This window comes from Crocodylus siamensis, chromosome 2, assembly GCF_052110815.1.
Source record: "Crocodylus siamensis isolate JL-2025a chromosome 2, ASM5211081v1, whole genome shotgun sequence".
NCBI classification, from domain to species: domain Eukaryota; kingdom Metazoa; phylum Chordata; order Crocodylia; family Crocodylidae; genus Crocodylus; species Crocodylus siamensis.
In genome coordinates this window covers 17953925-18016186 of record NC_143396.1, presented here as the reverse complement: position 1 = coordinate 18016186, position 62262 = coordinate 17953925, and the positions used below count along the sequence as shown (strand labels likewise).

The window sequence follows — 62262 nt, the reverse complement described above, 5'->3', positions numbered from 1 at the left end:
TTAGGACTGAGAGAACCTTGATGTGGAGGACTGCTGGGATACACCCCTGCCTTAACCACCTCCTTGCATGTGATACACTGCAAGAGGACTTTGTGTCCTCTCCACTAGGCCTGTGCGAGTAGGCAGCTATTCGATCCAACTTAGATCCAGCCGCTTTGGATGCCAGTGATTTGATCCGGAGCTCCAGACCAGGTTCCTGCTTCGATCCAGCCCAAGCGGCTCTAAAGCTTCGGAGCCACCTCCGAGATCCGGCCATAGGGTCTAATGGGGAATCAATGAAATATCTATAACTTTGTTTTTTTGTCTGATTTGAATGAAACCCGAAGGGATAGTGGCCTCTGCTGAGAACATGATGCTTGCCAAGTTTAAAGAAGATCTGCACCCCAAATTCTTGAGAGCAAAACTCATGTCATATGTATGTGTCACATCCCAGGGGGATGAAAACTGTGGGGGTGGTGGCCCCTGCTGAGGCCACAAAGCCTGCCAAGTTTCACGGAGATAAGTGCAGGGGCTTGGGCAAAACTGCACCTCAAGCTGCAGAAAAGTAAAACTCATGACATGGGTGCTTGTGCAACTGTGTCTGTCTTGGGGTCAGAGGGGAGGGGCGAGGAGGAGGACTACTGCAGGCCTGGCTGCTACCTACTGTGTTACCAGTTACCAATTAATCATGATGCACTCAGGGACCGGCGCTTCAATCCGGACATGATGCTTTGGACACCAAAGCGTCCGAAGCTTCTCCAGATCTGAAGCCTCGCACAGCCCTGCTCTCACCCTCTTGAGCAGAGATGGAGCCTAGCATGTTGATTGTTGCAGCCCAAATAATCAGCCTCCATTTCTGTTTTCAACAGCATTGTTAAACATAAAAGGGCTAGAAACTTCCTTTAAGAGGTGGCGGGGAGAGAGCAAAAGAGAGAGAGCTGTACATCTCCTTTAGGGTCCCAGCTTCTGCAAACTGGGAAGGCTCCCAGCTGTAGGTTTCAGTAAGTGAGCCAAGGTCACATGCGGGGCAGGTTATACTCGCTAATCGTGTAAATTCTGGCAGTGTCTAGAAGTGCCAATCAGGATGGGACACTCATTTTGCTAGCTGTAGAAACATGAGGTCACAACAATTATTTAACTAAGGGATTAATATTTAATTTAATAGTATTAAACTAAAAGATTTAAATACCGAGGCATAACAAAGAAATACTTTAGGACCAAATTTTGCTTTCCTTGGTATGTATAAAACTAGTTATTCCACTGAAATGGATGGATTCACTCTGGATTTACACCACTGTAAAGTCTGCTGTTGTTTCGTGTTCCCTTGGATGGAATGGAAGCCAATATGCAAAATGCAGGTCTGTGAAAATGTCAATTCATGGCAGTGAGGATCAGAGGCCAAGGGAGATGATAGGTGTGAGATGGAGGGGGTGGGATGTTGACCTGGTGATAGAATGTAGCTGGTAAAATATAGAGAGGTACCTTGAGTTATCGGGTGGGAGGCAGGTTATAATGTGCCATAAATCCAATGTTTAGTCCATGATTTACTGTATCCAGTAGATTTATGAAATGAAGTTTGTAGGCTCATTTACAAAAGGTGTTTTGTAAATTCCCTTTGAGGATTAGAACTTAGAGATTGGAGAGAGAGTGGTTTTCTTGTGAGAAGCATGTAGGTAATTGGGTATTTTTGTTTTTGCTAGATTTTCAGTGTGCACTGATCCTGGTACACTGTTGGTGTTTGGTTTCTCCTACAGATTTTCCATCAGGGCATTTAGTGTACTGGATGAGATACGTTACATCTCTGGAGGTGTAGGTGTCTGACAAACTTTATAGCCTTTTACGACCAGGTCACACTGCCTTGACATTGGAGCTGAGGCAGATGTCATCAGCGTGTTTATTAATGATTCAGATGGAAACTTCTTTGGGAAGTTTGCAGATGACACAAAACTAGGAAGGACTGTGATTACAGAGAACGGGGTGCAATTCAGAAGGCTCTCAACAGATTGGAAAGCTGGGGTGGAGCTAACAGGATGAAGTTCAACGTGGACAAACGGAAGGTGCTGCATCTCAAAAGGCATAATCAAAAACACACCTGGCTAGAAGGCAGCACTATGGAAAAGGATCTGTGAGTCTTGGTAAATCCCAGACACAATATGAGCCTGCAGTTTGCAACCACACAATACGCAAACTGTGGTTCTGGATGCACCAGTAGAAGTATTAGGTGCAAGACATGGGAGGTGACAGTGCCTCACTACTGGACACTAGTTAGGCCTGATCTGGAGTACTGTGTATAGTTCTGGGCTCCACATTTTAAAAAGGATGTGGAGAAGGTAGAGAGGGTCTAGAGGTGGGGAACAAAGATGATCAAGGGCTTGAAAGGCAAGCCATATGAGGAGAGGCTGAAGGAGCTAGACATGCTCAGCTTGCAGAATAGGTACTTAATAGGTGACATGATGGCAGTCTTCAAATACATGACGGGCTGCCATAAAGAAGGAAAGTACCTTTTTTCTCTTGCTGCAAAGAGAAAAGACCAATAGCTTGAAGTTGCAGAAAAGTACGTTTAGTTTGGATATCAGGAAAAACTTCACTGTTAGGATAGTAAGGCAATGACTGCCGAGCAAAGTTGTGGACTCTAAAGCATTGGAGGTATTCGAGAAGAGGACAAATTGGAGAGAGTCCAGTGGAGAGCAACAGAAATGGTTAGGCTGTGGGATATGACTTATGAGGAAAGACTGAGGGAACTGGGCTTATTTACTCCAGATAAGAGGAGACTTAATAGCAGCCTCCAATTGCTAGACATTAGGAAGAATTTTCTCACTAGGCGGGTAGTAAAACACTGGAACAAGTTACCCAGAGAGGTGGAGGAAGCTCCATCTTTGGAGGTTTTCAAGACCCAGCTAGACAAAGCCTTGGCTGTGATAATCTAGTTGGGGATAGTCCTGCTTTGAGCAAGGTGTTGGACTAGATGATCTAGATCTAGTCTTGAGGTCCCTTCCAACCCTAACTTTCTGTGAATCTGTGATCTACCTGGACTTTAAGAAGGCCTTCAATGCAGTTTAGCATCCTATTCTCATAGGGAAGCTAGCAGGCTGTGGAGTGGACGCTTACACAGTCAGGTGGGTGGCAAACTGGCTTAGGGGCTATACCCAGAGAGTGGTGGTGGAAGGGTCATTTTTGACCTGCAAGGAGGTGGGCAGTGGTGTCCCGCAGGGTTTGGTCCTTGGACCGGTGTTATTTAATATCTTCATCAGAGATTTGGACGAGGGTGTGGAGAGCACCTTGTCCAAGTTTGTAGATGACACCAAGTTATGGGGCAAAGTTAACACACCGGAGTGCAAGAAGCGGATACAGCCCGACCTGGACAAGTTGGATCAATGGGCAGAACAAAACAGGAAGCAATTCAACAAAGACAAATGCAAGGTACTCCCCCTAGGGAGGAGGAATCCCCTGCACATCTGTAAGTTGGGGGATGTCCCCCTCAGCAGCTCAGCAGCTGAAAGGAATCTTGGAGTCATAGGTGACTCCAAGATGAACACGAGCCAGCAGTGTAACGAAGCCATTAACAAAGCCAATGGCACCTTTTCGTGCATGACCAACAGATTGGGGGAGGTGATGCTCCGCCTCTATGTGGCATTGGTCAGGCCGCAGTTGGAGTACTGCATCCAGTTATGGGTGCCGCACTTCAAGAGGGGTGCAAAGAGAGTCCAGAGGAAGGCCACTCGCATGATTAGTGGCCTCTGTGCAAGACACTACGAGGGGAGGTTGAGGGATCTGTATCTCTTCAGCCTTCTCAAGAGACATCAGAGGGGACCTTGTAGCAGCCTGTAAGTTTATCAAGGGAGGATAACAAGGAATTGGAGACGCGCTATTTACCAGGGCACCCCTACGAATAACTAGGAAGCATGGGTACAAACTAGTGGAGAGTAGATTCAGGTTAGACATTAAGAAGAAATTTTTCACAGTAAGGGTGGCCAGAATCTGGAACGGGCTGTCAGGAGAGGTGGTACTATCACCTAACTTGGAGGTCTTCAAGAGGAGGCTAGGGGTCACCTGGCTGGGGTGGTCTGACCTCGGTCCTTTTCCTGCCTGGGGCAGGGGCTTGGATACAATGATCCTTCAGGGTCCCTTCTGACTCTACAATCTATGAATCTATGAATCAATGGTGCAAACTGATGGAAGATATCTTCTCCTGTAAGGCTAAGGGCATCCTGCCATAGCTTAAAGGGAAAAGACTGGTCTAGAGGTTCCAAGCCTCCACTTTGCCACATCATCTTCTCTGAGACCTGGGACCTGAGATGGAGCCCAGGTGCTGAGAGGGGAAAATAAACTGGTCTGTTGAACCACAGTAATCTGACCTCCCATGGGGCAAGCTAGAGATGAGACAGAGCCGGCCTTCATGGTGACAGTTCCACATTGTTGTACATTTTGCTTTGCAACCATCATGTTCTTTCACCAGAATGGGTGCATATGAAATGCATCTGCCTGTGATGACCTCAGGGTAGGAAATGACTTTGACTGCATCATGCTTCAGGTATGGCAAGAAAAAAATCTGGGAAAGTTCTGCCTCAAGTTCCCCTGAAGCACTTCACTCCTACGCTCAGTCACAGCTGCCAAATATCACATTTCACAGTGTTAAAACTGAGGGGCTGATTCTCCATGGCTCTGTGCCCAGCACAGCAGCCAAAGGCCAGCCTTACAAAATTGCTTATTTACTACTTCCGATTTTTACTACAAAATAAAACTGCCTTCTTGCCTAGGCCCTCATGTGTTCTCTCCGCTGCATCATCTGGTCACCAGCTTCTCTGCAGAGTAATACAAGAGGAGCCAGAACACGAGACAAAAACTATTCCAAAGCTGCAGCACCAATCTGTCAGAAATAATTCTTTTTTTTTTTGGTTTTAGTAGCAGCTCATTTTGCTCCTGATTCGCAAACAGCATTATCTTTTCCATCCCTGGCTTTTGTTACCACAAACTCCATGTGACTCAAATGATGTGAATGGTAGATCTGAGTGCATTTTTCTCCGGATTCAGCTGTAGAATCTAATAGAACTGCTGACCGCAAACGAATATTATTCAGCATGTGAGGCTCTATGTGCTGACTCTCATCATTGTACCGTGTTTGGATTACAAGGCTAAGTTCTGGATGGTATTCTGTGGGAATGGTTGGGCATGACAGCCCCCCTTCATTCAAGATAAATACAGAGAGTAAGAAACTCGTTTAAGAGAATAATGACTAGAACAATAACCACCCAAAACACAGGCCACCTTTAAAGCTAAAGTAGGAATTGAGTCATGGTTCACTAGGGTTTTTCTGGGAGTCCGAGCATATGCAGACAGTCCTTGATGCAGTGCGGACATGACCTGTGACAGAGAGAAGAAATGAGCACAAATACCATAGGAGAAAGGGGAGCCAGCAAGGAAGCAGCAGAAAGCACAGGAGCACTTGTAGAGTAACCCTAGGAAACAGGTGTTGGAAAGAGTGCCAGCTGGACGGAGGCTTCGAATTGCGAGCAGCAAAGCTCTCTCTTCCCATTTGCTTCCTCCTGCATTCAAGGAAACAGGACATTAATGTACAATACTTGTAAATAAAGGGGACTGCATCAAAGAAAGAAATAATTCAATACTGTCTTCCTTCTATCAGAAATCCTCAGAACCCCAAATACAAGCAAACTGCTCGTGTTGACAGTACAAATTTCACCACAGATGAAACCAGACATTTCTTCTCTACTTATGATTGCCGATGTGCAAGGCCCAAATACTAAGTGTAGCTGGACATGAATACTTGACTCAGAGAGTTGTTTGTACAAGTCTGTTCTTAAAAGCAAACAGAAAGGTGCAAGACTGGTAAAGTCCAGAGCCACTGGCCCGTGAATCTGTTTGCTTTGCTTGTGGAAGCAGCCAGCCTGCTAAAAATGGGATTCCAAACAGAAACAAATGTGATTACCTCCAGAGTTCGAGTGTGTAACTGAATATTGAAGTTGTGTGTATAAGGTCCCTAGAGTGAAAGGACTAAATGGCTCATCATAAAATCTAAATTGTAGCTTGGTGCATTTATAATTGCATCAAACATGCCAACGGTTCTGAAACAGAGACTAAGTGCATGAGAAAGCATCAATGCCTTCTGCAGAAAAACATGAACAGATACAGAAAGCAGAGAATATAAGAGATCTAGAAATATGTTCTTCAAAAAGTATACTGACTTATACAAAGAATATCTTCCAGATCTAGTGGTACATAAGGGATCTGCCACCTCCAAACTCATCCCATCTTCTTACCTCGCCTTCAAGAATTGCTTTTTCTCAGCAGCCAGACTTGGTGATGGCAGCTGAGGAAGTCTATCAGAGAAAACCTATCAATGCTTTTTGCCTTGATGATTGGTCACCTACAGAATTCACCTTTCTGTGGCTCTTTCTTGCTCCACTCTACCTTGGGCAGACAGGGTGCAGTGCATTGGCCAGGTGGACCTGAGGGACCCATGGGGGACCAGACAAAGCCCCTTGGTGTGCCAGATCCACCCAGCTGGCAGCGTCTGGCCATGCCCCGGCCTGGCCACTGGAGCTTCAAGGGGGGAGTTTCCCTGACCGCGAGCTTCTTCCCAGCGAGGGGCCATGCTGCAGGGTGAGGAAATCTGCTGCAGGCCATGGCAGCAGTGGTAGCAGCACTGTGGGGGGGGAGTCCCAGACCCCGGTGCTGCCTTGCATAGCCCACCACAGCTCTGCCCACCCTGCAGCAGGGTTCCCTGCTGGGAAGGGGCTGGTGCTCCCTGATATTATGACAGGGGCTGCTGCCCCCACCAAGGGCCCTGCCCCCTCCCACTGCAGCAGCCAGGAAGGGGCACAGCCAGACACTGGCCCATCGGGCCCCTTGGTAGGGTTAGGAATGGGTTATTTCCTATGCCTCCAGCATCCAGTGGAGGGGACAGCAAGGGGCTTATTCCCCTACAGGGAGCGAGTGCAGAGGTGAGGTGGGCAGACCCAGCTGCTAGTGGGGTAGAGGAGAGACTAACCCTCCTCCCTGCCCCCTCTGCCTCAGGGGCCATGGTGCCCCACTGATGCTACAGCACAGGGGGAGCACCTGGCAGACTCAGCTCAGGTCCCTGCTAGTGGGACAGCGAGGGGGGAATTAAACCCCTCCCTGGCCAGAGCCCGCCCCTGCCTGTCCCTGCTTGGGCTTAGGAGCAGAGGGGTGGAGCCAGCCTGACCGGGCTGCAGCAGAGAGCCCCTCCAAGCCCAGAGAGCATGCTGGGAGGCTGGGGGAGTCTGGTTTAACTTAAACTAGGAAGGGGTCTGGGACAGACACTGCATAAACCAGTTTGAGTCAAATCAGTTACGTCTGATACTACATGCAACCAGGTTTATCTCAAACCAGTTTTGGCCATTTTGAAATTGGTTTATGTGCACTGAATGTCTGTACTGTTATAGGTTGAAAACAGTTTCGGATCACTTAAACTGGTTTATGTGTAATATCTGTCCCTAGCCCTTGAGTCTCAAGCCTGCTACTCTCACCTCCCATGAGAGTGCCCTAACCACTAAGCTATTTGGTAGTAGGCATTGAGGAGGTACCCTCCACCCTTCTGTTGAAGCCAGGGTTAGTGGGCAAGCAAGAAAACAAGCAGGAGCCTGCCTTGGTTAGGTACCGGTTACAGTCCCCTTCTAAGACAGAGCAGTCCTGGATTCAGATCCCAGCTTACACTGTTACTTACATTTTTAACTAATGGCTGCCTAAAGGCATAAAAAGGACCTAGAGCTGAGGGCTGGGGTTTCTTAGTAGGCATGTCTAAATGTGTATTAATGAGCCTTTTCTAAGGCGTATTAAATTTAGTACTTCCAATGTGAGGTACTGGATTAATGTACATTAGGCTGTGTTACTACACAGTAGTGCATTTGCACACTTTTTTAGTGATGCTTAATGCACAGTAGACTATTTTACTGCACATTAGCATAATATAATGGCTTTTTATGTGATGCTTTAATTCATGGTAAAATAGTCTACTGCACTTTAAGGTGCATGTATAGATGCATCTGCATTGTGGTAAAACTGGCTCTATCCTCAGACAAACATGTGACTTATAGTATGTAGAAGTCATGAGTTTGGCAACACTGGGAAGGGGATACTGGCTCTGTAGTTACTAAATACGGGTTCTTGTCCCAGCTGTGCCACTGGTCTTCCACATGCCCTAGGACAAATCACTTCACCCACCTTTTTCCCATTCCACCTTTTTGTCTAGAGCTGCTTTAAACAATGCAGCTTCTAGCACAGCAGGTCCCTATTATATCTGGAGCCTCTCAATCATTCTGGAGTACAGATAACAATGATAATGATGATAATAAATCAAGGGTGTTTAACAGCTCAGAGAACTGGGCCTCAGCTGTCTCATTGCTGCTGCTTTCCCGTTCCTTAATAATCTCAGACATTCAGGATCTCAAGTTTAGTACCAAAACATCTGCAGTTTGTGGCAGGCAGCTTCAGGTGGTGTTCTGGGTACCCCAAGACTGCCTACCTAACAGGAGTTTTCCTCAGCACTTGTCCCTGGTAGAGGGTGATAACCAGTTCTGCAGATCATTGTCCCCATAAAGTTTCCATTCCCTGTGGGCTACAATGGATCATTGAGGAGTTAGTTACCCAGATTATTAGCCATTACTTATGTAGGTCCTCAAGAGACATTGTCAACTTGAAAAATTGCATTCCTATCATAAAGTGTTGTATCTACCACTGTTACAACCAAAACACCTAGTGTCATGAAAACAAGCAAAAAAAATTTTTTTTCTCCGTGTTTTCCTCAGTTTGTGTCCTGGTCAGCAGTTTTTACAGGGTCGATGTCAATATTCTGTTGCTGATCATTTGCACTTTCAGACCTTAAAAAAACCCATATTTTTCTGGGAAGGAATACCAGAAACTATCATATTTGGGACTTCAGGGATAAATACGGACAGTCAAAAAGCCCAAGACTGAATGGATTCAATCTTTGAAGGTTAGTTTAAACTGCGTAGATAGAACCACAAAGCAAGTGAACAGACATTCACTTTTGATTCTGGAAATGCAGCCACATGCCTGCAGTGGCTCAGGCTAGAAGCTGGGAGGTGCTAGAGAAAGCTTTGCCTTCAGCAGTAGCCAGAAAGCTGGAGGGAAGCTGGGAGAGAAGCCCTGTAAGCTGGGGTGTTCCCCCTCCCACCCTCTGCCTCATTCTGCGGGCCTAGACCAGGGTCTGGCCACCCCCCCTCCAGCAGTGAGTGGGGGAAAGCCTGTGAGAGGCTGCTTCCTCCCTGCCAGACAGACCCTGAATGGGGTCTGGAGCCAGGATTCCCACACCCACCCCATCTCAGCCAGCAGAGCAGTGATAGTGCTCCAGCTAGGGAGCAGAAAGGCAGGGTCAACTCTGCTCTGTTGGAGCAGACAGCACTGCCCAGGGCTGCAAAGCATCCTGGGATGCTGGGGAACTGTGAATTAACTTGAACCAGGAAGGGGTCTGGGACAGAAGTTTTGTAAACTAGTTTGACCTAAATTAGCTAAAGTTTGATACTACATTCAACTGGGTTTATCTTAAACCCGTTTTGGCCATTTTGAAAGCAGCTCAAGTGAGAAGTGAAGTATACTGACTAGAAGAGTATCAGAACTCCAACAGAATCCTGAGTGGAACGAGATACATTATGTGCAACAGGAGGTGTCAACCGGGGGTATGTGTACCCCCAGGGGTACTTAAGAAGGCCTACAGTGTATGTGCAGACGGGTGGGGATGAAGTGCCACTACGCACCACCCCACACTGCCACACAGGCACCACCCACCCAGCCAGACATGGGGGGCAGGGGAAGCTTGCATGCAGTAGCTGCTGCCACTCTGCATTCAGCCACGCACCACCTCCCTCCCCACAACTCCAAGTCCAGCTGCCAGGGGTACACTGCTCCGCGTCCAGCCACCGGGGGTAAACTGATGCAAAAAGGTTGAAAACCCCTGATGCATAAGAAAAGATACCTACAGGGAAAAAAGCAACAGCATTTGTATAAGCCTGATGGAGAACTGAGTTTTGCCCGCAGTGCCTAAAGTTCTGTTACAATCTGATAGAAAGAACTGATCGGGAAACAGAATTCAACAACAGAAGACAAAGATATCCTGGCTTTAATAACCAGCTTCAGTGCTGCACTTAGAGACCACAGTGATAAAACTGTTAATATCACCTAGACAGGAGAGGAAGAAATGCATAAAAGACTTGGGAATAGCAGGTGCCTATACATGAGCAGCTCATTCAACGAGCTTGAATTAAAGCGCCCCCTGCCATCATTTTTCAGTGCAGGAACGCCAATACATGAGATGATCTGGGCAATTTAGTTAAAGCAGCTCTAATTAAAGCGCCACCCTTGCCCCCACTCCTGAGGCATGTGTATAAATGCCCAGAATGTCCAAGTCTCCAAGGGGCTATGAAAACTCCACCCTAGCTGTACTGGAGAGCTGAGTTTTGCCCATGGTGTTTAAAGTTCTGTTGCAAAAAGAGGGGAAATTGGGACTAAGTAAAACTCACAAATGTGAGTAGGCAAAATAATTTTCAGGGGGTGGCCGTAAAAAAGATCAGATGTTAGGCCTGTGATAGACAGGGTCCTGGTAGACAGTGAGCCCACCGGGACAATTAAAGGCTTAGAACCAAATAAGCATAGACAGTGCAAACCAACAGAAACCACCACAGTCCTTAAAATAGCCTGAGGTCACATACAGTTCACTCTGCATGGGTGCCTACACTTATTTCTCCTAGGATTGTGGGACTAAACCAGTTTCTCTCTTTTAAAAGTATCACCATATGACATGATAGAGCTGTTTCCTTTCATCATAGGCTATCTTCATGTTTCCCCTGGCAAAGCTGGGAGCCTTTTATAGGGTTGTAGGGTTTCCTAGAGTCCAAATGATCCAAACACTTTGTTCCTCTTCAAGATATCCATATGAGAGTATGGCTGAGTCAATTCATGTGCAAATAGGAGCTGTACTGTGGTGAATACTGTCGTCTCCTTAGTGGATGGTGTATAAGCCATTCAAAGGAATGGGAACAACTGGTCCCAGGCCATTTGGAGCTGTTTTACAGATGAATGTAGCTGAACCCCAGGGCACAGTAATAGTATGAAATGCAATTGTGCAATTGTCTTTAAATGGAAAATTTTTGTCAGAAACCAAACTCCAGACAGCACTTTCCTGCCTTTTAAAATATTTAAACATCCCAAATAACTGTTCCTAAAACGTTGTTTACCAAAATCATGCTGGAATACTCTGCGTAGCACATCTTCACATGGAGGGCCATCCCTAGTGGGGCGCGAAGTGGGGCAACCATCCTGGGCCCTGCGCTTTGCGGGGGGGGGCCCACAGAGCTGGGCGGAGAAGCTGTGTCTACAGTTTAGCCCACCCGCCCACTCGGTGGGGCGGACGGCTCTTTGCTTGTTCCGTCCAGACGTGCCAGCCGCCAGCCGTCCCGCCGTGTCTGGTGTGCCAGGGCTTTCATTCCTCAGCCTAAGTGAGCCATGGGACGGGGCGGGGAGCTCCACACAGGCTGCTTTGTCCCGGGCCCCACACCCTGCTGGGATCATCTCTGACAACGTGGAACAGTCATTTTTAGCAATTACAAATGCGTGGCTATGTAATGAAAACAGCTGGCATGGTCTGGATAATAGCAATGCTATAATTAAAAACAAAACCTATTTAGGGATGGATATAGTCGGGTGCTGAGCTCTCTGAACCTGATGCAGCAAAACACTTAGGTGTGTGTTTATCTCAGCATGATTTATTGACTATACTTCTGCTATTTATATCAATTGCTGGAATATGTGTACAATATAAATGGTGGGTTGGAGATAGTATGTAGATACATAACACTGTGTCCTATTTTTCCTGCTTCACTGTTTTGTCTAGCCATCGTCTTATGTGGGTGTCTATCAGTATATTATCTGATCAGCTGTCCTGCCTCAAAATGAAACAAGCCTGTCCTCAAGTTAAACTTGTTGGGTGCACCGGCACTAAAGTGCAGTAATTACATTGATTCTGAGATCCCAAGCAGAACTCCTGAGGCTCCAGAACAGCCTAATCAGGAAACCCTTGACAAGCTGCCAGTATCAGGGAAAGTCCAGTACCGTATTTTGTTTTTTCCAAGCATAAAAATGGCAACAAAGGTATTGTCAGGTCACATCCTCAAACCCAGGGCCTTGGCTTTCCTGGCACAGCTGCTCATTGCCTTCCACAAGAGCCTAGCCACCCTTCCCCCAACACTCCCTTCCACAGAAGTGGCTGGTTGGGTCAGTTGACCCTTCTTCCCTTCCTACAAAAAGCCCTGACCCAGAAGAGGAAGTATCTGGGTAATGGCTCAACCTGTGCTCAAACTGCTTTGTCCTTGGCTTGTTCCTCTACTGGCTCTGTTATGACCTGGACGCTGAGTTCAGCATGACCCTTTGCTTCTCTCACCTGCCTCCTGGTTTGATCTCTTGGTTACCTGACCGGCTGGCCTGATTCTGTGCTCTGCCCCACGCTCCTCATCTCTGACTTGCCTCCTTGGCCAGTCTTCCAGCTCCCTACACTCAGACTGCATGCTCCTTCTGGTCTCAGTTGATTCTCCAGACCCTGGGTGGCTCCCAGACCTGGCCATCCAGAACCCAGCATGGCAGGTATCTCCAGGCTTGTGATAAGTTCAGCTAAGTGAAAATGTTCTTGCCTGAGTCATTAGCCTACATTGATTCCTGATATAACCCCACAAATGTCTACAGTACAGTGAATCTGTGCCTAGGTACTACATGTAACCCAGGCGGTACTCCAAGAGGTACCCCCTCTCCAACTGAAGGGATCAAAGCAGGTGCACAAGCACTGTGGGAGGTGTAGGGACTCTCCTCCCCTATAGAGCAGAGCCAGACCACCAATGGGGACTTAACCATATACCTTTTAATACTAGGAACATAACAGGCATAAATCAGAGGTTATAGTGGACACTACAATGCCCCAAGGGGCATTCAACAAAGGTTAGACACTTACAATCACTGACAAAACAGGGTTAACAAAATATAAAACACAAACAGCAGAACAAACAATACAGGTTGGTGAAATATACAAAGGGCACAAAATGCAAAATGTCAAATGACAAGGAAACATAGGGCCTTGACTCCAAGATGAACATCGGCCGACAATGCGAGGTCTCGGTTGGCAGGGCTAACCGCACCTTGTCGTGCATCCACCAGTGCATCTCAAGTAGAGCCAAGGAGGTGATCCTCCCCCTCTATGCGACGCTGTTCAGGCCACAGCTGGAGTACTGTGTCCAGTTCTGGGCGCCGCACTTCAGGAGGGATGTGGACAACATTGAAAGGGTCCAGAGGAGGGCCACCCACATGATCCGGGGACTACAGGGAAGACCCTACATTGAAAGACTGCGGGACCTAAACTTGTTCAGCCTTCACAAGAGAAGGCTGAGGGGGGACCTGGTGACTGCCTATAAACTCACTGGGGGGACCAGAAGGGTTTAGGGGAGACACTGTTTCCCCTAGCGCCCCCTGGCATGACAAGGAACAATGGACACAAATTATTAGAGAGCAGAGTTAGATTAGACATCCGCAAGAACTACTTCACAGTAGGAGCTGGAACCTAGGGAAGTGGTGCTGGCTCCTACCCTGGGGATCTTTAAGAAGAGGCTTGATGACTACCTGGCTGGACTCATTTGAGTCCAGTCTTTTTCTCCCACCCAGGCAGGGGGTCAGGCTTGAAGATCTACAAGGTCCCTTCCAACCCTACTTCCTGGGTTCTATGATGATTCTTGGTACCTGGAGGGGGAGAAAGCACAATGGCCCCTTTCCACCACAAGAAGATTTACTTCTTGTTAGCTCACTCACCCAGCTGAGGTGACTTGAACCTAGATCTCCCATATGGAAGGCAGGAACACTGCCACACAGCTACCACTAGTGGCACTGCTCCAGTCTGCTAGGTGTCTTGACCTTCCCCGAGCCTGGCCTCACATCAAGCTGCCTGGCCTCTGATTGGAGGAGCTGGAAACCCCTCAGCTCACTTCTCAGATCCTTGCTGGAGCAGAGGGGAGCCTCTTCTGCTGGCTGCAGCATCTCCCATGGGATCCTGGAGCCCAGTGGGGAGACTCTCCTGCCAGCCACATACCACACTACTAAGGGTCCCACTGCTGCCTGCAGGTCCTGCTCTTTCAGGGTCTTCTTGGGCACTGCTCCTCCCCTGCTGGCTCAGCTCTTGCCAGCTCTGTGAAGCTCCTTCCTTGTTGTCCCTCACCGGTCTCTCCAGAGTCAGCCCATGCTGCCTCTTTTATCCCCCTCCAGGTGACCCAAGGGGCCAATCGGGACACGGGGGTGGGGGAGGGGAGTCTCTGGGGCCTGATTGGTGCAGAAAGGGAATCCCAAGTCCTCCAATTATCTTTTACCCCTTCAAAACCCCTGGACCAAATCATTACCAGATTGGTGAGGAAAGGGAATCCCAAGTCCTCCAATCATCTTTTGCCCTTTCAAAACCCCTGGGCCAGGTCACTGCCAGCCAGCCCGTCACATACAGAAGTATCAGGTTAATGTGAGACTTTTCATGCCTTAGGTCCTATAATAGCTGAAAGTTTGACCAATAAAAGGGCACCCCCCAAAAATTCTTCTCTCACAATTCCTCATGGCTACATTATCACTTTTCTGTGGAAAAATGCTAATTTTCCCCTTTGAAGTGGGAAACCATGGGTTTCCTCTTGTAGGCTGGCAGAGTTCCAGGCTGGGGTTGGGATTGGGACAGCGCCTCCCAAGATCCTTTCACGTTTGGGCCTGGGGCTCAGAGCTCAGGATGGCAGCAGCACAGGAGCCCAGGAGTAGAGAGTCTGAGGTGGAGATTAGTGGCCACGGGACATGGTGGACTGCACTCCCTGCAGTAGCTGCTGCTGCCAGCACTGTGCACCTTGCTGGGCATTGGCAGAAGGGAGGAAGGGAGCAGGGAATTAAAGAGAAAAAAAAATCTGGGGCTGTGGGGCAGGGGGTGCCACTATTGGTAGAGGGAGAAAAAAAAGTTGAAGGGGGCTGAGCACATACGCATATGCATGCACACCCCGCCTCAGGGGGAGGGGAGATGAGGAGTGGGGAACAGGTAGGGCTGGGACTGGGCAGGGATCGGGGAGAAGCGAAGCCAAGCTGGGTCCAAGATTGGAATGGAGGCCAGGGCCTACTGTGCCCATGCGGTTGCCCCTTCCCCTGCACTTGTGGTCATTTCCTGCACTGACACCTTCCACTGGCCCCAACTGCTGGGGCAGGGCAGGGCGCAAGACAAAGCTATGACTCATCCAGAGGGCATAGGGAAGGGGTGGCAGCTTCCACTGCTGTGCTCATCCTGGGGGGGGCGCATGCCCCTGGATCTGCATGGGGCAGGGTAGGCTGCCACTGAGGGCTGGAGTCAGGGTAGCACTGGGCTCTTCCTGGTGGGCAATGGGAGTGGGCAGAGGTGGTGCTGGGAGGGAGGTCAAGTGGGCTATGGTGAATCTTGGGGTGGCTACATCCCACCTGCCCCAAGTACAGCCCACACCCCACTGCCCTGGCCAGAAAGAGCCCAGCATGGCCCTGGCCCCAGCCTGCAGTGGTAGCCTGTCCTGCCCTGCCCTGCGCAGATCTGGGGGCACGTGCACCTCATGCCTCCCAGGGCGCATGTAGCAGCAGAAGCCGCACCCCCAAACGAGCCGCTGGTGGCTAAGTTCTGCACCACACTGCCTGTGCAGGGCCTGCCCCTGCCTTAGCCCCAGCCCCAGCCTCTGCCCCAGCCCCTCCCCACCCCTGCTGCAGCTGTCAGAAGCCTGCAACTGGGCTGCCTTGTGGCCTTACTGATGCCCCACATTTGTGGAGGCTAAGGCCCATTAGCCACCCCTTCTGCTGCCTATGAGTGCCATGCACATATGCGTTCTCATACACACAGCCGACAATACAGCCAGGCAGGGTGGTGGGAGCAGCCCCAGCAGCTGGATACAGGTAAGTCTATGGGACTGATAGCACAGGGGTGGCTCTGGCATGTCATAGCTTGGCTCACCATCCCAGTCGTGCGGGACTGGTCCAAGCCATTGGGGGCCAAGCTCTGGCAAGTCCAAACCAAACCTGCACCATTGGGGCAGGGACCAAGGTCTGGAAAGCCCCACATACTCCCTGCCCCACACATCCACCCAATGCCAGAGTCTTCTTCATGTGTAACTCTCTTTTAGAATAGTCTCCATCTGCTATTACATAGTATAATAAAACATGAATTAAAAGTACCTGTAGAATAGAAAACAATCCCCTTTGTCTATTGAGTACTTGACCTGAACTCCACTGCATACCACCAGAGTCTTTAAATAGTGTCCCCTGTCCCCCCCATATCAACAATCACTAGTTGCCTATGCTGCTGGGTAAGGGCAGCACTCCCCTTCCTCACATTGGTGAGCTCCCAATCCCTGAGCCAGCCATGGGCTTGAGGCAAGGGGGGCTGTGGCTTTGGAGTGATGGTCACTGACATAGCAGAGCTGCTTAGCATCACAAACCAGCAGAAGGGACAGCTACAGCTGGACCCGTGTCCTAGTGAGCAAAGGGGGCAAGGGGAGGTCTGGTTTTCCATGATTAAAAAAAACAAAATCAAATGCCAAAATACATAGTTATTTAGAATTTATTTTATTACTAGCCAATTGCCCATCAAAAATGATGGGTGGGGAGCACAGGTGGGGACAGAGGCATGCATCTGGCTCCTCCCCGCTCAGGCCTGCTCCTCCCCTCCCCACTGCCAATGCCACATTGGCCCGGGCCCCCTGCTCCCCCTGCCCTGCATTGGGAGGGAACAGCGCATGGGAGAGGCCCCCCTTTCTGTATTCACCAGCTGCAGGGAGCAGGGGGGTGGGGTGAGGCCAGCACTGCTGGCTTTCCCCACACCCCCCGTGCTGCCCCACCCCCACTCCCCCCTATGCCATTGCTGCCACCTCCAGGGAGCAGGGCGGTGGGGCAGGCCAGCTGTGCTGGCCTCATGCCTCCCTCCCGCTCTGTCCCCTGTGTCCTCACCATCATGGCAGTGCTCCGAATGCTGCATTCATACTTTGTCCAAATGCTGCATTCACACTCTGATTGGTTGTTTCCATCAGCCAATCAGAGTGAGAATAAAGCATTATGGACAGACAGACAGCCACCAGGCTCTGCTAGCTCCATGACCCAGCCCAGCTGAGGCCCCCAATAATGGTGAATGCGGCCCCTGCCAGGCTGGGCTGTGGGACACTTGGAGCCTGGCATCTCCTCCAGAGGCAGTGATGGGGAGCCTAGGGGGGCACTTGGCCCCCGGTCTGTGCACAGGGCAGGGGCAGCTGCAGCTGTGGCCTCCATTCTGCCTCTTCTCCCTGCCTCACTACCCCTGCTCTGAAAGCGGTGCAGCACCGTATGAGACCCACCACAAGGCGGGCCAGGGCAGGCAGCAAGGCACATGTGTATGGCATAGGGCTGGGTGTGGGGGTGTCATGTGGCTGTGTGTGTGCAGTACGCAGCATGGGGCTAGGTGGGTATGTGTGGCATATGGCTGCATGGGTGGGTGGGTGTGAGTGCCGCTGGGTGTGGCATAAGGCTGGGGGGGAGTGTTGTGTAAGGCTGAGTGTGTGTGGCATGTGGCTGGGTGTGTGTGAGTGGGTGGGTGTGTGTATGTGGCATGCAGCTGAGTAGATGCGTATGGGTGGTATGTGGCTGGGTGGATGTGTGTGGCTGGTGTGTGGCTGAGTGGGTGTGTGGCTGAATGGGTGGGTGTGATGTGTGGCTGGCTGTGTGTGTGATATGTGGCAGGCTAGGTGAGTATGTGTGTGTGGCTGGGTGGGTGAATGCTCGTGTGGCATGTAGCTGGGTATGTGTGTGTGTAGCATGTGGGTGGCATGTGGCTAGGTGGCTTATGGCTCTGTGTGTGTGTGTGTGTGTGTGTGTGGCTAGGTGGGTGTGGTGTGCAGCATCTGGCTGGGTGTGTGCATGTGTAGCATGTGGATGTGGTGTGCAGCTGGCTGGGTGTGTCTGTGGCATGGGGCACATGGCTGGGTATGTATGTGTGGGGTGTGGGTGGGTGGGTGTGATTGGGTAGGTTTGTGGCACATGTGTGGGTGGATGGGTGTCAGGTATGATGGTGCACACAGGGCTGTATACAGAGCAGCAGCAGCGTGGGGTGGTGGGTGTCCCCACTGACCACCCATCATTCTTGATGGGCATTTGCTAGTATATATATTGTGATATTTTGTTTTAATTATGGAAAAATGCAAATTTGGGGGCTTTTAAGCAGAGATTTGGGGATCTTTTTAAACAGAGAAAACCAAGATCCCTGATCATCACTTACACTACCATGCAAAATGAAAAGCATTGATATCTCCCTCCTTACTGTTATCAGCTCTAGTGAGCTTATCATTAGTCTTGTAATATGCTGTGGTTTGGTGGTGGTAGTGGGTTTCTTTGGTTTATTTGTTTTTTCTTTGATCACCTGATTCCAGGAACTTACAAGAGAATCAATGCTTTGGTATAAAAAGAAAATCTGTTTCTAGCTGTGCTGGGTATAAAGAAAAGCCTGAAAATGGCAACACTGAAAGCTCCAAAACCAGAAAGCAAATGGGTTTTTAACCAATTTTATGTTGGGGGGTGAAACACAACAGCTTTGAACACTTGGAGTTGGCAATGCTAACACTGGAACAACTTCTTACAGTTAAATACTGAACAAGATAGCATTTTGGTTATGTTCTTACTGCAAAAAACAATAAAATAAAAAACCCTGCAAACAACTGGGGTTAGGACTGGGGGCCAGGACTCACTTCTCCATTGTGAGTGCTCAAACCACTACAGGGTTGCCAATTGTCAATAAATTTATAGAGTAAGTAAAAATCAGGCTAAAAATGGCTGTCCATAAATAAATTTGAACAATTCATAAAAAATAAAGCTGCCAGTCTGCTTGACTGAAGATCCATCTGGGAAAGAGGCTGGATAGCTAGAGCTCGACTGAAGCACAGACAGAGCAGAGCACTGGCACTGGTAGTGAATGCAGGAAGGTGGGATCCTCCATCACTTTGAACCAATCGTGTGCATCTCTTTTCGGAATGGGGTGGGACAATTCACTGTCTGGCAGCTGTGTTCCATGATCTTGCTCCTTTACATGGGGATAGGAAGTAAGTTTGTTTTCTAGCATCCTCATGGAAATAGTCCTTTGTCTCAGTACATAAATGGGGAAATACTGAGTTTGAGAGAAAGAAGATTAAGAATTAATTAAGGTTAGAGAAAAAGAAAAAATTCCCTATACCCATGATGAAGGATGTACACTATCCCTTGATTACAGGATAGGAGACTCTGATGTCCCATTCCCTCCACTTCTGTAGGTTCAATGAAATACAGTAATAGTGAGAGTCACATGTTCTCTGAAACCTGTCACCAAGCAGTTTTTTCCTGGTCTGTCAGCTAAATGGATGCTTTGAAGGGAATGCTGAAATGGCATATCTGCAGCTTACAAAGAGTTAAATCTCGGAGACAACAACAGCATCCAATTCATTTTAACAGACTGGAATATGACCTGAATGAACTCCCCACATCACTTGTAAGTGCAAAAACTTATATGCAGGAAAAGGACTCATCTCATTGCCTTATGTAACCTTGTCCTGAGACTGCATGGCTGCTGCATTTCAGCTCTGTGTGCATGACGGCTGCACAAAAAGACACACAGCTGGATTGGTGGCTCTGCTTCACGTATTCCTTCGTATATCTTCCATATGCAGAATACAGTTTTGCTGGACCTACAGAATTTAGTAATTTAATGGGCCACATACTGAATTCACTCAACGTACACAAGTATGGGATTTTAATGTCTAATTAATGTCCTAAGTCTAAACCACCCACCTAATGCACTCTGACACATGGATGAAACGTAACACCAGAAATACCTGTTTTACTTTATAGCACTTGGTTCTATATTCAGTACACAACTAGATCCCTCTGTACTTGGGATATTAGGTTATTAATGCCATCACTGATATAGTCCCCGCCACTAGCTACCTCTCTGGTTTGGGTTTTTCTTCTCTTGAAGGCTCACCATTTACACTGATTAAAAGATGTCTGAAAGCTTGGCCTGATACAAAACCCATTAGAGTCGTGAGGCTCTATAAGGTTTTTCTAGCATGAATTAAGCCGAGTCCCATAACTATGAAACACTCTTCCAAATGGAGGTTACACATGGGTAATGATTGGATTTAAGCTAATTATTTGCAATGAAAATGTATATAAATCCATTTGATTACTCTGTCCCTTTTATGCTTGCACTGTGTCCTTGACTAGCCTGTATTTTTTGCAGCTGATTCTTCATAATTATTCAGTAAATTGAAATGCAGTAAATTCAAATACAGAGTTATTCAACAAGTTATGGTGCATGGTGCCATTATATAACTAGGGCTATGCAAAACAGCACTATTTTGTTTTGACTTCTGTTTCGACAGAACAACGTTTCATTTTGAATTTCATTTCATTTTGAAACTGCTGTTCTGTTTCGTTTTGTCAAAACATTTTAGCTGTTTCGACATTTCGCCCATAGGCTATAATGAAGAAGCATGAAACTGCCTATAACTTTGTCACTTCTTGCCTGATTTGGATGGAACTGGCAGGGGTGGTAGCCCCTGCAGAGGCCATGAAGCTTGCCAAGTTTCAGTGAGATAGGTGCAGGGGTTTCTGGGAAACTGCACCTCAGGCTGCTGACAAGCAAAACTCGTGACATGGGTGACACTGTGTGTGTTTTCCATCCCTCCCCCAGAGCACTGGGTTTGGTTGGGACCTCAGGAAAGGATCACAGTCACTGGCTAGCTACACAGTCAATAATGAGGGCACTCCTTCCCCACTCTTCCCCCCTCACTCTCCTTACTTTCTGTTTCCCTGCAGGCAAGGCCAGCTTGAGCTTCGAAACTGGAAATGTTTAAAATGTTTCAACTGCCCTTCTTTAATTTCGAGGTTGTTTCAAAGCCCTTCATTTTATTTCAATTTCACTGTTTCGAGCTCCAAACAAGCCGAAACAGTGTCAAAATGAAACAGCCAGCGAAATTTTGCGCAGCCCTAATAACTATGACATGCTACTCTGCACTGGCTGTTTCTTGAGACTGATCACATGAACTGCATAGCATAAAGTCTGGTCTCTGAATAATTGTTGTAATGATTACCAGGTTCAACAAATGCAGGCATGCATGAATGAGAAATTCACCTGCAGATGTGTATGCAGAGAAAAAAACTACGCTCTGCCAATGATTTGGGGTATAAGTAGAAACACAGAATTAGTGGGACTCTAAGCAGCCAAGCTGAATAAGAAATCCACATATTCAGCAAAGAGAGATCTCCCAGAAAATGTGACAATAGATGACATGAACCAAAACAGTAGCAATGGCCATTGATGATCACCGTCACCTTTTTTATTTGTCCTAGGTAGGGTGAGGTCCACACACACACACACACCACGAAATGCTGCAAAATTCCTCATTGCCAGGGCTTCACCATAGGCTAAAGTTGTCTGGTATCTGTAGAAAGTGGTCAGGTTATCACTAGCCTTTAATCTGTACCACATCTGAGCTAAGCAGTCAAGTAACACTGAAGCTGCATACTTTTCAGGCTTAGGTGTAAAGGCAGCTGTGCACCCAGGGTAGCAGTGATGTAGGGTGATTTGTGGCTGTGGCAGCAGCTGTTTTGGTCTTTTTTTCCCCCACCTCCCAAATTGGGAACTAAGGTAGGTGCCCCTGGTCACTCTTCTTTAGTTACATTTCTCCCTAGTTGCTTCCCCTTTGCTGCTCTGCTCACAAATGGAGCCAAGTTGAAAGAATCTGAGGTAAGGGAGGTCAGAAAATAAGAAACTGAGAATTGGTCACTTTTTATCCCATTTCAGCCTGAGGCTCATGCCCCATGCAAACTCTGCACTTCACAGCTTGGCCCAATCTCCCGATTAGCCAGTAAGGATGAGGAAACAGTTTTCTGGCAGTACCTTCCCATCCCTGCCAGAGCATAGAAGGGAATGAATTTAATTGTGCGTAGTCCATTTCTGACTATTGTGAGCAAGGTCCCTCTCCTAATTTGGGACCATACAAAAACTCTAGTTACCACATACCAGAAACTGCACAAGTGTGAAATAACACATTGTCCTTGGAGTGTTACAGGAGTGTCCAGTTTCACACAGGGGCATACAGAGGCACAGGCTAAGCACAGACAGTCAACGAGCCCAAGGCTGAATTGATTCATTCTTTGCAGGTTAGTCTAAACTGCAGAGATTAAACTGAAACGGGGGTGAACATTTACCTTTGATTCAGGAAATGCAGCCACATGCCTGTAGTAGCTCAGGGCAGAAGCCAGGGGGTGCTAAAGCATGGCTCTGGCTTTCTCTTCCTGCTGCCCCCAAGGTCTCTGGGGTCCATAATCACAGCACCAGGACTGCAGGGTTCCTCATGACTTTCACTTCCAGGTGCCTCTGGGATTTGTAGTCCACAGTCACAGCCAGCAGTAAGTTTGAGCAGGGGAAGGGGTGTTTAGCCTCCCTCCCTGGCCCCAGGCCCCAGTTGGGGTTTACCTGGGTGGGGAGAGCCCCCCTCCTGCAGACTGAGCTGCATCCTCAGTTAGCCTTGTCCCCCCACTGTGTCAGCCAGCCCTCACTACTTCTCCAGCTAGGGAGCAGGGGGCAGCCCTGCTCTCTGGAGCAGACAGCACAGCTCAGCCCAGCCCTGGGCTGGAAAGCATACTGGGATACTGGGGGACTGTGATTTAACTTGAACCAGGGCAGGGTCTGGGACAGAAGTTTCATAAACCTGTTTGACACAAATCCGTTAAGTCTGATACTACATTCAACCAGGTTTATTTTAAACTAGTTTCACCCATTTTGAAATGGGTTTATGTGTATTCAGCTTCTGTTCTGTTACAGGTTTAAGCTAGTTTCTGATCACTTAAACCAGTTTATGTGTAACTTCTGTCCCTAGCCACAGAAGTTAAGTGTCTTGCCCAATGTCCCAAAGCCAATTAGTGGCAGAGCTGTATTTAGGTGTTGGGAGGTCTTGTTTTCTAGTCCGGAGTTTAGCAGATTAAATTATCCTGCTCCACAGGAAAAGATCAGCTTTCATTGTAGAAGAGTTGTTTGCAGCATGCTGAAGCAAAAAGTAAGTTGACTCTTTTTGACACACAGAGGCACACTCTTCAGGACAGGGTGTTGCCTCTGCAGCTGAATGCTGCCATTCTCTTCTAGGTAGAAATTATTCCTATAAATTTATTTCCCCAAAGTTCTCAAATTGATGATTGCAGCATACTTGAATTTACAGCAAATATAGGGTTACCATATGCCTGAGTTTTCCTAGACAGGTCCTCTGTGCTGCATCTGGGTGGGTTTTTAAAATAAGAGCACATGTCCAGGTGTTCTGCTTTCCCGGGATGATTGCTTGAGGCTGGGAGCAGCAGGCAAGGTGGTGATTGGCTGTTGGGGGTCACATGCTCCCTGTGTGGGCTCTGGCGAGAGAGTGAGTGAATGAGCAAGCAAGCGATGTGGGAGCTGTTTGGGTAGCAGGGCAGGGGTCTGCGGGTTGGGAGTGAGGGTCACCAGCAAGGCTGGGAGGGGCACAGGGTGCTGCAGGTCAGGAGTGAGAGGCACTGGCAGGGCTGGGAAGGGGCAGGGGGCTGCAGATCAGGAGTGAGGGGCATGGGGGATGGGATGGGATGGGTGATTGTGAGTTGGGTGTGCAGGGCACTGACAGCACCAAGGGGCTCTGGGTCAGGAGTGAGGGGCACCAGCAAGGAGTGGGAGGCATAGTACTGCTGTTTGGGAGTAAGGGGCACTGGCAGGGCTAGAGTCAGTGCCCTGAGTGAGGGGCAGCAGCAGGGCTAGGGGTATGTGGATTGTCTGTAAGGGGCAACAGAATGGGCCGGGGCAGGGAACTGGCATGTCACTGTCCCCCCACCAATATATTTCCCATGCCCCCTCCCCTCCCCACAGGTGTCCTCTCTTTTGAACCTGAAAATATGGTAACCGTAAATAATATTTCCTGACTGCCAGCATTTCTTTCAAGAGCAGCCACAGCCTACAACCACTCATACATGTCCCCAGACATTGTGGCCACCTACACCAGAGAGGAACATGCTGCATTGCAAAATGCATTTCCAAAAAGGAATATGGGGGAGTTCAGAAAGAAAATATACCAGTTCAGGAGGAGAGGAAAATAGAGTCTCTAGTGCGTGGGCTCGTGACAGTCCTTTGCCCCAGTAATTTGTAGCATAGGCCTAATGCAGAATGATAACAGGCTCTGTTTATCAGGCATAGCGTGTCAGTCTTTGTGAAGCTGTAGATCTACCTTGCGTATGCTAGGCCCACTGATGTCCCAGAACTCAGCCAGGTAGCTGAGGTAGCTCCTCTCCCTCCCACACCCACTCCCCCAGCAAAGCTCTGCATGTGGCCGTATTACTGAGTCTCTCCGCCCTGTGCCACCCTCTACCCGAGTGAAGAGGGTTAAGATCTAGCCCTTAGCTGGTTGTCACCTCTTACTCACCAGTAACAAAAGCTACCCTCTTTCCTCACTCTGTGCTCTGCCCCTACATGTTGCACCTAGGGAGAAGGAATCACCAGCACGCTTACAGGCTCGGAGAGGACCTTCTCAGCAGCACAGCAGTGGAAAGGGATCTTGGAGTCACTGTTGACTCCAAGATGAACTTGAGTCGTCAGTGTGACAAAGTAATCACTAAAGCCCACCACACTTCATCATGCATTAGCAGGTGCATGACAAACAGGTTTGGGGAGGTGATAGGTGCATAAAGGTGCCTCCTTTATGCAGCACTGGGCAGGCCGCAGCTGGAGTACTGCATCCAGTTTTGGGCACCACACTTCAAGAGGGATGTGGACAGCATGGAAAGGGTTCAAAGGAGGGCCACTCGTACAGTTAGGGGCCTGTGGGTAAAGCCCTACAAGGAGAAGTTGAGGACCCTGAATCTCTTCAGCCTCCACACAAGAAGGTTGAGAGGGGATCTTGTGACTGCCTACACATTCATCAAGGAGGGGGCGGCAATGAATAGAAGATGCTCTGTTTACCAGGGCACCCCTTGGAGTTGCTAGGAATGACAGCCACAAACTAATGGAGAGCAGATTTAGGTTAGACATCAGAAATAACTTTTTTACGGTAAGGGTTGCCAAAATTTGAATGGGCTTCCAAGGGAGATGGTGCTCTCCCCTTCCTTGGGGGGTCCTTAAAAGGAGTCTAGACATGCACCTGGCTGGGGTCATAGATTCATAGATTGTAGAGTTGGAAGGGACCACAATGGATCATCGTGTCCGACCCACTGCCACAGGCAGGAAAGAGGACCAAGGCCAGACGACCCCATCCAAGTAACTATCAAGCCTCCTCTTGAAGATCTCCAAGTTAGGTGATAGTACCACCCCTCTTGAAAGCCCATTCCAGATTCTGGCCACCCTTACTGTAAAAAGATTCTTCCTAATGTCTAACCTAAATCTGCTCTCCAATAGTTTGCACCCATTATTCCTATTTACTCCCTGGGGTGCTCTGGTAAATAGTGCATCACCAATTCTCTGTTGTCCTCCTTTAATAAACTTATAGGCACCTACAAGGTCTCTCCTCAGATGTCTCTTGTGAAGGCTGAAGAGATACAGATCTCTTAATCCCCCCTCGTAGGGTCTTTCATGGAGGCCACTGATCATGCGAGTGGCCCTCCTCTGGACCCTCTCCAGACTCTCCATGCCCCTCTTGAAGTACGGCGGTACTCCAACTGTGGCCTGACCAATGCCACATAGAGGGGGAGTATCACCTCCCCCGATCTGTTGGTCATGCATTTGCTAATTCACGAGAAGTTGTGATTGGCCTTGTTGATGGCCTCGTTACACTGCTGGCTCATGTTCATCTTGGGAGTCAATTATCATTCCAAGATCTCTCTCAGCTTCTGAGCTGCTGAGGAGTTCATCCCCCAACTGTAGGTGTGCTGGGGAATCCTCCTCCCTAGGTGGAGTACCTTGCATTTATCTCTGTTGAATTGCATCCTATTTCATTCCGTCAGTTGATCCAACCTGCCCAGGTCAGCCTGTATCTGCGCCCTGCCCTCCGGTGTGTTAACTTTGCCCCATAACTTGGTATCTTCTGCAAACTTGGAGAGGGTGCTCTCCACACCTTCATCCAAATCACTGATGAAGTTATTAAATAACACCGGTCCAAGGACCAAACCCTGCGGGACCCCACTGCCCACCTCCTTCCAAGCCAAGAACAACCCATCCACCACCACTCTCTGGGTAAAGTCCCTAAGCCAACTGGCCACGCACCTGACTGTGTAGGCATCCACTCCACAGCCTGCTAGCTTCCCTACGAGAATAGGATGCGAAGTGTGTGGGATCGTCTGACCCCAGCACTCTTTCATGCCCAGGGCAAGGGGTCAGACTCGATGAAGCCCTTCTTCAAGTATATAGGTAGCAAGAGAAAGTCTTGGGGTAACATTGGGCCCCTATGGGACAGGGCAGGGCAGCTGGTGACAGACACGCGAGAGGAGGCAGAACTCTTCAACAAGTTCTTTGCCTCCATGTTCCTGTCTGATGACAATGGGGTGCTCTCGGGTGAAGGCATAGAGAGGCCCGGGAAGGATGCCAGTCCCCCAACTGTTAATTCAGAGCTAGTTAAGGATTACCTGGAGGGCTTAGATGTATCCACATTGGCGGGCCTGGATGACCTTCATCCGCGGGTGCTGAGGGAATTGGCTGGTGTCATTGCAGAGCCATTGGCACAACTGTTAGAGGACTCCTGGTACTCAGGCCAAGTCCCTGAGGACTGGAAAAGGGCCAATGTGGTCCCTATTTTCAAGAAGGGGAGGAAGCAAGAGCCTGGCAACCACAGGCCATTCAGCCTCACTTCTATCTTGGGGAAGGTCTTTGAAAAAATTATCAAGGGCCACATTTGTGAGAGCCCTGCAGGGGAAGTGATGTTGAGGGGTAACCAGCATGGGCTCGTGTAAGGCTGATCCTGCCTGACTAACCTGGTCTCTTTCTATGACCAGGTAACGAAGCGCTTAGATGGGAAGGAGAAAGTCGATGTCATCTTCTTGGACTTCCAGAAGGCCTTCGACACAGTGTCCCACCCAATTCTGGTGGGCGAGCTGAGGGACTGCAGCACTGACGAATGCATGGTCACACGGGTGGCAAACTGGCTCCAGGGGTGCACCCAGAGGGTGGTGGTGGATGGGTCGAAGTCGACCTGGGAGGGTGTGGGCAGCAGAGTCCACCAGGGCTCAGTCCTTGGGCTGGTGCTGTTCAACATCTTCGTTAGCGACCTGGACGAGGGTGTGGAGAGCACCCTGTTCAAGTACGCTGATGACACCAAGCTGCGGGGTAAAGTGAATACACCGGCAGGCAGGGACCGCATCCAGGCAGACCTGGATAGGTTGGAGAAGTGGGCGGATCTAAACAGGATGCAGTTCAACAAGGACAAGTGCAGGGTGCTGCACCTGGGGAGAGGGAACCAGCATTATGGTTATTGGTTAGGGGCTGACCCTCTCGGCAGCACAGAGGCAGAGAGGGATCTTGGAGTCAGGATTGACTCCAGGATGAATATGAGTCACCAATGCAACAAAGCAATAGGTAGAGCCAACTGCACCCTGTCCTGCATCAACAGGGGCATCACTAAACGGTCCAGGGAGGCCTTGCTCCCCCTCTATACGGTGCTGGTCAGGCTGCAGCTGGAGTCCCGTGTCCAGTTCTGGGCGCCGCACTTCAAGAAGGACGTGGAGAACCTAGAGAGGGTCCAGAGGAGGCCACTCGTATGGTTGGGGGCCTCCGTGGCCAGCCCTATGAGGAGAGGCTGAGGGACCTGAATCTCTTCAGTCTCCGCAAGAGGAGACCAAGGGGTGATCTTGTGGCTGCCTACAACTTTATCAGGGGCCACCAGCAGGGACTAAGGGAAAGTCTCTTCACCAGGGCCCCCCTTGGGGTCACCAGGAACAGTGGCCACAAGCTGAGGGAGGATAGGTTTAGGTTGGATATTAGGAAGAACTACTTCATGGTAAGGGTGGCCAGAGCCTGGAATAGGCTTCCCAGAGGGGTGGTGCTCTTACCTTCCCTGGAGATCTTCAAGAGGAGACTGGATAGGCACCTGGCTGGGGTCTTATGACCCCTGCCACCCCCAGTGCTCCTTCCTGCCCATGGCAGGGGGTCGGACTAGATAATCTGTCTCGGTCCCTTCCCACTCACTGATTCTGTGATTCTATCACTCTATGATCTACTGAGGTCCCTTCCGACCCTACCAACTATGAATCTTTGAATACCCTCTATGATTCTTTGCTATAAATTGGTGTTAGAGAGCTTCAAAGTAAAAACTGATGGCAATGGCACTGCTGTCAACTGTCCTTCCTCTGCACAGCCCTCTAGAGTACACATCACTTTGTTAATCAGGCTAGCATCTCTCTTCTACCATCAAATACAAATGGCTATCCTACTTGACCATGGGACCCCCTCCCGCCCTTGGTAGGGATGGGAACTAGTAGCCCTGCCAAGCTAGTGACGGGTGCAAAGGCTATTTCCATCTCCTGGTCCAGAATCAGGCTCTGCTGACACCCACCACAGAGTTCCTCCATAGCAGCACCTGAAAAGCCTTTAGACAGTTGCAGGCTGGGGGCAGCCCTTGTTAGTGCCTAAATTGGAACCTACATCTCACATCTGGGTACCCAGATCAATTGTCAGGTATCTTCATGCCCATCTCTGTTTCTTAAGAAAGAATTTGAACACCAACTAGAGGGACCTAGGTTCCTCTATAGTAGGCACTTCCCATCTAATATATAACCATGGTCAAGAACACCATATCATAAACTAGCCAGTTCCTGTTAATAGTAATAACAACAACATTGGCACTTCTGTAGCCTAGGCATCAGAGACACCTTGCTGTTATCAAGATAAGGTATCATGCCCATTTTTCAATCATGCTGGGTAGGGCCATCTTTTTAAGGCCGGAGTAGGTGAGACCTGTTTCCTGCAGCCTCAGGTGATTGATGACCCTGGTTGCCCATGTGGGTCCAGGGTACCGATCTAAGCTTGCTGCAGGAAAGGCTTATTTTCCTGCAGTCTCAGGGGATGGATTGTCCTGATTATTCCATTGACTGGTTGAGCCCTTGGCCTGGATCTGAGCTCATTACAGCCTAGTACCAAACAGAAAATCTCTGTTAGAGCTGATGTAGTGGGAAAATGGAGACAACACAAACCACATCCTTTAGCTGAGAACTGAAGAATGGCAGCCTACCCTGGAGTGTGAGGCTTTACAGAATCATAGAAAATACAAGTGCACCAATACACTGATCCATATTGTATCAGCATCAGTAAAAGAAAAATTGACATTATTGGCAATCAGCTTTTTTTGGCTGATGTGACCAATAACGTTGCCGATAAATGCTGCATGCACGTGCACAGTCACAGCATGCACGCAGCCAGCCCAGCAGCTTGGAGAGCAGCATCTGGCTGGTAAATCTGTTAGGGGGGAAGCGGCAGAGGGAGGGAGGTGATGTGGGTGGGGTAGATCGAGGCCCCTGTTGTGAGGGAGGGAGTGGGGCTGGGACAGGCACTGCCCAGCTGGGGCAGGGCGAGGTGCTGGATGGAGCTGTGGGTGGCTTGCCCAGGGGGCATGGGGAGGCTACTCCTGCCACTGCCTGCACCCCCAGGGGAGGCATGGGGGGCGTGTGCCCCAGTTCTGTGTACAGGGTGCGGGCAGGCTCGGGGCAGCATCCGGCTTTTCCTGGTGCAGTGGAGCTGAGCCCAGGCTGCACTTGGGCCAGGCGATGGCAGCGCTGGGAGGTGGAGCTATGGACTGTGCCCACTCTAAGTGCAGCCTTAGCCCAGCCCCCCCGCACCAGGAAAAGCCCAGCACCACCCCTGGCCCCAGCCCGCAGCAGCAGTCTGCCCTCACCCTACATACAGATCAAGGGGGCACATGCCCCCCATGCCTCCCCAGTCGGACATTGCTCTCAAAGCTGCCAGGTTGCATATCAGCCGATATGATCCATTAATAATTGGCCAACAGTATCAGCCCAAAAAAATCATTATTGGTGCACCCCTGAAAAAAATTAGGTTTGGAAGGGACCTCAGGAGGTCATCTAGTTCAACCCCCTGCTTAAAGCAGGACCATCCCCAAATAGATCATCCCAGCCAAGGTTTTGTCTAGCTGGGCCTTAACCTACAAGGACAGGACCCACAACCTCTCTGGGTAGCCTGTTACTGTGCTTCACCACCCTCATGAGAAAGCTTTCCCTGAACTTCCCTTGCTGCAACTGGAGACCATTGCTCCTTGTTCTGTCAACTGTCACCACTGAGAACAGTCCAGCTCCATCCTCTTTGGAACCCCCTTGCAAAGTGGTGAAGGCTCAATTCCCCCTCCAGCTTCTCTTCTGCAGACTAAATAAGCCCAGTTCTCCCACAGCCTCTCTTCATAAATCATGTGCTCCAGACCCCAAACCATTTTTGTTGCCCTCCACTGGACTCTCTCTAACTTGTCGCATCCTTTCTGTAGTGGGGGGCCCAAAACTGGGCACAGTACTCCAGATGTAGCCCCACCAGTGCTAAATAGAGGGGAATAATCACTTCCCTTGATCTGCTGGCAATGCTCCTACCAATGCAGCCCAATATGTCATTGGCCTTCTTGGCAACAAGGGCATACAGTTGGCTCATTCAGCTTAGTGCCCACTGTAGCACGGCACTAAGGTGCCTGCTACTTGTGGAGCAGTAATGAAGGAGCCCAGGTGCAGATTGCTAGGGCAACCGGAGGGAGCCAGTGACCCACCCCTGTTAGTGGTCAGCTGACCGGAAAGGGCAGGGCCTGGTTTCTATATAACTCCCAGGCTGAGGCCAGGCAGGCAGTTCCCTGCTGGCAGCTAAAGGGGAAGGAGCTCTGCCGGAGCAAGAAAAGAGAAGAGGCCAAAATGCACAAGCAGTTTGGTATGGGTGAGGGATGGAGCACCCTTGGGGGTGGCTTGAGTAACGTTCAGCCGGGGGGCAGAAATTTATGTTATAGCGTAGGGGCTTATGTTTTGTGTTTGCTGTTTAAACCGGAGGTTTAGGTGAGGCTATTAGGGGTTGGAGGAGGCCTCATAGGGGACACAGTGGTGTGGGAACCCCAGCCCCAGAGAGGGGGTAGCAAGACCGAACAACATCTGGTACATCAGTGAGGCTTGGGGTGTAGTAAAGGGGCCACGCATAGCCCATAAGGCTGGGGTGCGTAGGAGCACCCATTACCGAAACAGGGCTAATGTACAGGACTAAAACTGTGTCCAGGGAGATGAAGAGGCAGCCTCCCTATCATATACATTTGACATCAAAGACATGACGGGCGAGAATTAAGGGTGCTTTGAAGACAAACTGGACATGGTAAGGGATGCTAGGGGAGAGCACGGCAACCCTAGGATGCCCCTCCTGTGACATCCATGGTAACCCCCACATCCTTTTCTGCAGAGCTGCTGCCCAGCCAGTCAGCCCCCAGCCTGTACTGGTGCATGGGATTGTTCCACCCTAAGTGCAGGACTTTGCACTTGTCCTTGTTGAACCTCATGAGATTTCTTTTGGTCCAATACTCCAATTTGTCTAGGTGTCTCTGAATCCTAGCCCTACCCCCCAGTATATCTAATACTTCCTCCAGCTTGGTGTCATCTGCAAACTTGCTGAGGGTGCCCTCTGTGCCACCTTCTAGGTCATTGATGAAGATATAGAACAAAAATGTTTGGCCTGTGGATAAGCCCTGGGGTCACCTAGGACAGGGGTTCCCAACCTTCTTATGCTGCAGACCAGCAAACTGAAGATCAGAAGTGATGGGCATACTGTGCATAGGCAGCCAACCCTTTTTTATACTTGGTATGAAAAAAAAAAAAGAGTTGGCTGCTGTTCTGCAGTATGCCAGTCACTTCCAGTCTGCAGTTTGCCAGTCTGGGGTTTCCTGGTCCACAGTCACTTCCAGTCTGGCAGCCAACCCACCTGCAGATCAGCTGCCAACCCTTCACGGCCTGGTACCAGGCCATGGCCCAGGGGTTGGGAAGCCCTGAACGAGGAGGTTAGCAGGGGCACGGGCACAAGTTAGCAGAGTCAAGAGGGAAGATCCAAGAGATGTAGTCTAAGACATATGCCAAGGCCAGAAGCCAGGGGTCAGAGAACAGGTGCTGAGTTCCAGGGAAAATCTGAGATCAGGTCAAGGAAGCCAAGCCAAGTCAGAATGCCAGGAAATCCAGAAAAAGCAGCACCAGCACTGAGTTTCAGAGGAAATCCAAGATCAGGGTCAGAAAAAGCCACAGCTGGGTCAGAAGTCAGGAGAACCAGGGAGAGCTGTGAACACAAATCTTGCCAAAACATACTGAAGCTGTGTGAAAGTTTGCCTGTAGCTGTAGGTGTGTTTTAAAGTGGGTAAGTGGTACCTTCAGCAGCCAATCTGGTGGTGGAGAACTGGGTCAGCCACATTAGCCAGGGATCAGGAGCAGGCACGGTAACTTGCATGCTTGGCCCAACCAGGCCTGCTTGATCAGAGTCCCTGACATGGAGTATCTCAGCACTCCTTCCCAACCCAGGTGACATACCCTGGTTCTCTCTCCGAATTAGAGGGTGAAGAAGTGTCTGAGTTACACGAAGCTCCAAGTGGGATTCAAATTCAGAAGTACCTAATTCATTGCCCTTTATAATGTAATTCATTGATTACTAGATCAAATGCCCTTACTAATTATAATAAATGAGCATCTTATCCATTAAATACAGTGGAGAAGGGGCTATGCCCCCAGTGATGATTCACGCTAATCTAAATTTCAAGCTAGTGACAGAATTAACTGGCATGCTTAAAGCAACCAAACCACATACTACAATTCAGTCCAAAATACAAACCCTCTCTTTTCCAGTTCAAAACAATACCTTCCCCCCCGCCCCCCAAGATTTTTCATAATTAACAGGCAGGCATGTGTCTCCATATGTGTACTGCAATTTTTCGGATCAATAACGAGGCATGTAAAAATTGTTATACACCTCACCTTTTATTGATATAGATTAAAGAGAAGCATATTGGACAGGATGGCTGCCATCATGGCAATGTCATACTCGTACGGGAAGCATCTACTCATCATTCACTCCGCTTACATTACTGAACATGTTAAACTCAAATGATCCCAACTGCTTTCTAAATAAAACCCGTAACATATCAGAAAATAACATTTGTCATAGGACTTTCTAAGTGAGTTCTGTGTCCGCAGTAATAAGCACGCAAAACATCTACAGAAAACCACAGATAGGGTATCACCCCCCGAAAGATGGAGGTATGCTAGAAAAATCGAGATGTAATGCTGTGTATATGGTGAAACTAAACCCTGTGCAAAAGGCAGCACATAGCCTATGCACCAGTCCAAGTTTAAGAGAGATTTAAGTGGTGCATTTGTCTTATGATATTTCTGCACAGGGGAAAATTTTACTCTTAATACTTAACCTGTAAAACAATAGCTAATCTATGATGCAGATATCACTCACTGTCCTCTCACAGTGTTTAATGACTTTCAATCACAGGTAGAATAAGACTAGGAATATTTTGCTATTTTATAATCCTACACACAAAACTTGCCTGGCTTCCACTAGGGGATCCACACCTGAGGATAGCGTGATAAAGCTCAGTGGGTATTGGTTCCTGATGCCCTGCAGAGGATGAAACGGTGCCAGGTGTGTTGCACACTGGCAGTGAAATATAAAGGCTGAGGGAAGGTGTAAGCTTTCCATTCCTTGAGGAACTGCGGCCCAGTGCCAAAGCTTTTGATCAGGCCTGGCCCTGACTGAATTCACAGGGTGACATGGAGCTCTGTGCAACTCCTACACCACTGAAATCCTGCTTTGTCCCCAGTGCTTGAGTAGGATCTCAATGATGCACAGACCTAACGGCAGTCTTCTCCGTGAGGCTGAATCCTACCTCATGCTTAATAAGAATTGCAGGATTGAGCCCTTTAGCATCCTCCAGCATTGAGAGGACATTCAAAATCAATGTATCATTTACACATGCACATGTTGTTTTAAATACTAGTTGCTGGAGATGTGTAACAGGATGTTTGTGTTTGGGGGCAGGATCTCAAGTGAGTTGGTTGCACCCCTTGGGAATTGTTGACAAGAAGCCTCCTGCAAGATGTCAAGACTTGAGATCCAAAGCAGTTTTCTAATTACAGCCTGGCTGTGATCCCTCATCTTCCATTCTCTCCGAAACACATTTAACAGCCCAGTCACTGCCTGCCACCCCAGTGACACCAGGTCACAGGAGGCAAGTCCAACATTAGCATTTTTCCATTTGCTATATCCATGTGATATGGAAGTAAGTAATAAAGCCATTGATACAATCAATGTTTAAAAGCTAATTGGTTTCACTTGTAAAAAAAAGTGAATAGCAGGCCAGTGTTCCTGAGCAGCCATAAGTCCCTGCTAGGAAGATGCTATTGGATTCATTAGGAATTAAAAAATATGAACTGTTAATTAGGAATTAATAACAACATTAAACAATGTTACACTGAAAGCTATATTGTCTCGTGCAGTGCTGCCTTTTCTCTAGAGGTCTTAAACCAACCTATTGAATTCTTCAGAAGAGACAAGGTCCTCTCTTGATTACTTCCTACAGGATAGTTTAAAGAAAAAAAAAACCCTGTAGAAAGTGTATTAAATTCTAAAATGCTTTCATGAGGGATCTGCCTAACAAAAAAAAAAGGGGGGAATGAACTAGGAAGAAATCACTTTCTATTTTCAGTGAGTAATAGATCCCAGTGCTGCAAGCATCTGCCTACCTCCTGCTAAGCTCCTGTTTCTCTTACGGGGAGTTGATGGCACTCAGCTGCATCACTTGGCAGAACACAAACAATTGGCACCTTCCCACACTAGGATCCTAGTGTGAAGCCAGGCTTAGGCAAAAGGCCCACACATGTACTAAGCAGCAGTTTAGTGCCACTTCCATATTCCTCACAATAAGGCTGGCAAGGGATACAAGTAATTAATATACATTACGTGGACCCTCTTCTGAAACTCACTGAAGGAGACTACTGAGAATGGTTCCAGCCAATTCATGATCTGTTTAATGGAGGATGCTTCTTTAGAAAATGTTGGCATAAACCTCCTGCAAAGCCACGAGGCAGTTGTCATCCAAATGTTGCTGATTGTGTAAGATACTAAATAAGTAAATCCCCACCCCACATCTACTGTACGGCTCTGCAGAAGCTAGTGGTGCAAAATACAATAGTTGTGCACACAAAATGGTGGCCTGTTGTTACAACTTCTATAATTATATCATTACAGGTAATTGCTTTATCTACACTGCAAAGCAGCAAGTGGTAGACACGGTTTCACCTCTTAAAATCAAGACCTCTTGTGAATGACTGTTAACTTGAACTTTATTGCAAAGTAACCTCCATTGGGATACTTAGGGCCATGTTCTGTCACTAATCACACCACTGAATCATCAGGGAGGTCCAATAAAAAGCCTATGACCTGATCCCTGGCTGGAGAGAAATGGTGTCATTCCATTGATTTTAATGGATTGATGCCAATTGATAGCTACCAAGGACCTTGCCTGAGCATCCGAAGGTAAAGTTTAGCTTGAGATTTTTTTTTTTATATTGAAACCTAACTTACAGGCTTTATGTAAGTAAAGACTTTGACACTGTTTCTTCTTTGACATTTCAGCATGTGTGACAACAGACGCAATTACGATCAAATGTGTCAAAGCAAAAAAGCTCTAACTCAGCAGTATCTGTTGAGATAAAGTATTGTTTTCCTTACAGTGTAACGCAACCTGTACTCCATAAATCTGTCTGTAGTTTACTGAATAGCATTTAAAAAATGAATAATGTCCATTGGCTACTTCCCAGGGCTTGTTTCAGTGCATTGCAGGAAAGCAATCACAAAGGCCTCTCTTCTCTGCTCTCAGGAGGAGGGTTTCTGTCTGCAAAAGAACAGTAAATTGTGGAATTTAATATATCATTGTAAAGGAATATATAATTGATTAGCTCTAATCCCACTGCTCTGCTATAACTCGGCACTCTGCAAAATGAGAAATCATGTTTATTATAGCTGGTTTCTGTGGTCACTTACCAGGAAAAATGCTACAAAATAAGTATGTTCAAAACTGAGAGATAGAAAACACTGTACAGAAAACATTTAGTGTTTTCAACCTGCTATTACCTCGAAGGGCTCGTGAGGATTTACTGAAATGTCTTTTTATAAATTCTGGGCAAAGGTCCACACTGTTCATTCCTCCTAGTCAGCTGATGCCTTCCTGTTACTGATGTGCCCAGCATGGGCTTGTGCCAACTGGTGTGTGCAACAGTCCATTCTGCTCTTGCTTACACTTGTGCTAATTCAGAATAAGTCCACTGAAGTCAATCAGCTTCTCCATATAACTAGCTCTTCTGAATCTGGCTCATTTCAGGCATATCTAGATCACAGAGATGGTCTGTAGGCCAACTTTAGTTTGGATTCATGTATTGCCAGTACCAGTATGGCCAGCCCCAAGCATTCCAAAATTGTGAAGCTGGCTTAAGAATCAGAGATCTTTAAAATATATAACATTTTATTATTTGTCTTCTGCCTTTTGAGCTTCATAGTCAGTTAAAGAGATTGCTTTTTTAAAATTAATTGAAGCTGAAATGTCAGCAGAGGGCATAATGCAGGGACACCCAATCCAGCTCTGAGTGAGATTGCTCAGGTCCGGGAAGCAGTAGAGCTGCATTGGCCTGGCACTCTGCCCAGGCTAATTAGCCCTGCTTCTCAGGACGGTCTATCAGTACAGTGGTCTGCCAGGGCTATGCAGCAATACTGTTTCCAGTATCTCTGCACTGCACTGTACTCTGCACTGTACTCTTTGGACATGCCCATAATACCATAGTTGCAGGAATTTCAGGATCTGAGACCAACAGAGGAAGACTCATGACAAAACTGTTGGAGTTGGCAGCACTACATTTACCACAGAGAAGACAACTGAGTATAGACGCTCTGCTAACGTTTGCTCCCAGATATAAGCTTTCAGACCAGGGGTGGGCAACTATTGGGCTAGAAGGCCACTTAGGGAGGTTTAGTGAGCTGTTGCAGGCCACATCAGCACTCCTTCCCCCTCCACCGCCAGCTTACCCAAACTCCATAAGTGGTCTGGATGGAGCAGGCAGGCAAGGTCTCCATGGCAAGATGCACTTAGCTGGGCAGATGGGATGGGGCTGCAGGCAGGCAGGGAGAAGCGTCCAGGAGCAGGACAGGCAGGCCAGGATCAGGGGGCCTTGAAAGTGCAGGACCTGGGCCTGGGGCACAGCCACGATCCACTCTGACCTTATGTGGTCCACACTGTTACCACCCTACGATCTGAGTCCCAGCCCCAGCCACCTGCTTAGCTCCCGGCTGTTGCTCTCCACCTGCCTGCAGCCCCATCCCATATAACCAGCCAAGCACACCCTGTGCATGGGGGTCCTGGTCCAGTCGCCACAGACTCCTACCCACTCAGTCCAGTGTCCCCGGCAGTGGATGTGGGGTGGACAGGCCAGGGTACCCAGGCAGCAGGGCTGTGTCTGGTGGTGGCAGCAACACTGGCAGTGGTAGCTGGAAGGAGCTGCCACCACCAGGGTGCTAGGAAGTAGAGTCCAGCTGCCGTGCCACCCCAGCCCTGCTGCGTGCCTGGGGGTGGTGGGACTGGCTTCATGCACCACAGCCTGGGCTGCCCACTATGCCTGAGCCAGGCAAGGCTGAGGGACCCGCCACGGGCCCAAGGAATCCACATGAGGCTCCTGGAGGGGCCAGAAATTTGGGGCAGCAGCAGCAGTCCCCATGGCTCTCTGAGGCAACGTAGCAGCTCGGAGAGCTGCAGGGGTAGACTCAATCAGTTGTCCAGCCACTGAAATCATGAGTGTGGATTCTGCTGGAGACTCGTTTCAGCAGTGGCAGGGTGAGCAATGGCAGTATTGGGGCTCTCTGAGCCAATAGAGCAGCCCTGGCAGCAGCACAGGTTGGTGTTACATCGGCTAGCCCCACTGCTGGAGGTAGGTCTGGATCTGGCCCACGGGGGCCAAATGAGTTGGACACCCCTACTTTAGAACATTAGTAGTGCTCCAGAAGCTTTACCTTTAAAGAGGTGCTTGATAGTTTAACTGGCAATCAAATAACCCCATGAGCTAACAGGGCTCACTCATTAACTCTCCTTTGTTGGGTGCCTTCAGACATCTTGGAGATGGCTGGGTAGTAGTATTAGCGCAGTCTCTGCTTACCAGACTGGTCTCCATGCTCCCTCACTCCCCTTCTCTGTCTGTCACCACCTGCTATCTTTTGTCTTATACTCATACCAGCAGCTCCTTGCAGTCGGACCATCTCTATTTGTACCACATTGAGCTCTTAGTGCTCCTGGCCCATAAGGAGGGCTTGAATGTACAGATGCTATACACATGAACGACAGACACTAACTCACATCTTTTGGAGGCAGATATACAGGTGGCCCCTTCCTGTCCTATGCATCATTCTAACATAAGCCCTGTTTTGTCGGGTAAGTGGCACACAAGCTTTGTGCTAGCTCCCTGCACAGGGTCAATGTTGCCCTTCCTGGGCAGGACTAGAATATGTGTTTCCCCACTCCCCAATTTTTCCTTTCATCTTTCCATCAAAAAAGGGCTTTGTCATATTGAACGTAATAGTTTGAATGCTTATAATAAATACCCATTATCCAGTTTAGAAAAAAAGACAAGGTTCATCTTTTTATCTAGGGTCATTGCTTGTTTTTGGCTACTTGGTAAATGTCTTAGTTTCATAGTTTCTAGGGTTGGAAGGGACCTGAGCAAATCATCTAGTCCGACCCCCTCCCATGGCAGGAAAGATTACTGGTGTCAAACGACCCTAGCAAGGTGTTCATCTAACCTCCTCTTAAAGACCCCCAGGGTAGGAGCCTTCACCACTTCTCTTGGAAGCTGGTTCCAGATCCTAGCCGCCCTGACTGTGAAGTAGCGCCTCCTGATATCTAACCTAAACCTACCCTCTGCCAGCTTGTGACCGTTATTCCTGGTCACTCCTGGCGGTGCTCGGGGGAACAGGGACTCCCCCAGTGCCTGCTGGTCCCCCCAACTAGTTTATAACAGGCCACAAGATCCCCCCTCAGCCTTCTCTTGTGGAGGCTGAACAGGTTCAGGTCCCGTAGCCTCTCCTCATAGGGCCTGCCCTGCTGTCCCCTGATCATACGAGTGGCCCTCCTCTGGATCCTCTCCATGCTGTCGACATCCCTCTTGAAGTGTGGCGCCCAGAACTGGACGCAATACTCTAGCTGCGGCCTGACCAGTGCCGCATAGAGGGGGAGGATCACCTCCTTGGACCTGCTCGAGATGCATCTGTGGATGCATGACAAGGTGCTGTTGGCCTTCCTGACTGCATCCCCACACTGCTGGCCCATGTTCATCCTGGAGTCAATGATGACCCCCAGATCCCTTTCCGCCTCCGTGCTGACAAGAGGGGAGTTCCCTAACCTGTAGGTATGGTGCCAGTTGTTCCTCCCCAGGTGCATCACCTTGCACTTGTCTGTGTTGAAACCCATCCTATTCTCATCCGCCTACCCTTGTAGCCTGTTGCATCCTTCCAGTGTGCCCACGTCCCCCCACATCTTAGTGTCATCAGCAAATTTGAACAGGGTGCTTTTTACCCCCTCGTCCAAATCACTGATGAAGATGTTGAACAGTGCAGGCCCAAGGACCGAGCCCTGGGGGACTCCACTGCCCACGTCCTTCCAGGTTGAGAAGGACCCATCCACTACCACCCTCTGGGTGCGGCCCTCCAGCCAGCTGGCGACCCATTTGACTGTGTGGGTGTCTGCACCACAGCCCCCCAGTTTCTTAATGAGAACGGGGTGAGAGACAGTGTCGAAAGCCTTCTGGAAGTCCAGGAAGACTATATCCACTGCTACCCCTGCATCTAATGATCTGGTGATCTGATCGTAAAAGGCCACCAGGTTGGTCTGACAGGACCTGCCACTGATGAACCCGTGTTGGTTGCCCCTAAGCATGCAGTCCCCTGCTGGCCCCTCCTGGATGTGTGCCAGCATAAGTTTCTCGAACAGCTTGCCCAGGATTGAGGTAAGACTAACCAGCTTATAGTTTCCCGGGTCCTCCTTCCTGCCTTTTTTGAAGATGGGGACCACGCTGGCCCTCTTCCAGTCCTCTGGTACCTCACCAGAGCACCACGAGTGCTCGTAAAGTTCATAGATTCATAGATGCTAGGGTCGGAAGGGACCTCAATAGATCATCGAGTCCGACCCCCTGCATAAGCAGGAAAGAGTGCTGGGCCTACATTACCCCAGCTAGATACACATCCAACCTTCTCTTGAAGACCCCCAGGGTAGGGGAGAGCACCACCTCCCTTGGGAGCCCGTTCCAGACCTTGGCCACTCGAACTGTGAAGAAGTTCCTCCTAATATCCAATCTAAATCTGCTCTCTTCTAGCTTGTGGCCATTATTTCTTGTAACCCCCGGGGGGGCCTTGGTGAATAAATACTCACCAATTCCCTTCTGTGCCCCCCTGATGAACTTATAGGCAGCCACCAGGTCGCCTCTCAACCTTCTCTTGCGGAGGCTGAAAAGGTCCAGTTTCTCTAATCTCTCCTCGTAGGGCTTGGCCTGCAGGCCCTTAACCATACGAGTGGCCCTTCTCTGGACCCTCTCCAGGTTATCCGCATCCTTCTTGAAGTGCGGCGCCCAGAATTGCACGCAGTACTCCAGCTGCGGTCTGACCAGCGCCCGATAGAGGGGAAGTATCACCTCCTTGGACCTATTTGTCATGCATCTGCTGATGCACGATAAAGTGCCATTGGCTTTTCTGATGGTTTCGTCACACTGCCGACTCATGTTCATCTTGGAGTCCACTAGGACTCCAAGATCCCTTTCCACTTCCGTGCCACCCAGCAGGTCATTTCCTAGGCTGTAGGTGTGCTGGACATTTTTCCTCCCTAGATGCAGCACTTTGCATTTCTCCTTGTTGAACTGCATTCTGTTGTTTTCTGCCCACTTGTCTAACCTGTCCAGGTCTGCTTGCAGCTGCTCCCTGCCCTCCGGCGTGTCCACTTCGCCCCATAGCTTAGTGTCATCTGCAAACTTGGACAGAGTACATTTCACTCCCTCATCCAAGTCGCTGATGAAGACATTAAAGAGTATCGGTCCAAGGACCGAGCCCTGCGGGACCCCACTGCCCACACCCCTCCAGGTCGAAACCGACCCATCCACCACGACTCTCTGGGTGTGACCCTCCAGCCAATTCTCCACCCACCGGACTGTGCAGTCATCCAAGTCACAGCCCCTTAACTTGTTCACCAGTATGGGGTGGGATACCGTATCAAAGGCCTTCCTGAAGTCCAAGTATACGACATCCACCCCTCCTCCTGCGTCGAGGCGTTCTGTAACCTGGTCATAAAAAGAGACTAGATTGGTCAGGCACGATCTGCCTGCCACGACCCCATGCTGGTTTCCCCTCAGCATAACTTGCCCTGCCGGGCTCTCACAAATGTGAGCCTTGATAATTTTTTCAAAGACTTTGCCAAGGATGGAGGTGAGACTAACTGAGTTGCCCGGGTCCTCCTTCCTCCCCTTCTTGAAAATGGGAACCACATTGGCCCTTTTCCAGTCCTCCGGGACTTGACCCGTGCACCACGAGCGTTCAAATATTCCCGCCAGTGGCTCTGCAACGATGTCAGACAGTGCCTTCAGTACCCTCGGATGGAGCTCATCCGGGCCTGCCGACTTAAAGGCATCCAGTTCCTCCAAGTGACCCTGCACCACCTCAGGGTCCACGCAGGGAAGTCTGGTGCCTTGCTGCTGCCTCCCTACACTCCCAGGGAGAGACTTGTCATGCCTCTCGCTTAGGAACACTGAGGCGAAGAACTCGTTGAGGAGTTCAGCCTTGTCCCCTCTGTCCGTCACCAATTGTTTCTGCCCATTTAGCAGAGGTCCTATTCCTCCCTGGGCCTTCCTTTTACTCCCTATATATCTAAAAAACAATTTCTTATTGTCTTTTACTTGGGTTGCCATCCTCAGCTCCATGGTAGCTTTGGCCTGTCTAACTGCCTCCCTACAAGCACGAGCAGAAGAGGTATATTCCTCTTTGGTGATCTCTCCCTGTTTCCACTTTTTATGTGCTCCCCTTTTGGCCCTTAGTCTGCCCTGGATTTCTCTGGTCAGCCAGGGAAGCCTCCTGGCCCCTTTCCCTCTTTTACCTCTCACGGGGATCGTCTCGCTTTGTGCTCGAAGGATAGTTTCCTTAAGGCACAGCCACCCTTCTTGGGCTCCCATCATTTCAAAACTACTACTCTGTAGTGCGTCCTTCACTAATCGCCTGAGTTCACTGAAATCAGCTTTCCTAAAGTCCAGCACGTTCACCCTACTGGTTACCTTACCCACTCGACGCCTTATGTTGAATTGTACTTTTAGGTGATCACTGTCCCCCAGATGGCTACCGATCTGTAGGTCCCCTACTATGTCATCCCCCGTTGCCAATACCAGATCCAGTAAGGCATTCCCCCTAGTGGGACCATGTACCTCCTGCGTCAGGTGGAGGTCCTGTACACAGGTTAGAAACCTGCGTGAGTGGTGGGACTTTGCTGTCTGTGTCTCCCAACAGATGTCCGGGTAGTTTAGGTCCCCCATGACCACCGCCTCTTTAGCTTTTATGGTCTCCAAGAGTTGCCTCAGGAGCCCCAAATCTATTTCTTCCCCTTGATGTGGGGGTCTGTAGCAGACCCCTACCACCAAATCCTTTTCTCCTTGCCCCCCATTTAGCCTAACCCACAGTCCTTCTACTTCCTCATCCTTTGATTCTGTCTTGATGAGGGTTGATGTATATTGCTCCTTAACATAGAGCGCAACCCCTCCCCCCTTTTTCCCCACCCTGTCCTTTCTGTACAATCTATAGCCCTCGATATGTACCACCCAGTCATGGGATGAATCCCACCAGGTTTCCGTCAGCCCCACTAAGTCATAGGCGTTTAGTGCAACCAGGAGCACTAGTTCATCCTGCTTGTTCCCCATGCTCCTAGCATTAGTATATAGGCACTTGAGCCCTGCGACTGGTGCCTTTGCTGCCCCCCCGCTCCAAGTCCCAAAGGGCTCTTTGTCTCTTACCTTCTCGTTCCTTACCTGTGCCGTATTGCTGTCTACCCCCTGTCTTTCATGTTCCCAAAGCTCTCTTTCTTCAGGCTGGGCTGTCCTTGTTGGTGCCACCTGGTTTGGTGGTCCACAGCTTCCCCCGCCCTCATCTTCCCCTCCCCCCGACGAGCCTAGTTTAAAGCCCGCCGGAGGAGATCCGTTGTGCCAGGAGTTGTGCCAGGGGACTTGCAATGACCTCGGCCAGTTCCTTTAGAACTCTAGGGTGGAGATCATCCGGGCCGGCTGACTTGAATACGTCCAACCCCTCCAGAAGCTCCCTAACTAAATCCTCGCTAACCCTTGGCCCAGGTGGCCTCCCCCGGGGCCTGAGGGGGGCCCAGCAGGGAGGTGGCTGTTCTGGTCCCTACTTAGGAAGACGGAGGCAAAGAAATCATTAAATATGTTAGCTTTGCCATCTGGTGCGACAACCAAGTTTCCCATCGCGTCCTGCAAGGGCCCCACATTACCCAGGACCTTCTTTTTATCCCCTACGTATTTAAAAAAGGACTCCTTATTGTCCTTGATCTGGGAAGCTAGCCCCAGTTCCATCTCTGCCTTGGCCTTCCTAACTACCCCCCTACATCCCTGAGCAACTACAGAATAGTCCTCCCTGGTGATGACCCCTTCTTTCCATTGGGTGTAAGCCTCCTTTTTAGCAAGGAGACATTCCCGGATGCTTTTGGTGAGCCACGGAGGCTTATGTGCTCTCCTGCTCCCTTTGATCCTCATTGGGATTACCTTCCTTTGGGCTTGGAGGATCGTCTCCTTAAGGGGCGACCACTCTCCTTGGACACCTGGCTCCCCTCCCCTCCGGGACCTCAGCGCTTCTCCAACTATCCTCCTTAGCTCGTTGAAGTCTGCCCTCCTAAAATCTAGGGCCGCTGCCTTACTGCATGCCTTTGCCACCTTGCGCTGGATGGTGAATTCCAGCAGGCGATGATCGCTGTTGCCCAGGTGGTCGAGCACCTGCATCCCCCTCACCAGGTCATCACCCGTGGCCAGCACTAGGTCCAACAAGGCATCCCCCCTGGTGGGGCTGTGCACCTTCTGGGTTAGATGGAGGTCCCGCACTCTGGCCAAGAACCTACGTGAGTGTTCAGACCTGGCTGACGGCTCTTCCCAGCAGATGTCCAGGTCCCCCATGACTACCACATCCTTAGCCTTCACTACCTCTGTGAGCTGACCCAAGAATTCCTGGTCAAGCTCTTCTCCCTGGTTGGGAGGTCTGTAGTAGACTCCCACCATTAAGTCCCTTTCCCCTTGACTGCCTCGTACTCTAACCCAAAGCACTTCAGAGTGCCCCTCCCCTGAGTCCTTGCTAATTAACGAGGATGTGCATTCCTCCTTAATATAAAGCACCACGCCCCCACCTCTCTTTCCTATCCTGTCCCTCCTGTACAGCCTATAGCCCTTGACATTCACCGCCCAATCATGCGCTGCGTCCCACCACATTTCCGTAATCCCCAGTCTTGATTCTGAATTTTATCTTTAGAGGCCTTGCAGCGAATGTGCTGAATGTCTTGGTTTTTTAGTTTTATCTCTGGAGGCCTTTAACAAAGTTAACCTAAAAGCAACCCTTGGGCAAACACTCCGAGAGATCAAAACCTAGGGACTTTTGGAAAGGGGTTGGCAAGAGGTCACAGCAGTGGTGTGGAAAATTTCCCAAAGAAGACCCAGGAAAGGAATCTGTTGGGTAAAAGTTCTGAGCCCAAATTTGGGAGTAGTGACAGGTTTGGGTAGGAGGGTCCCAAGACGGCAATTCACCCAATAAAAACTGTAACCTACAGTCCCATTTTGGAGGTAACCTCATTTGCAGAACACCAAACGAAGAATCGCAAGTGTAGGCCAGACCAGACTGACCACCTGAACCACCCTCGCCATGAACAAGAGCTCCCATTCACGCTGAAGCTGCAGAGCGCCCAAGTGGGACCAAAGGAAGGGGACTTGTTCCTATCACTTCTGAGACCAACCCTAAAACCATAACTAAAGAATGAAAGTATCCTTGGGGATCTGGTTTCTATGAATTCTAGGTTTGTAAGTATACCATGAGATTTAATAGTAGTGATTCCAATTTAACCTTTACTTGTGATTGTAGTTGTTTTTGTAATACTATTCTTATAGCATTGTTTGGGAAGGGGGTGCGTTTGGAGCATTGTTTCTAATATATGTAGTTACTGTGTTTTTAATGTTTGTGGTTTTTCTTAAAGCTAAGCAGTGTTATATGCGTAGCAAGGAATTTTAAAATAAAATTGTGTTGTATGAATTAAGTGTGCAATCATTGTGAAATCGTGCAATCAACCAAATACTCCCCCAGCCAGGCACACCAAATGAATCAGTAAATTGTGTGGGATCTTTCTCTATTCCATAACCCACTAGAGACAGGCTTGTTCATCCTTCCCAGTTTCTCTCATGGTACTCTGCAACACTGCCTCCCTGTAGAATACAGTCTGGGCAAGAAAGTGCTCTTGCACGTCTAGCAGAAAACATAAAACCTTAGCATCACCCTCCTGCTCTTTGCATTTGAATTTCCATCTTTCCCAAAAGCAATCCCACTCCCCCATTTTGACTGGATGGGCAAGGTAGCTCCAGGAGGGTCCAGTTTCAATGTCAAAGGCTACCCAAATGCACACAGAAGTACAAGGCTGTTTTGCTGCTTCTGTTTCAGGAAATTCCCCTGAAAGAGCATGGGTTCAGCAGGCTGTAATCGATTACTGAGATACAGAAAAGACCATCTGGTCTGACCGCCTGTGTAACAGGCCTGAGAATGCCCCTCTACTAGCCCTGCACTGTGCTCAGTAACTTGAGATGCCGTTTTTAGAAGACATGCATTAGTCATGCACATCTCAATTTGAAGACCTGAGAAGGAGAATTGTCTAGTACTTCTCTAACCAGTTTGTTCCAATGACTAATCTATATTATATATATAATTAGTCACTGAAAATGTATAAATGTATGTATATGTAAAATCCTCTAAAAGTAAATTGGTCAGCTTCTCTCGAACACGTCTAGCCCAATTCAGATCTACTAGTAGGGGCATCCTACTGAGGAGGATTTCTACTAGTGGTTTTTTTATTTGCTTCCTCAGAGTGGCTGGTCTAGATCCAGCCTGAGTTATTGATAAAGGCTCTGATGAAAGGCTCCCAGGAATGCAGTCAGGAAGCATCTCATTTTTGGCAGCCTTTGCCAATGCTGAAAGTTTCTTCATGCGTGATAAGCAAGGTCTCTATCGACATCCTGCTGAGATTTTTTTTTTCTTCACACTCTTAGAGAGTTTGTTGGTTGTTATTTAGACAGACACTAAGTAGAAACCCCTAATGCTGACTCAGGGCAGGAGCATCAGTGCACAGTACTTGAGCTTAAGTCAAAATAAAACACCTGGTCCTTGTGAGTCACACTAAAATAACTTACTCCAAAATAAACCCCACATCTGCATGAGACACCTGCACTGAGGCACCTGTGTCTACCAGTGGGTGCACAAGGACATTTACACTGTAGCTCACTGAGCCTGGCACAGGTCACAACATTAGCCATTACCAGTCCATATTGTTTTGGTTCATCTGCAAAAGTGCCCATTTGATGCCACAGACAGAGAGATGTGAGTCACCTCCCGTAGCACAGCACCACTGCTCAGGCTTGCAACACCAAATAGGCACTTGTCAAAGGATGGGAGGTGCAAGGCTGGCAGCAAGTAAGGGGCTTGCCTCTTATTATGTTAGTGCCCACCTGGAAGCAAATCTCAGCCTTGGTGCACGGAAAAGCCAGGCAGGATCACTTTCCTCCTGAAAGCCATCATGAACTGAAGGTGATCCAGACTTCCCAAGAAGCCCTCAGCACCTCACAGTACTAGACCCTCTGTAAGCATCCAAGTTCACGGAGAACACGTGTCTGAGCAAAGCAGCAAACCTGCTGTGGTTTGATGCACCCAAATGATTTATACCTTTCCAGATTAATCAGCCGTGAATGACAATTTATAGGCAGAACACGACTCTACAGAGGCAAGTGGCTATAACCTCTCAATTGGCAGCAGGAATGTCATCAATAGTAACGCACTGAGCAGCTCTCTGAAGGCAGAGTGACACAGATAGGTGGTTTCACTTGTTCAGAGCACTTGCTGGTGATTACTGAGCTCAGGGAGAAGGAGACAAAATGTGAGGGTCTGCAAAGAAGAGGGTGTTGCATTATAAATGGAGGATATTCTCCCCTTCAGGCACCATGTACCAAGTGTTGGTCATTTTAAATTTATGAATTCCATCCAGGTCAGCTTGTCTATTCACTGCCATATCTGCTGTTACCAAAGGGATTTTGATCATGCACTAATTTTACACACCCAAATTAAACCAGCCCCTTGATTTTAGGCTTTGTGTTTTTATTATTATTTGAATAGGCTTTCTATGTGCATCTCTCAAAAACAGAATCAAAATACTGTATGTTTGGGCCTCATGCCATCCAAGACATGAAATCATGCATGAGGGGCATTTCTCTCATTATTTTCTACCTCAAAATTGCCTTTCTAAGCAAGCACCAATTCTGGTCCACGTTAGAAAGTCTACACCAGCTCAGATAGGTCAATTTAAGAGATCTAGTCAACCTGGTACAAACTTCTACCACAGGGGTGAGCAATTACTTTGGGTAGAGGGCCACAAGGGTAGCCCCGCCACGACAGGTGCCCCACTCCTGGTCGCCATCTTGGGACCGGAAGTCCAGTCCCCTAAACCCTGACCTTTGCCACTCGAAGTCACTCCCATTGCCCCCAGAAGTACTCCTTTTGGGAGTACCCCTTTTCTGGTACCCCTCTTGGAACCAAAAAAACCAAAACAAATTATACACTAAAAATCAAACATTCCCAAGAACATATTTTAATTTTATTTTTAAAAAATGTTGTCCTGATTTGTGTGCATTTGTGTTGTATATACAGAGCTGATTGCATAACAGCTCAAAATTAAGTCTTACTCTTGTATATTGGGGGGGAGGTGTGGGTGGGAGGGTGGGTGGGTAAAGGGTTTGTGGGGGGATGCGGGGTGTGTGGAGGGAGAGAGTGGCTTGGAGTGTGTGTGTGTGTGTGTGTGTGTGTGTGTGTGTGTGTGTGCGCGCGCGCGCACACGTGTGTGGTGCGTGTGTGCATGTAGCAGTGAGCGGAGCTTCCCCCAGAGGCACAGAGGTGGGTGCAGTGTTTGTGGGGTGTATGATTTTGTGTAGGAGAGGGTGTGTTTGTGGGGGAGATTTTGAGGTTATGGTGGGGTATGCATGGGAAGCCCCTGCGTGCGATCCCCTGAGCTGGTCAGCACCCTTCCCCACCCCACAACAGCCCACGGCCCACACACCCTACGGCACCTCCCCACCACTGCCAACAGCACACAGCCCCAACGTGCTCCACACCATCTGGCCGTGGCGCATCCTGCCAACCTGGGCATGCAGTAGGGCTGGGGTGGCTCTGCAGTGGGACTGCCTTTCCATCCAGCCCAGGCGGCAGCAGCTCCATCCAGCTCCTGCCGCCGCTGGCCTCAGCCCCATGGTACTGGTAGGGACCCACGTCACAGCCCCGATCCAGCATGCCCCATGCCTGCTCTGGACTCACCCACCCAGGCTGAGCAGCAGTGGTAGCAGCCAGGCAGAAACTGTTGCTCAGCACACAGGAAAAGCTACCTCTCCCCCTCGCTGTTGCTGGTGCTTCCTGGTGCAGCCGGCAGAGCCCAAGCCCCGCTGGGCTGCCCTGCGTCTCCAGCACCATCACCCTGCCGCCTCTAAGCTGCCCAGCAGTTACTCTGCACTGTCACTGCTACCTTGCTGGGCAGCTCAGATGGCACCAAAGATGCAGGGCAGTCCAGCAGGGCCTGGGCTCCGCCAGCTGCACCAAGAAGCACTGGCAGCAGTGAGGGGTAGAAGCCACTTTTCCCCTGCACCAAGCAACAGTTTTTGCCCAGCCACCACCGCTCCACCTGGGTGGGCAAGTCCGGAGCAGGCATGGGGTGTGCCAGGTCAGAGCCGTGGCACGTGTCTCTACTGGTACCATAGGGCTGGGGCCAGTGGTGGCGGCAGCTGGAAGGAGCTGCCACTGCCTGGGCTGACTACAAAGGCAGTCCCATTGTGGAGCCGCCCCAGCCCCGCTGCGTGCACATGGCACCAGGATGCATCACGGCTGGACAGTACCTGAACCAGGCAGGACCAACAGACCTACTGTGGGCCAGACAAAACCCCTCTGCAGGCTGGCCTGCAGGCTGTATTTTGTCCTTCCCTGTTCTACTATGTAAGCATGGCCTAAGCGTGTATATTTGAAACTCACTCTCCCCAACAGCAATGTCATCAAGTTCACTGTACTACTTCATGCAGGCTACCTCCTAAGATGGAAGCAGTGTAGCTGCATCTGTATGGCACTACAGGAAGGGTAATTAGCATGGGTGCTGCATAGCAGCATTGTGATATGAAAGCTACAACTTCTTTTTCCCTTGCTGGCCCCTATATCACTGAGCCTTGATACAGGGGCCAGCAAGGGAAATGGTATGGCCTGAGTTACTGGGGAAATCAGACTCAGTGATCACAATGCTCCTTTCTGGTCTTCCCCACTCAGAGCATCTATGAATCTCATCTTGCACCCAATATATTTGCATGGTGAAATCCCATTTGTTGATCTGACCGTGAATCAGCAAAAGATGCAGCTTTACACAGACAAACAGGCAGACAAGGTTATTTGGCAATTAAGGCTGGAAATAGCTTCTAAGATAACACCTACCCGGCTGTCAAGATTATACGCAGTCTTCTTTAAGTCCTGAAGAGCTCTCTGCATGAATTCGAATGCATGGCAGTCAACACAGGGACGACCTGGAGAAAGGCAAGGTTGAAAGACACCATTGAACAGCGGGGAATTTACACCATAGCTCCACCAAGCGGAAATATTCATTAATCCATTGCTTCCAAAGAAAAGGCCTGTTTTACAAAGTGTGCTGGGACCTGTGAGTGTGTCTGAGTTGTATCCCAATCATAGGCTACTGACACAAAGGCTAATGCAACCATTTAATGCACATGTGGGGACATACAGAAACTCAAGCACATTTGTGTGTGTACAGCCTGAAACCTAAGCCCTCCTAGAAGGGCCTGATTTTGTCATATGCTGAATGCCTTCAGCTCCCCTCACTTCTCTTGAGGATGAGATCACCCAGCACTTCCCAACACAGGTTAAGCTTCTTGCAGGCTGTGGCTCTTGGAAAGCAAATTCATTACTTACTTTTGCAGCAGTTCCAAGATGCACTGTTAGGACTCTTGTAAAAATATCCTGGCAAGAGAGAAAGCCAAACTGGTGTTTTTTTCCTTTCACCTGCTGTTGCAGTTTCCCTTAGCCACGAATGCAAGACACCTTACTGTCTCTACAACTGGTGCCGCTGTGCCGGAGTCCACGTATGTGCATGGGGCTGAGGGTGGTAGGAAGAAGGTGTAGAGAACTAAGAGGCTTCTAAACCAAAGGAGCTAATTTCTGTCCCAGAGAATGAACCATGCTGCTCTACAGAGTGCCCCTCCAACACTTATCTAAGGCATAGACGCTTCAATTCAACCCACTGTATTAATATCTCTGAAGAGATATACACCATATCCAGTATTGCCAACCCCACCATGCCGAAAATCATGAGACAAACTCTTAAACAAATCAAGATATTGGCATGTAAATCATGACACGCTATTTTTGAGGCGTGTGTGTGTGTGTGGGAGGGGGTGTTATTTGGGCTGTGGGTGAGTGTGTGGGGTTTGAAGCCTCAGGAGGGAGGGTCCCCAAATGCCCTGGCAGGATGCGGGGTACTGTGGGTGAGGAGTGAGGGGCAGCAGCAGAGCTGGGGGGGGCTGTGGCTTGGGCGTGAGGAGCAGACAGACAGAGACACTCACAGAGACACAGACAGCACCCAGCTGGTAAGTGGAGGGAAAGGGGTGGGGGGAGATCAAGGCCCCCCGGTGAGGAAGGGAGTAAGGCAGGAGCAGGGGCAGGGGTGAATGGGGCCAGGGCAGGTCAACCAGAGGCACAGGGGCAGGGGATGGCTCCCCGCAGCTGCATGCATCCCCAGGGGAGGCATGGGGGCATGTGTCCTGCACAGGTTGCCCGCTGCCAGCTGGGGCTCTGTATCCTGCTGCCTTTTCCCTGGGAGCTCAGCTGCTTGATCTCAGTGTGCCTTCTGCAGCCGAGCAGGCAGGGGTGCACCACACGGCCAGTGTGCCCCATGTCCCCTGTCTGCCCGGTGGGTGGCAATGGCATCACACGGCTGAGCTCCTGGGCAAGGCAGCACGACGCAGAGCCCCAGCCCGCCTCTGCCCCGTGGGGGACACATGCCCCCATAGCTCCCCCAGGGGTGTGTGCTGCCGCAGGGAGCTGTACTCCTCCCCTCGCACCTCTAGACAAGCCACACTGGCCCCAGGGCCCCATTCACCCCAGCCCCTGCTCCTGCTCCACACCCTCCCTCACTGCAGAGGCCTTGATCCCCCTGCCCCTTTCCACTTACCAGCTTGGAAAAACCCAAGGTCTGAGGGCTGGATCAGGAGATTGCGAGTCAGAGTTATTTTGACTTTGAAATCCCAAGTCTTGTGATGTTTTTGCAACAGTTGGCATTACCGCATATCACATAAAATATATATAGGAGTGGGCAGCAAGAAAGAGTGAGGAGATCAAAGAGGCCATCCACCCACAGTGGAAGCAGTCTAGATCCTAGGACCATGCAGAGCGGTCATAAAGCTGCTGCGCCCATACAGACAAGCAGACCCCGAGTGACAAAGAGCTAGTGTTATTGTGGCCTGTTCCTGGTCTTCTGGTTTACTAGTGTGTAATAAAGGAGAGCAAGCAGAGCATTTGTGCTCCAGCAGTTATCAAACATCCCTCAGGAGGAGCCGTGACCGGTCCACCCACTACTCCAACCTTCACTAGAGGCTTAATGGGCATCTCCCACAACCTAGGATTGGGCAGGGAAAAGGTAGCTTAGAGCTACATGTGGACAATCCTTATTCAAACTGCAACCAGAACTAGAAGTTTCCTGCCGGGCCTGTGGGGAGCAGCAAGGGATATACCTCTATAGATGATAAATGAGGTTTCATCAGCACAGGACTTCTTCCTGAGGCAGAGGGGGGTGGAGGAGGGGCCGGCTCTGAGCCAGCCTTTAAAAGAATTCAGATTTGGAATGGTTTATATGGATTTTTTTTATGAAGATCTGGTCTAATCACTTTAACCTCTGAGCACAAAACATCGGAGCAGAGCCTGGCTGTCTCCACCTTCCATCAGCTAAACATCTCATTAGCTTGGCATGGCAGCTTGCCTTATTCAGTTATGGCACAGCTTCTGCTAAGTGCCCTGTGATGGCTCAGCCTGATAAGGAGCTGCAGCAGCTGAAGTTACTGCCCCTGAAACATTCACAAAATTCAGAACTTGGTGGAGAAAAAAATGGAAGTCAGAGATGCACATCCCAGACACGCCAAGAATGGTACCCGCTGACCCATAAATAACATGCTACAAACCTTGATAACATAATTTAATGTCCACATAGTCCTCTGCAAATGTGCAGCACTATGTATGTCCTGCAAGGGCTAGGCACTGACTAGTCACTGCTAATTAGCGCTGCAGTCTACTTCATAGATCAGCCAAATGGGCAGCATCTTGGGCATCCTGATTCTCTTTCCACCCAAAGCTAGAGGGCAGAGCCATTCTCTAGCACTCAAGGAAGGGTGGCCAGTGAGTTTGCTAGTCTAAGAAAGTACAGTCTGTCAGCTAAGAGCTGCCTTCTTTGAATGCTGCAGTACATGCTGGCTGGTGGTCCTGTGCTTAGCAATAGTAAAATGCTCTCTCCCACGTACTGCCCAGGCCTTCTTCACTGGCAGGATCAGCCCTTGACCTTGGTTCCACCAACTGCAGGGAGGAATGCAGATGCATTTCTGCACTACCCGTGTTGGACTGGGTAAGGCGGCCTTCCACTTCCCTTTCAAGAGGAAGTTAAACTAGCCTGCGTCCTACAGTTAGGAACACAGGATGAAAAGGGGCCTCCTGGGCCACTGAGCCTAGTCTCCTCAGTATCAGCCATCATTCACTCAAGGAACCCCCAAAACTGACAGGTCATGTTCTTTGCTCCCCCACCATCAGACCCCCTCAGTGGCGGGGCTCATTTCTCTCTCTGGCCCTATTCAGCATCTGCGTATAGTCACTAGGTGAAAAGATGCAACAGCATGAAGTGAAGTGCCATCAGTATCTTTCACCAGGTGTAACTATACCACATCTACCAAGGTGGTGCAGTGCTTGTAGGAGAGATCAGCTGGTGCAGAAGGAATTGATGGCTGAAGCTCAACCCCAGCAAGATCCTGGTAATGCCGGGGGACAAAGAAATGGAAAGGGCTTTATGTATTTTGCCATCAGTTCAGGTCACCATGTGCCTGGATTCACTGACGGGGTTCAGGTCTCACTGATGTATTGCTAGCAAACACTGCCATTTACAGCTAGCTAAAATACTCAGTTCCATCTTGGGCTTGGCTCTACCTGCCTTTTTCATGTCACCTGCATCTAGACTGCAGTGATACTATCTACCTAGGCATAAACCCACTCACCCTAAAGAAACAGCAACTAGAACAGCAAGGCATCTTCTCAGAAATCTCATTTTCTACCACAAGAAGGTAGCTCTTTTGAGTACAGGATACAAAGCTTTCTCCAGCATTAGGGCAAAGCTGTGGAACAAATTTCTACAGGAGCAGAGAACCACTATGGCTAGGGACAGAAGTTACACATAAACTGGTTTAAGTGATCAGAAACCAGTTTCAATCTGTAACAGAAGAGAAGTTCAGTGCACATAAACCATTTTCAAAATGGCCAAAATGGGTTTAAGATAAGCCGGGTTGAATGTCATATTAGACTTAACTGATTTAGGTCAAACCTGTTTAAGGAACTTCTGTCCTAGTCCTCTTCCTGGTTTAAGTTAACTCACAGTCCCCCCGCATCCCAGAAAGATTTGCAGCCCTGGGCTGAGCTGTGCCGTCTGCTCCAGCCAGCAGGGTTGTCGCACCCCTCTGCTCCCCAGTCGCATCCTATCATTGCTACGACTGGCTGAGAATGGGTGGGGGTGGGAAACCCTGCTCAGGACTGCAGCCCCTGCCAGGTTTTTTCCCACTTGGGTGTGGGGGGGCATGGCCAGCCCCCGGGCCAGCCCCTTGAGGCAAAGTGGCGGGGGAGAGAGGAAGGATTAATCCCCCCCTCCAAAAGTGAACATTCATTCACTTGCTTCTCCATTCAATTTACACAGTTTAGACTAACCTGCAAAGACTGAATCAATTCAGGGTCAGGCTTTTTGAAAGTCTATACTTAGCCTATAAACTTCATCACCTTTCACACCGAGCCCAAAGTTCGCTCCTTCACCTACCTCTCAACACACAGCACCACGAGCATATCATTTGTTTTAAAGACTACCCTCGTTCAATACACCTGCTTTCCCCACCAGACCAAACAGCACCGCTAATAAAAAAGTGAGACTGGAACAAGGGAGAGGAAACTCAGTCACCTTTGAGTCCTGTTTAGGTAAGAAGGGCTCGTGTGAAAACTAGCCATGATAGTCCAGCAGAATAAAATGCAGGGGTCAGACCAAATCGTGAATTAAACTTTCAGGTGGGAGCAGACAAAAACAAAACCGAAAAGCTGTCTTATACTTAAGTCATCCATCCTTTACTGAGTGACAGCGAGCTTATATTTCCACGGCACTTGATCCCAATCACCAAAACACTTCACCGCACTAACCAGTCAGGCCTCGCAGCATCCCTGTAGTATTGTTCCCTCCTTAGGGCTGGAGGCACTTAACAAGACGCTTGCGCGGTCACATGGGAAGTCGATCAGAGGGCTGGGATGAGAACTGGGGAGTATCTGGTTCTCAGCCCCATGCAGCATCTGATCTACAGCTCACAAAAGCTCATGCTAAATACACATAATCTACTTTGGTTAGTTGATAAAGAGCACATGTCCCTTGTCTTCTCCCAGTCCTGTGCGCAGAGCCCCCCCAAACGGTTCATGATTTCAACTGGACATACAGCACCACAAGTCTGGACTTCCCAGTGCAAGAATAAATCATTTCAAAATTTTACCAGGGTTCAAAGTGCCGCAATATCCCTTGTTCCAGCCAACAAGGGGGGAAGTAAGAGACATAGTTGCAGTGAACCAGCAGTACCAAGCAATAGTTTGCCTGCAACAACAAGGATTTTAGATGTCGTTCCAAACCTAGAGCATTTGCAAGCAGACATTTGGCTCAAAGCAAAAATGACTTGAGACTATGTAACTTTAAGAGAACATGATTTTAAGATTAGAGCTTTTTTTTCCCTCCCAAAATACTATTAGGCGTAACTTTTTAAAGCCCCAAAGTCATTGGGTGTTTTACAAACCGGCCAGCCTCTGCTGGGAAATTTCAGAAGTGCAGCTAACCCATGGAGTACAAGAGATTGGCGTGAAAACGCTGCCGGGAAGCCCGGGGAAGGGAGCGGGTGTAGCCTGGCGGGTACCTACTTTCCGCTGGAATGACACTCCCCGATTCCTGATTGGCCCCGGCAAGCTTCACGCTCAGCAGGCCGAGCACCGAAATGAGCGGGATCAGCGCCCTCATCACTCTCCCGACAGAAAGAGACGCCATGACTAGCATCAATAATTAAAGCTTCCTTCCCAGCCTGAAATAAAAGGAAAGAGTGAAGATCAGTTGTTCGCTCCCAGGACATTCGCTCCGGGGAACCAGAGGGGACATGATGCCCACGGCCCCCCGCACACGGGGAGACCAGAGCAGCCACATGCCGAGCACATGGGAACGTAACTCACCCACGCTCCTACTTTGCCCAGTGCCTGATCCTGCCTGCACCTTTTGTGACAGACCCTGGGAAATGGCAGTAGCAAGGAGCCACATTGAGCATGCGTGCTCCCCCCACCCCCCTTTACATTTCCCCCTTCACTGATTAGGGTCATTGCCATGGAGAATCACCATAGCAACACATGAGCCTTGAGCTGCCAAGGAGAGGAAAAGATTTAAAGGGGCAGCAACATGACATATGGTAACCGCTTTATTCATGAACTGCTCTGGGATGGCCACTTGCTCTCCTTGATATACGGTGGCAGGCTTCAGCGACTGCACAGATTATTATGCCATTTTGGGATTGCTGCTTTTATTCCGAATCATGGCTAGGCTGAAAATGTGCAACCCCCATCCCTTGTTCAGGTGCAAACTGCTCCCGAAGAGATCCTGCTCCCTCTGCTTGCCACCAGAGTGAGAAGTGAAAAGCAAAACCCACCACTTTCATGGGAACAGGATGAAGCACCTATTCTGGGCCTCTTGCTCTTTGGGGCAAAGGCTTTGTTGAGTGTCTAGAAAAGGGCAGAGCACATCATCGGTGTCTGAGAACAAACACTGGTCATAAATAAACCCTGCTGGCAGGCTCAGTGAGTATAAGTCATGCAGGCGAACCAGTTCCTGGCAGCTCCCCTGAGACACAGCATCACCAACAGTAGCAAGGAGAAAAGCCTGCGAAGCACAAACAGCCCCAAGCCAAAGCCCCAGAGATTAAACACACTAAACTCAGAGCTCAAACCCAACTCTGCGTTTGAATTTCTGTTATGCACTTTATCTTTATAAAAACCCAAAACAAACCCCCAAGGCCAAACTCCCTGAACTAAAAGCAACTGAGATGCTGATCCCTGTTGGAAGCTAAACCTGGATAAACCCTATTTGAAGTTATGCTGGTTGGAGAAAGAAGTGCTTTGACAGGTTATTTGTGGGGTGGGGGAGAGGGCTGCCACTGGTTAAAAACATAAACTATCACTCTTCAATTGAATCCAGTGTTTCAGGGTCCACCTAGACCAATGCCTAGAATGGCTGTAAAGGAAGCATGCAACAGCTTCAGCTAGCAAGGAGATCTCATCCCCCCGGACTACAGCAAGATCATCTACTCAGGTTGGAAAGCACCAGTAGCTGGGGCAGAATACCTTGAAGACCACCTGACGCTCCGCAACCTCGACTGCTAGTAATTGCTTTTAACCCCTACCAACATGGGAAAGCTTACTGGAAGGACAAAGCTCACCTGGGAGATAGACAGGACCTTATCAGATGCTCATCTATGGCTGTGAAGCTAATTTCTACAAGCCACCAGCCACACCACTCCTTGGCCTAATAGCAAAGCTTGCTCCATAACCCTTGTCTTCAAAAACTAGTGGCCTGCCATGTATCAGCCCATAAAACAATCAATATCCAACTTTCCCTCCATGGGAAGGTTCAGGAAGGGACCTCAACTGATAGATGCTAGTCATTTTGGCTGTCTGCTGTCACTTAAGATTACCGTGAATTAGCCCAAGCTACCTGAGCTGCTCCTCCCCGTCTACACGGTACCTTGTGGGCCCTGCACCTCTTCTTTCCTGTTTCTCGAGGGGAGCCCTACTAGGAATCAGTCTGTCCGCTACTTGTCTCTCCTGCAATGCCTTACTCTAATGACGGGCAGCAAAGACAGGAAGCAGGATACAGAAAGGACCATAGTTAGGGACAGGTGGACTTTCTGTGCTTATGACCTGTAGCACCTGGGTGAATTCCAAATACAGTAGGGAGGGCAGGATTAGGGGGTAACTTGGATGATGCTCATCAGGGAGGGCTAGACTGTCACCAGGGATGAGCCTAGGCATTTTCAGTGTAGATGGTGGGCAGGTATGGGCTTGGGGACAATCCTAAATGACAGTGTAGACCTACACTTTATGTCCTTTCTCTTCTGAAAGGCACTCAACTCCCTGATGCAGGGATGGCCATGGTTTAAAAGCTAGAACAGAATATCATGTAGCTTGAGCCAATTTTCATTCTATGGTTACCATTCCCCGCTGTGCTACAGTGAGCGCGAGTGCTTTGTCCAGGCTATTTCTAAGTAACTCCACATAGAAATTTTGGCATCAAATCAGAACCTTGCAGTTGGCTGCACAGGCATCTGGTAGGGGAGGCACAGGGGGTATGTGACCCCCCCACCCTGAGATTGGGCCCTAACTTGGCACCACTCAGGACAGGGCAGTTTTTTTGCCGTGTAGGCCGGCAGCGTTTGGGGGTGGGGTGGAGAGTGGGGCAACAAGCCATGGCACAGAAGTATAGGAGTGGATATGGGGCTTTTGGCCCGCACACAAATTGTGCCCCCCCCAGACTCAGGAGGCACCGGTCACCCCTGGTTGGCTGCATTCTTCACAAGTGTAACAGTGGTACTCTAATACCCCCCTGCCACCCACCTGGATCGTGTATAATTATTTTCTTAATACATTATAGCAGAGACCACAAGAGAACTACCTACTGCTACAACCTAATAGCCTTTGGAAAGGTAGAGGGTGATGTCTATATTAATACTCTTTTTCAAGGGATCCATGCAAACTGTTCTGAGTAAGTTAAATAGGTTTCTCTTTTGTAATGGCTTCGTCTTACCACTCTGCAGTGGAGATAGGGGTAATAATTTCTAGGTCCCTGGAGCCCAGATCTTCAACAGTGTTTACGTTCCTAACTCCCACTGACTTCAAGGGTTGCTCTGGGTTCTAGTTCTCTTAAAGGAAAAGAAACAAGAATAAGCTTACCTAATGCCTCCTCTCTGCATCCTAGGATGATCTCAGAAATGTCTGCAGTGCAGTGGCAAGTGACTTCACAGTTGTCAAGGATGAAGAACAAAGTGGATAGCTGGACAAACCAAAAAGGAAACGGAAGATAAAACTATTTGTTTTTGGCTGGCACTAGCCTTGCAGACAGCCTAGTAAGAAAGCTATGCAAGCAAACTACTTAGGGGCAAATTCATTTTCTGGAGGAAAGAGAATAACCTTTCCCCAAAGACAGAGTTGCAGAGGCTGCTCAGTCTGATGGCGAAAATACCACCCACGGCCCTAATGCCATCCATTTCCAGGGCTTGGAAGAGGATGATTCTTTGGATCCATTCTCAGAGACCCTGTGTGCAGCGCTGCAAGAGGGACCCTGTTGCGCTGGGCATGCAGCTCTGCTGTCCAGTTCCCCCAAAGTCAGCCCCCAAACTGGGTAGTAGAAATATGCCAGTTCCCTGTACTCTACATCTAGCAAGTTCAGGCCAGGACTTGCCCCTGGAAAATCTAAAGCATCATACAATAAAGCCAAGCTCATCTGGACCTCCTGAGCATCCACATTGCCGGAAGTCCTGTTTTGGAACACCAAAAATACTGACTTTCACAGGGGAATGACAGTTTTAATTTTACAACTCAGTGTTTTGCAGCCACTGCAGAAAAACCTGTATGTACAGTATGCATAGGCCAGGCAGAGAGACCGGACCCTGGCTCATCTGAAAGAACTGTAAGTAGTTTCTCTCCAGTTTTAATCATGTGTTGACATGGAGAGGTCTTGCCCTGTATTCAGGGAGGGTGCTCAAGCACTCTCCCTGAACTTCTGTAATTACATTGTAAGAGGTGCTAATCATGCCGGATCACATCCAAGAAATCTGAATATCAGGGCAAATTTGAGAGCAGGAGTTACTCCAATGACAACACTGTGGCAGTCCTTGCTTGTGTCACACTGGAATTCAGGCAATGACATTTAACTATCATACGCACCCAATTTCAACTGGCTGTACTTACCAAACTTAGTAAAACTAAAGAACTGAGAGCATTGAGTCATCCAAAAAAAATTAAAATTGCCTAAATACTCTCTGGAAAGTTGGTTAGTGAACAATCTCCAGGAAGACTCTAAAATATACTTCATCAATCTAACAGCACTCTTAATGTTACAGGAGCTGAAAGCAGCATGGGATTTAGGACATAAATGACTGTGTAGTAAATGGAAAAAAGTATTATAATCCTACTTAAAAAGCACTAACATATTATGAGGAAAATGCACAAGAGAAATGTTCAGAGACAAGGCTGGGTTCTCCAGTCTTACTGTGTGGTCCTAACTATAAACTCTATACTAGGGTCAAGAATACACCTGATTAAAGAGAGAACCATGGGAGTGGTTAACAGGGGTGCTGGTCAATCTGTCTGAGCCCACTAAACTCAGATAATTCATAGGCTTCTGAACAAGATGCATTCTGCCTCCCTCTGTTGTTCCAGACTCTGTCAGCTGCAGATGTAGGGGTGAAACACAGATATCGCTGGAAGAAATGTGCTGCCCCCTCCCTGGCATCAAGGGCATTTGTACACATGTAAGCACCGCAGCACGGGGCACTCTTAAAAGCACCCGGCGCTGCGTCACGTGCATTTGTGTAAATGGTGAAATGCACGTCAGCGCTGAGAAAATGGAGGCAGTGCGCTTTTGAACTAAAACACATCAAAGGTATTTCGGTCCAAAAGCGCACCACCACCATTTTCTCAGCGCTGACACGCATTTCGCCATTTATACAAATGCATGTGACACAGCACCTGGAGCGCCCGCTTGCGTGTGGAGCAGACCTGATTAACTTAGGCTGCTCCAATGCGCCGGATCTCAGAGCAGACAAATGTACGTGTATAAATGCCCTAGGCTAGGTTCAGATATTACACTTATCGGGCTTTAAGCACACAGAAAGTGCTCTAAAGCCATAACTGAACAGACATTCATGGCTCTTACAGCACTTTAGAAATGGTGGATCCCACTCTACATTAACCCTTGATGGAAGTGGTATTAGACTAAAGCGCTTTCCGTTAAAGCGCTTTATCAAACGTCTGTGCCAGATCCCATCAAGGACTATCTTGGAGCATGATCACCACCATCCCAGGCAGCACTCTGGAGCATGATCCCAGTCACGCCTCTTCCCTCCAGCCAGCTGTGAGCGATAGCAGGGATGCAGGGGCCTCAGGGCAAAGAGTGGGGGTCCCTCTCCCCACAGCAGCCCTGGCCCCACAACACACTGCTGCCTGGCTGCGGGTGAGGGGGAAATGGAAGGGGAACTGCAGGGAAGGGGCGGGGGCTGCTACAGGGACACAGAGCCCAGACCCTTCCCCCACAGCCCCCCTGGGCTGGCCAGGATGGCTGCCCAACGTTGGGGGTGGGCAGAGGGGAAGGGGTCAGGGTCACTATCAGTGCCTTTTTAAAGCGTTATATCACGGTCTTGGTTGGGGAAAATAATCCCCACCATGCCTGTACGTGGAAGGAAAAACTCCACATGGGCAGCATTACACTCAGAAGCTTTCCTCTGTATAGCCGCCAAGCCTGGCACCGCAAGAATCCAGCCATGAGGACACTACAAAACCTTCCCAGGCCTCAGGGGTTTGGGGAGGTTAAAGCTGTCATGACTAACTCCATGAAGCACCGGAAAGCTGCAAAGGATTCCTCTAGTGACACATGATGATATCTTCTATCAGTCACTGTGTAAGACGTGGGAAGGGACCGAGTTTGAAAACTCTTTTGCACTTCATCCAATGCATGAGTATTTTGATGCAGTGGTAACAGGCACATTCGAAATGCTGACTGTGTAGACAGACTAGCCTAGTCCACAGTGTGCTCTCTGCTGGTCACTGTGAAATGAAACCACATGATCTTGGTGCCAAGCAAGAGCTTGCATAGCAAAACTGGGACTTTGCCAGCCTACACTTGAGGCTTGCACTGGACTCAGGCAGGGACAGGCCACTGAGCTGGAAAAGGGATGAATTCCTGGTGTAAATAAGTCCTTTGTGTCATTTGTGTATTTGCTGATTCTTTAAAAAGCTAGGTGAAGATGATATCTGAACTGAGCTGGTGGCTTGCCTGCTCAGCTTACATTGCATTCACTGCCAACAACTATTCAAGGGGAATTCTTAGTCATTAGGAGGACCTTTGTCTGGGTACTTGACTCAAGTAAATTATAGTTGCTTACTCATTTCATCCGTAAAAACCGTTGCTGACTCAATTCTTTGGCTCGAGAGATGAGACATTCTTGTTCACAGAGAACATTACTTTTTAAAGGGATGTTGTTGTTGTTGTTGTAGATTTAAGGACTGACAGCTTTACCAGATTAACAAACTGTTGCTAGCTGCAGCTGTAGAAGACAGAAGGATTTTTTTCCATGGGACCCATCCCAACATATTTCCTGTTTTGCTTCACATGAATTCAATACTCCTTGAGCTCAACTTGGAAAAAAGTGAGCATGATGCGGGATATGTTTACAGTTCCCCTTGGTTAAAATATAATTTGTACATACATTGTTGACAAGACCTAAACATGCTTTAACTGTTTCATCTGCAGCCATTGAGAATGCTGTAAAAACACTTTTCAGATCCTTCTACCATGCAAGACTGAA

The 62262-nt window shown here is 49.2% G+C and overlaps 1 protein-coding gene across 1 annotated transcript; it reads right to left on the bottom strand.

Moving 5' to 3' along the window:
• Window positions 1-32927: 32927 nt before the first annotated feature.
• On the bottom strand, window positions 32928-55965 carry LOC149870016 (NELL2-interacting cell ontogeny regulator 1-like). The gene is made up of 4 exons (XM_090035421.1): window positions 55868-55965; window positions 55565-55722; window positions 49802-49890; window positions 32928-35870 (listed from the first exon to the last, which is right to left on the bottom strand). The coding sequence occupies exons 2-4, from the start codon at window positions 55695-55697 to the stop codon at window positions 35805-35807; spliced, it is 288 nt and encodes a 95-aa protein (XP_089891547.1). The 5' UTR covers window positions 55698-55722; window positions 55868-55965; the 3' UTR covers window positions 32928-35804.
• Window positions 55966-62262: the final 6297 nt, after the last annotated feature.

Excerpts from the sequence above, each read along its gene's own strand:
- LOC149870016 (XM_090035421.1), bottom strand. The coding sequence starts at position 55,697 with ATGCTAGTCATGGCGTCTCTTTCTGTCGGGAGAGTGATGAGGGCGCTG. Across the intron at positions 49,891-55,564 it reads GAGTGTCATTCCAGCGGAAA|GTCGTCCCTGTGTTGACTGC; the intron begins GTAGGTACCCGC and ends GCCTTTCTCCAG. Across the intron at positions 35,871-49,801 it reads CGTATAATCTTGACAGCCGG|ACAGAAACCCTCCTCCTGAG; the intron begins GTAGGTGTTATC and ends GTTCTTTTGCAG.